The sequence below is a fragment of the Gymnoscopelus microlampas genome (genome assembly GCF_963454915.1).
Source record: "Gymnoscopelus microlampas genome assembly, chromosome: 4".
Taxonomy (NCBI): Eukaryota; Metazoa; Chordata; class Actinopteri; order Myctophiformes; family Myctophidae; genus Gymnoscopelus; species Gymnoscopelus microlampas.
Window position 1 is genome coordinate 20,750,523 of NC_139941.1, and position 72,089 is coordinate 20,822,611.

General features: G+C 39.6%; 4 protein-coding genes across 4 annotated transcripts in view; 1 reads left to right on the plus strand and 3 right to left on the minus strand.

The window, feature by feature from the left end:
- Positions 1 to 17,672: 17,672 nt before the first annotated feature.
- ndufs4 (NADH:ubiquinone oxidoreductase subunit S4) lies at positions 17,673 to 40,290 on the minus strand. Its single transcript, XM_084054488.1, has 5 exons — positions 40,139 to 40,290; positions 37,220 to 37,298; positions 20,791 to 20,963; positions 19,055 to 19,128; positions 17,673 to 17,883 (listed from the first exon to the last, which is right to left on the minus strand). Exons 1-5 carry the CDS (start codon positions 40,219 to 40,221, stop codon positions 17,780 to 17,782), a joined length of 513 nt encoding a protein of 170 aa, XP_083910614.1. The 5' UTR covers positions 40,222 to 40,290; the 3' UTR covers positions 17,673 to 17,779.
- Positions 40,291 to 41,599: 1,309 nt separating this feature from the next.
- Positions 41,600 to 49,818, minus strand: fsta (follistatin a). Its single transcript, XM_084056062.1, is given in 7 exon segments — positions 41,600 to 42,977; positions 42,980 to 43,029; positions 45,100 to 45,330; positions 45,940 to 46,164; positions 46,486 to 46,704; positions 47,132 to 47,323; positions 49,646 to 49,818. Coding segments are annotated over 7 exon segments (1,050 nt in total). The 5' UTR covers positions 49,737 to 49,818; the 3' UTR covers positions 41,600 to 42,935.
- Positions 49,819 to 58,311: 8,493 nt separating this feature from the next.
- On the plus strand, positions 58,312 to 59,682 carry LOC311043071 (ruvB-like 1; the record flags this gene model as incomplete). The annotated part of the gene is made up of 1 exon (XM_084054219.1): positions 58,312 to 59,682. The coding sequence occupies one exon, from the start codon at positions 58,312 to 58,314 to the stop codon at positions 59,680 to 59,682; it is 1,371 nt and encodes a 456-aa protein (XP_083910345.1).
- A 1,638-nt stretch (positions 59,683 to 61,320) lies between these two features.
- The window catches only part of itga2.2 (integrin, alpha 2 (CD49B, alpha 2 subunit of VLA-2 receptor), tandem duplicate 2), a 22,006-nt gene continuing 11,237 nt past the window's right edge, over positions 61,321 to 72,089 (minus strand). Inside the window, exons 15-31 of the mRNA XM_084056225.1 lie at positions 71,576 to 71,779; positions 70,017 to 70,147; positions 69,634 to 69,797; positions 69,367 to 69,518; positions 69,016 to 69,126; positions 68,389 to 68,474; positions 66,953 to 67,094; positions 65,659 to 65,751; positions 65,414 to 65,490; positions 65,235 to 65,318; positions 64,979 to 65,081; positions 64,752 to 64,862; positions 64,070 to 64,180; positions 63,336 to 63,449; positions 63,144 to 63,233; positions 62,234 to 62,350; positions 61,321 to 61,722 (exon numbers count right to left, since the gene is read on the minus strand). Coding sequence (XP_083912351.1) covers positions 61,633 to 61,722; positions 62,234 to 62,350; positions 63,144 to 63,233; positions 63,336 to 63,449; positions 64,070 to 64,180; positions 64,752 to 64,862; positions 64,979 to 65,081; positions 65,235 to 65,318; positions 65,414 to 65,490; positions 65,659 to 65,751; positions 66,953 to 67,094; positions 68,389 to 68,474; positions 69,016 to 69,126; positions 69,367 to 69,518; positions 69,634 to 69,797; positions 70,017 to 70,147; positions 71,576 to 71,779 — 1,980 coding nt within the window. The 3' untranslated portion in view covers positions 61,321 to 61,632. The remainder of the gene's footprint in view (positions 61,723 to 62,233; positions 62,351 to 63,143; positions 63,234 to 63,335; positions 63,450 to 64,069; positions 64,181 to 64,751; positions 64,863 to 64,978; positions 65,082 to 65,234; positions 65,319 to 65,413; positions 65,491 to 65,658; positions 65,752 to 66,952; positions 67,095 to 68,388; positions 68,475 to 69,015; positions 69,127 to 69,366; positions 69,519 to 69,633; positions 69,798 to 70,016; positions 70,148 to 71,575; positions 71,780 to 72,089) is intronic.

Consider the following 72,089-nt stretch of genomic DNA (forward strand, 5'->3'; position numbering starts at 1 on the left):
ATTTTTCTGTTTTCGTCACTCGTCACTTTTCGTCACTACCTAAACGGAAAAAGAAATTCACAAAAAAGTCACTACCAATCAGCTTTAAATTGCCTGAAACGTGCTCCTAACAGGTTTTTGGGGGAACAATTTTTTTTCTGTTTTCGTCACTCGTCACTTTTCGTCACTACCGAAACGGAAAAAGAAATTCACAAAAAAATCACTACCAATCAGCTTTAAATTGCCTGAAACGTGCTCCTAACAGGTTTTTGGGGGAACAACTTTTTTTCTGTTTTCGTCACTCGTCACTTTTCGTCACTACCGAAACGGAAAAAAAAATTCACAAAAAAATCACTACCAATCAGCTTTAAATTGCCTGAAACGTGCTCCTAACAGGTTTTTGGGGGAACAACTTTTTTTCTGTTTTCGTCACTCGTCACTTTTCGTCACTACCGAAACGGAAAAAAAAAATCACAAAAAAATCACTACCAATCAGCTTTAAATTGCCTGAAACGAGCTCCTAACAGGTTTTTGGGGGAACAATTTTTTTTCTGTTTTCGTCACTCGTCACTTTTCGTCACTACCGAAACGGAAAAAAAAAATCACAAAAACATCACTACCAATCAGCTTTAAATTGCCTGAAACGTGCTCCTAACAGGTTTTTGGGGGAACAATTTTTCTTCTGTTTTCGTCACTCCTCACTTTTCGTCACTACCGAAACGGAAAAAAAAATTCACAAAAAAATCACTACCAATCAGCTTTAAATTGCCTTAAACGTGCTCCTAACAGGTTTTTGGGGGAATATTTTTTTTTTCTGTTTTCGTCACTCGTCACTTTTCGTCACTACCGAAACGGAAAAAAAAATTCACAAAAAAATCACTACCAATTGCCTGAAACGTGCTCCTATCAGGTTTTTGGGGAACATTTTTTTTTCTGTTTTCGTCACTCGTCAGAGTCGTCACTAGTCGTCACCAACGAAACGGAAAAATAAATTCACAAAAAAATCACTACCAATCAGCTTTAAATTGCCTGAAACGTGCTCCTAACAGGTTTTTGGGGGAACACGTTTTTTCTCTGTTTTCGTCACTCGTCACTTTTCGTCACTACCGAAACGGGAAAAAAAAATCACGAAAAAATCACTACCAATCAGCTTTAAATTGCCTGAAACGTGCTCCTAACAGGTTTTTGGGGGAACAACTTTTTTTCTATTTTCGTCACTCGTCACTTTTCGTCACTACCGAAACGGGGGAAAAAAATCACAAAAGAATCACTACCAATCAGCTTTAAATTGCCTGAAACGTGCTCCTAACAGGTTTTTGACATTCATCGAGCTCTGGACTTAGTCATTTTTTTTCCGTTTCGGTAGTGACACCACCGAAACGAAAAAAAAAAAGTTTCCCGAAAAACCTGTTAGGAGTACGTTTCAGGCAATTTAAAGTTGATTGGTAGTGACTTTTTTTTTGGTCCCTAACATTCATCGAGCTTTGGACTTAGTAATTTTTTTCCGTTTCGGTAGTGACACAATGGTGTCACTACCGAAACGAAAAAAAAATTGTTCCCCCAAAAACCTGTTAGGAGTACGTTTCAGGCAATTTAAAGTTGATTGGTAGTGACTTTTTTTTTGGTCCCTCACATTCATGGAGCTCTGGACTTAGTAATTTTTTTTCCGTACTAAGTCCAGAGCTCGATGAATTTTAAGGACCAAAAAAAGTCACTACAAAGTACTACCAATCAACTCTAAATTGCCTGAAATATACTCCTAACAGGTTTTTGGGGGGACGATTTTGGCCTCCAAACTTAGTGATTTTTTCGGATTTAACTTTCGTTTCGGTAAAATAAATTTTACCGAAACGAAAATTACCAATCAACTCTAAATTGCCTGAAACGTACTCCTAACAGGTTTTTGGGGGGACGATTTTGGCCTCCACACTTAGTGATTTTTTCGGATTTAACTTTCGTTTCGGTAAAATAAATTTTACCGAAACGAAAATTACCAATCAACTCTAAGTTGCCTGAAACGTACTCCTAACAGGTTTTTGGGGGGACGATTTTGGCCTCCACACTTAGTGATTTTTTCGGATTTAACTTTCGTTTCTTTAAAATACCTTTTACCGAAACGAAAATTACCAATCAACTCTAAATTGCCTGAAACGTACTCCTAACAGGTTTTTGGGGGACGATTTTGGCCTCCACACTTAGTGATTTTTTTTGGATTTAACTTTCGTTTCGGTAGTGACAAACTTTCGTTTCGGTAGTGACACAATGGTGATTTTTTTTTTAAATAAGTCCAGAGCTCGATGAATTTTAGGGACAAAAAAAAAAAGTCACTACAAAGTTCTACCAATCAACTCTAAATTGTCTGAAACGTACTCCTAACAGGATTTTGGGGGGACGATTTTGGCCTCCACACTTTGTGATTTTTTCGGATTTAACTTTCGTTTCGGTAAAATAAATTTTACTGAAACGAAAATTACCAATCAACTCTAAATTGCCTGAAACGTACTCCTAACAGGTTTTTGGGGGGACGATTTTGGCCTCCACACTTAGTGATTTTTTTGGAATTAACTTTCGTTTCGGTAAAATGAATTTTGCCGAAACGAAAATTACCAATCAACTCTAAATTGCCTGAAACGTACTCCTAACAGGTTTTTGGGGGGACGATTTTGGCCTCCACACTTAGTGATTTTTTCGGATTTAACTTTCGTTTCGGTAAAATAAATTTTACCGAAACGAAAATTACCAATCAACTCTAAATTGCCTGAAACGTACTCCTAACAGGTTTTTGGGGGGACGATTTTGGCCTTCAAACTTAGTGATTTTTTGGTAGTGACTTTTTTTTTGGTCCCTAACATTCATCGAGCTTTGGACTTAGTAATTTTTTTTCCGTTTCGGTAGTGACACAATGGTGTCACTACCGAAACGAAAAAAAAATTGTTCCCCCAAAAACCTGTTAGGAGTACGTTTCAGGCAATTTAAAGTTGATTGGTAGTGACTTTTTTTTTGGTCCCTAACATTCATGGAGCTCTGGACTTAGTAATTTTTTTTCCGTACTAAGTCCAGAGCTCGATGAATTTTAGGGACCAAAAAAAGTCACTACAAAGTACTACCAATCAACTCTAAATTGCCTGAAATATACTCCTAACAGGTTTTTGGGGGGACGATTTTGGCCTCCAAACTTAGTGATTTTTTCGGATTTAACTTTCGTTTCGGTAAAATAAATTTTACCGAAACGAAAATTACCAATCAACTCTAAATTGCCTGAAACGTACTCCTAACAGGTTTTTGGGGGGACGATTTTGGCCTCCACACTTAGTGATTTTTTCGGATTTAACTTTCGTTTCGGTAAAATAAATTTTACCGAAACGAAAATTACCAATCAACTCTAAATTGCCTGAAACGTACTCCTAACAGGTTTTTGGGGGGACGATTTTGGCCTCCAAACTTAGTGATTTTTTTCTGATTTAACTTTCGTTTCGGTAAAATAAATTTTACCGAAACGAAAATTACCAATCAACTCTAAATTGCCTGAAACGTACTCCTAACAGGTTTTTGGGGGGATGATTTTGGCCTCCACACTTAGTGATTTTTTCGGATTTAACTTTCGTTTCGGTAAAATACATTTTATCGAAACGAAAATTACCAATCAACTCTAAATTGCCTGAAACGTACTCCTAACAGGTTTTTGGGGGGACGATTTTGGCCTCCACACTTAGTGATTATTTCGGATTTAACTTTCGTTTCGGTGGTGACCAACTTTCGTTTCGGTAGTTTGATTACAAAATGTAAGTTGTGTAAAAGATAATCTGACTATACTAAGTTGTTATTTGTTTTCTTAAGTCAGGCTATACTCTACTCAGAGTCATAAGTTTACAAAATGTACTAAAGTACAGTGAACGTCTGTGTGGTTTGTCTTCATCACTGAAAATAATGTACATGTAAACTGATGTCATGTGCAGTTGGGGTGAAGAAACAAAACCATTTCACTCCTAATAATACCTATTTGATTTAACATCCTGACTTGCTGCTGTAGCTGAGGCTTGAACCTGTTACCTGCGGCTCACTAGTCAGTGACTCTACCCATTCACCTACAGCTGTTTCCTTGGAATCTGTGGTTCTGAAACGTTTTGTTGTCAACCCCCCAAATTGACATGTATTTGGGCAGTGGACCCCAATGTGAAAAGATGTAGTGTCAGGGCCCCCCATGAAAAAGATTTATATTTATGCTGTAACACTTTTTTTTTAAAAGTTATTTGTCTTGTTTGCTGTTCAAGTCAAAGCACCAGGAAGGCTGTACTTGTCAGCCATCTGTTAGCTCAATGGGGGTCAAGTTATTGGACAGACGCTCTACCAGTCGAGCTATGCTGTTGGCTGAGAGTTACAGGTTTCGTGGTGGTTTTAACTTGTTTTCTAGAAGTTAGTCTGCAAAGGGAAGCATCACTAAGGATATCAGTCAATTTATCCGTTGCCCCAAGATACCGGGGACACTTGACTCGAGTGGGAATCGAACCCACTCAAGTCAAGTCAAGTCATGTTATTGGACAGACGCTCTACCAGTTGAGCTAAGCTGTTGGCTGAGAGTTACAGGTTTCCTGGTGGTTTTAACTTGTTTTTCTAGAAGTTAGTCTGCAAAGGAAAGCATCACAGTAAAGACACCAGTGGGATTTGAACTCATGGCCTCTGGATCATGTATACTGCGTCTCAACCCATTGAGCTAACAGATGGCTGACAAGTACAGCCTTCCTGGTAGTTTTCAGTTGATCTCCTGGAAGCCAGTCTGCAAAGGAAAGAATCATAGGAAAGACATCAATGGGATTTGAACTCATGGCCTCTGGATCATGAATACTGCGTCTCAACCCATTGAGCTAACAGTTGGATGACAAATATAGCCTTCCTGGTAGTTTTCAGTTGATCTTCTGGAAGCCAGTCTGCAAAGGAAAGAATCATAGGAAAGACATCAATGGGATTTGAACTCATGGCCTCTGGATCATGAATACTGCGTCTCAACCCATTGAGCTAACAGATGGCTGACAAGTACAGCCTTCCTGGTGCTTTGACTTGAACAACAAACAAGACAAATAACTTTTTAAAAAAAAGTGTTACAGCATAAATATAAATCTTTTTCATGGGGGGCCCTGACACTACATCTTTTCACATTGAGGTCCACTGCCCAAATACATGTCAATTTGGGGGGTTGACAACAAAACGTTTCAGAACCACAGATTCCAAGGAAAAAGCTGTAGGTGAATGGATAGAGTCACTGACTAGAGAGCCGCAGGTAACAGGTTCAAGCCTCAGCTCCAGCAATAAGTCAGGATGTCAAATCAAATAGGTATTATTAGTCCAGGGGCCAACACTGATATTTTCACAAATTGGTACCACCTAAGGTGACCGTAAAGTTTTTGTATTTTTGTCTTCCTACATGTCTCTAGTTTATATTTTGGTATGATAACCCTGCCAATCTTGTAGCTTAATGGCAGTTATCACTACCTACCGGCTAATGTATCCGGTAGGAGACACAAAGTAGAATCTTTGTGTCTCCTACCCCGGGCATCAAATTATTAAGCCAAAAACCAAAATATATCCATGTATTCAAGGCTTCATGGGGTGTGCAATTGATAACTTCTCAGATTTTTGGTGTTTGCAAAAAGACTGCTTTCCATAAGCTTGTAAAAGTTGACCCTCCTTCGGTCTAGGGTGGTCATAGCTGAATGGGTAGAGAGTCCCCCTGGAAAACTTAAAGGAGGAGTTCACCCAAAAAATGATTTATTTTCTATCAATTGCACACCCCATGAAGCGTTGAATACATGGATATATTTTGGTTTTTGGCGCAATAATTTGATGCCCGGGGTAGGAGACACAAAGATTCTACTTTGTGTCTCCTACCGGATACATTAGCCGGTAGGTAGTGATAACTGCCATTAAGCTACAAGATTGGAAGGGTTATCATACCAAAATATAAACTAGAGACATGTAGGAAGACAAAAATACAAAAACTTTACGGTCACCTTAGGTGGTACCAAAATATGGCTTGGCCCCAGGACTATATTAGGAGTGAAATGGTTGTGTTTCTTCACCCCAACTGCACATGACATCAGTTTACATGTACGTTATTTTCAGTGATGAAGACAAACCGCACAGACGTTCACTGTACTTTAGTACATTTTGTAAACTTATGACTCTGAGTAGAGTATAGCCTGACTTAAACAAACAAATAACAACTTAGTATAGTCAGATTATTTTTTACACAACTTACATTTTGTAATCAAACTACCGAAACGAAAGTTGGTCACCACCGAAACGAAAGTTAAATCCGAAATAATCACTAAGTGTGGAGGCCAAAATCGTCCCCCCAAAAACCTGTTAGGAGTACGTTTCAGGCAATTTAGAGTTGATTGGTAGTACTTTGTAGTGACTTTTTTCGTCCCTAACACCACAAATGGTTTACATACTCTTTACGAATGTCTTACGCATCATTTGCTTAACATGAATGATAATTCTAGTAATTGTTTGGTGTCTGCATTCATGAAAGCCAGGTAGTTTGCAACAGGTAAGGAGAAAGTCCACATTAACAGACAGTCATAAATGATGAACTGTCTTCACTTTACTGTAGGGCACATAATAACATGTACAAAGGATTTATAGATATTTTAGGAATGTTTTACAAAGCATGTTAAACATGAACAAACACATTAACAGACAGTTGTAAATGATGAACTGTCTTCACTTTACTATAGGGCACATATTAACATGTACTAAGGATTTATAGATACTTTAGGAATGTTTAACAAAGCATATGTTAAACATGAACAAGCTACCAATAGCTTGTATATATTATGTAACATCAGTTACAAATGATTTAATAATCATTTACAGATGTATTATACATGGCTTATTCATGAATAGTTACTAATACCTTTATAGATGATTTGTAACCGTAGTTATAAAGGTTTTAGTAATCATTTACGAATGTCAATAAACAGGTTGTTAATGATTTGTTAATAGTCTACAAACTGCTTATAAACGTTTATAAATGCTTTAGAATGGGTCGTTACAAATGATTTAATAATCTTTTACAGATGTATATAAATGGCTTATTCATGAATAGTTCACTACTTACTAATACTTTACAAATGATTTGTAACTGTAGTTATAAAGGTTTTAGTAATCATTTACGAATGTCAACAAACAGGTTGTTAATGATTTGTTAATAGTCTACAAACTACTTATAAACGTTTATAAATGCTTTATAACGGGTCATTATTGTAAAGTGCTACCAAATTACCAATCAACTCTAAATTGCCTGAAACGTACTCCTAACAGGTTTTTGGGGGGACAATTTTGGCCTCCCCACTTAGTGATTTTTTCGGATTTAACTTTCGTTTCGGTAAAATAAATTTTACCGAAACGAAAATTACCAATCAACTCTAAATTGCCTGAAACGTACTCCTAACAGGTTTTTTGGGGGGGGATTTTGGCCTCCACACTTAGTGATTTTTTCGGATTTAACTTTAGTTTCGGTAAAATACATTTTACCAAAACGAAAATTACCAATCAACTCTAAATTGCCTGAAACGTACTCCTAACAGGTTTTTGGGGGGACGATTTTGGCCTCCACACTTAGTGATTTTTTCGGATTTAACTTTCGTTTCGGTAAAATGAATTTTACCGAAACGAAAATTACCAATCAACTCTAAATTGCCTGAAACGTACTCCTAACAGGTTTTTGGGGGGACGATTTTGGCCTCCACACTTAGTGATTTTTTCGGATTTAACTTTCGTTTCGGTAGTGACACAATGGTGAAAAAAAAAATTGACTAAGTCCAGAGCTCGATGAATGTTAGGGACCAAAAAAAAAAGTCACTACAAAGTACTACCAATCAACTCTAAATTGCCTGAAACGTACTCCTAAGAGGTTTTTGGGGGGACGATTTTGGCCTCCACACTTAGTGAGTTTTTCGGATTTAACTTTCGTTTCGGTAGTGACAAACTTTCGTTTCGGTAGTGACACAATGGTGGAAAAAAAAATGTACTAAGTCCAGAGCTCGATGAATGTTAGGGACCCAAAAAAGTCAATACAAAGTACTACCAATCAACTCTAAATTGCCTGAAACGTACTCCTAAGAGGTTTTTGGGGGGATAATTTTGGCCTCCACACTTAGAGATTTTTTCGGATTTAACTTTCGTTCCGGTAGTGACAAACTTTCGTTTCGGTAGTGAGGACCCCCAGACCCCACACTAGCCACGCCCCCAACCAATCTCCTGGATTCTGACAGTCCAATGTTGGCAGCCCTGGAACTGTGAATGGAGTTTCTAGGTGAAAGTATTTTTTTGAGGTCCCAAAATCTTCCATCGACCTCCATTATAAATCTCTGAACTTTTAAAGGAGTACTATTCTAAAACAATGAAACATTTCAAAGATCCCTTTTCAGGCAAACATGTCCATATTAGGATGAACATTTTAAAGTTTGAATGGGGTTTCTATTCTATATATGACATTTTGAATCATTACAGTCAGTTCACCTTCTTTTGGGTCTTGAGTCGAACCAATTACTCCTGCGGAGACATCAAATTTCTCTTTTGGGCCCTGATTCTTGGGACTCAAGGCCCAAAAGAGAAATTTGATGTCTCCGCGGGAGTAATTGGTTCGACTCAAGACTCTTTTGGGTCTTGAGTCTTGGGACTCAAGACTCAAATCCTGGAAATCAAATCTGGTTACAAGCCCTGCATCTAAACCACTGCACCACAGTGGTTCTTACTCAATCTGTTCACTTGCGTGGTCTTCAATGAAGGATTAGATAAAGGTAAAAGCCAAAGTTTGTACTTTTCCCCCTTTAAATGTCCATTGCCATTGACAATGCATTGGGCGCTTAAAGTTAAATATTTCAAAAACTACAAATCATTTCAAAGTAAAACAATTTTTTTGAGGTCCCAAAATCTTCCATCGACCTCCATTATAAATCTCTGAACTTTTAAAGGAGTACTATTCTAAAACAATGAAACATTTCAAAGATCCCTTTTCAGGCAAACATGCCCACTCAATCTGTTCACTTGCATGGTCTTCAATGAAAGATTAGATAAAGGTAAAAGCCAAAGTTTGTACTTTTCAACGTTTACATTCACACTCAATTACATTTCAGACAATGAGCATGAGCTGTGACTAAGAAAAGTTTTCCTTGACTGGGTGTTACAAGCTTAGTCTATGGAATTTTGCAACATAAGATGGAAAGTGAAACCTGTTTTTTCTAACATGATTTTTAAGACATTTAAGGCATATTTTTTTAAGCATCAAGCAACATTAACAAAACATGGTGCAAATCATAAAAGTAATAAACCAAACTAAACCTTTCCTTAAAAGGTAGGGTAAGTGATATGTTTTGGTTAAAACAAAAAGTATTTTGTTAAAAGGTTAGAATACTATATTCTGATAGTAATCATTGCTATATGGTGTTTTTTCAGTAACAGATGTCTCCCTGTCTCTCCAGCTCTTTAATAAACAGAAAATACATTTTTAGGTAGGTGTCAAAATCTCAGCCAATCAGGAGAATGTACCCATTTTTAAGCTTAATTTGTATAGTGTTCCAGTTCCAATTTTGCCTGCTCATTTCTTAGTGTCATCACTTCCAATTTCACTTGTTTAATCTGTATCCTGATTGAGTTCTCTGTCCTGGTTGGATAAAATTGGAAATGAAACTGAAACTGAAACGAAAATGCATGTTCTGTTTAATAAAGAGGTGGAGAGACAAGGAGACTCCTAATACTGAACAAACACTCTATAGCAATGAGTACTATCAGAATATAGAGCTATTTAACAATTATTTTAACCAACGCAAATCACTTACCCTACCTTTAAGTTTTAAATGCTAAATAACCTAACCAACATAAAATAAAAATGACAACAGAAATCCAATCTAACCGGACTACGCTAATTTAACCTGCAACCAAACATTTGCATGTTACTACAAGCAGGTGCCCAACAACACCATTGACTACTGGCAGCAAAATCAAGCACAACCAAACTGGTTACAATCTACAGCAAGCGTGCAGGCGAGTGAGGCGACAGCACTACTACAAGTACTGCCGAAGTTTACAGGTGTTTAGTGCCCTCAAGTAGGAAACCCCAACCAATCATGGGAAGCACTGATGATTGGCCCCCAGCAATCAGCAGATAGGCAGCACCTGAAATCAACCATACTCACTCACTCACACGCGCGCACGCACGCACGCACGCACGCGCGCGCGCACACACACACACACACACACACACACACACACACACACACACACTCTGACACACTTCGGCAGACTACTGATGACACACGTTACACTGGGTGTACCTCTGTGCTGGAGACTGACGACAGGGGAACAGGTTCTCCTGAGAGCAATAAGCTGAGAAGGTGAGATGAGTGAATGACATGGTAGAAGGAGTCTCAGATTTACTAAAGCAGTTAAACCGTGCAGCTACATATAACGACCGCCAGCAACAGATAAAACCATGCAGCTACAGATAACCACCGCGTGATCACACACACTGTTGTGTTCTAATGTCCTCTTATAATGTGTTTCCTTTGCTTAATGTTTTATGTATTGTATCATGAATTGCCTTGTTGAAATGTGCTATACAAATAAACTTACCTTGCCTACCTTATTCCCAATTGATATTATCCATTGATGGCAAGTAGAAATATAAAAATAAGCACAGTTAAAAGAAAACATCATTACACAATTATCTTATGCGTACGGGGTGTGTAGATGTGTGTGACTCACCATGAGAGCCAGACTCCACCGCAGTGGCAAGAAACTCCTGGTTGCGGAATGCAGAGTGTGCTTGAACACAGAGGAAGACTAGAAAAATGTGCTCCTCGGAGCGCAGGTCTCCACCAGGCCAGGTAGCTTATTGTGGGCCAGTAAAAAAGAAAGAAAAAACACATGGTGGAAAACCTTGTCAGGTGGAAATGGGCGTGGCCTATTTGGGGAGTTGCATAATGATATAAGGAATCCAAGGTCATAGGCCAAAACGTGAATTGGCCTATTATAGCGCCACCATGAGGCCCATTTGATAAAACTTATGCTTGCATTCCTTCCTTGGCCTAGTGGGAATATGCGTGCAAAGTTTCATGGCAATTCATGATTTCAGGCAAATTTGTTCAAAACGGGCCACTCCTGCAAATTTGGAAGCCAATCTTAGCCGATCAGGATGGAATATGAAAAATCTGACAATCCGTCTTGATCACATGACTATAAACTTGACATTGTCATCTAATGTGCTTCCTATGGTGTTTCCCTGTCACCTACTGTATGGTGCTTCCCATCTTGCTTTCCTTTGGTGCTTCCTATGGTGCTTCCCTGTCTTCTATGGTGCTTCCTATGGTGCTTCCCTGTCTTCTCGGGTGCTTCCTATGGTGCTTCCCTGTCATCTATTCTATGGTGCTTCCAATAAGACAGAGATTCAGTGGGCTATCATGGTCAGTATCACGGTCAGTATCATGTCCAGTATCACGGTCAGTATCATGGTCAGTATCATGTCAGTATCATGGTCAGTATAATGACAGTATTATGGTCAGTATTATGCCAATATGTTCCTTAACAACTGTTAATAATGTATCGTGGACATTTTGTAATGGGCAAAGAAAAAGATAATTAGTTATAAATAAATAAAATGATCCACATTGACCCTAGTGACGCTACAAGCTCACAATACATTGCGATGCTATGTGTTGTGAGCTTGTAGATCTGCTAAATTCAGAAAAGACACTTACTGTATAGAGCGAAAACATGAGGGGGCCTAGTACAGCGCCCCGGGTTCCCGGTCAACTACATATATGGAGCTTAAAGTGTTTATTGTATTCAACATTGTGCAGCATTATGTATGGATTTGTTTTTCACTAAATGTGAAAGGATGTCATAACGATGTCTGAGATATTGCTACAATAGGGGTGTGTCATTTATTGGTTTGGGATTGGAATTGCGTAACTTTCTCCCCAATATCATGGAGTTGGGGGTGACTAGTTTCCAGATGGGTGCATCATGACAGAAGGTCATATGGTGATTAAAAAGAAAAAGGCTTACAGTATCTGATAGTGGTCAAACATATTTGAAAAAATATGTCCATTAAAAATAATGTATACTTTATACTACCAGTTATACTGTAGTTAGGCTAGCTCTACCAGCTTTATTATAGTTAGGCTAGCTCTACAGTCATTTAAGTGCAAGCATGACATACGTTTTCAGCCCTCTTACAGCATATAGGATAAATGATAATTATGGCAAATTGTTACAGGGCCCAGGTCTGACAGTACAAGTGAGAAAGAGGAGAGGATACCATCAGCTTTATTGTCACATCACAGGTTTACCGAAGTAAAACAAGTGGTGAAATTAGTTTTTGTGCAATGTTCTATCGTTTTTGTCATTTCCATAATAGAAAGAAATAATGAAAGGGAAGAAGAAGAAGAAGGGGGGAAAGGAGGAAGAGAGATCAATCAAAGAAAACAAACAAATGATGTATATTTACACATAGTACCTGAGGTAAGTTATAAAGGTACCTGAGCATAGCAGCAGATTTATGCTGTACGTGATACTATGGACATCAGTTAAGGTGCGAGAAAAACGCACAAAACAAAAGTCAGTGCAAAATGTCAGCCTCACACAGTGGCAGCAGAATGACAAAAGAAGCAGCAGCAGTGAAACTTTTATTAAGAGAGCTTCACACCTTGACAGGGCTATTGGTTTACAAAACTAACGCAAAGACACATCAGCAAAGAAAACTTTATGCTGCCCAGTATTTGAATAGCCAGACTGTCAGAGAGGTTATAGTTGTGCTCTAGGAGAATAGAAAAAATATGACATATCACAAAATAAATGTGTGTTTAATTACATATGTTTCAATCCGGATGGCATTCAATATGTCAGATGTGTTTGATGAAAACACTTTCTGTAACACTTTTCTCAATACTATGAGCCGTTATTGCCTCCGTCAGGCCGAAGGCGTGGCCAAGACTATGTTAATACTCCTGTCTGTTCGTCCATGTGTGTGCCTGTGCGTGTGCCTGCACGTGTGTGTGTGTCATTCTGTCTGTGAGCAGCTAATCTCCGGGATTGTGGTACTGATCGGTGTGAAACTGAATGCACACTCCCCGGAGGCCAAGGCAGAACCTCCGCCGATTATTGATAAACATTTTTTTAATATTTCTCCTACAGATTTTGTCCAAACAGCACGCAAATTGGTACACATTTATCTCTATAGTTATGTGATAAAGACGGATCTGTCTGATTTTTCATTCCTTGGATCATTATGCAACTCCCCAAATAGGCAACGCCCATTTCCACCTGACAAGATTTTCCGCCATGTTGCATTTTCTTTTACAAAACACACTTTTTGCTACTACTCCTACCGATTTTATCCAAACCTTGCCCATATTGGTACACCATATCTCTGTAGTCATGTGATCAAGCTGTAGCTGTCAGATTATGTGGATTCCATTCACATTGTCCTGTTATAGCGCCACCAGGAGGCCGATTTTTGCTAAATAAATCGGTACTCAAAGTTTGTAGTGGCCCGTTTTTTACAAAATGCAAATCATGATGCAAATCATGAACGCAGCGTCCAATTGCTTTGAAACTTTGCACGCACATTCCCACTAGGCCAAGGAAGTTGGCCTCATGGTGTCGCTATAAGACGTTTTGGCCTATGGTTCTTGAACCGTAGGTCATACAATGAAAATTAGGTTACCCATGGAGTCCTTGGATTAGTACGCAACTCTCCAAATAAGCCACGGCCATTTCCACCCACCTGACAAGTTTCTACCATGTTGCGTTGTTTTCTTTTTTCAACTTGGCCTGGCGGAGACCTGTGCACTGAGGACCAAATTTTTCTAGTTACATTATGAACTGTTGTTACATTATGAGCGGCTACGTAAGGTTCACACATTATTACATTTTGCTAAAATATGTTCAAGAAATTGAGCAGGACTGTTGAACTTGAGCAGGACTAGCCTGGTTCCAGATGAATCTCATCAGATGAAAAAATTGCCCTCACAGTGGTATTAGTCTGGCCATGCCATATGGAGTCAGATCAGTCTCTTAATTCATACCAAGTCCTGGTTTGTATCCACACATTAGATTTTTGAATAAACAAGTTCTGGTTTGCATGTGTTTTTTTGGATCCCAGGCTAGAGCAGGACCGGTTGACAGAGGGGACTCTTTTGATCTTTTGTTTTTTGAGGGATATGAAATGATAGGATCCTGGCTTTCTCAATTTGGGTCTCTCTGTCCCTCCCCCCCTCACTCACTCACTCACACAATCACACACTCAGTCACACACACACACACACACACACACACACACACACACACACACACACACACACACACACACACACACACACACACACACACACACACACACACACACACACACACACACACACACACACACACACACACACACACACACACACACACACACACACACACACACACACACACACACACACACATTAATAGTCATAGTGAGATTAAATAAAGCAATAAGGTTAATTTGACCTTATTGACACTCATGCTTGATTTTCAGAGTCACTTTCTTCAGCAAAGAGTAGAATTTGACTGTAGAATCAACATTCTCAAGTGGTGTAACTGTGTTGGGTCAATTGGTGTAACCAGTGTTGTTTATGATAATATACAGGAAAAGTGTGAAATAATGAAACGTGTAAAAAATATCCTTTATTGTAATGTATTAATTGTATTAAATGTTTTTACAAATGTGTACATACTTTGTCAAACATGATTTAGAAAGCAGGGCTTTCTCAGCATTATGTCCTGCTCAGTGTAACAAACTTCCAAACAATACATCTAGAGATAATGCTGATAAAATCTATTTTAATTTGAAATTTTAAAGTAGCCTAAAGTAAAAAAAATAAAAATGTATGAGAACTATTTAATTCATTTCTAGTGGATAGGCCTAAAATATTCAATATTCTGTCATTTTCATTGTAAAATGGTTCAGTCTCTTTGAATGACATGAAACCAAAAATGTGATTCTTCTTTTTTTTTTTTTTTTTTTTACATTTTAGCAAACCTGATACTATGCCTTAAAAATAATATTGGATTAATTCATTATTAATTTTTGTCAACGCATGGCCATCCATTGTGCTGTTAATACTTCAAACAATTCCATTACGCCATCTCCCGTCCCATTTCTCATACACTATTCTACTAGGCCAGCTGCTGGAATGCTTTCAACTTTTATGGTACAAAGTTGTGCCAATTGAGTTTTCCCCTTCTTCTTTCTGTGGGCATTTCAAAGGGAAAACAACATGCCGTTGCTCTTTTTGCGTTCAGATGAATCATTACACGGTCATATCGGATCGGCTCTTCTGATGTGCCGAGTGACAGAACAAAATAAATAGGGAACGTGAGACTGTGAACGATTTGCAATGCAGTGCGTTGATTAATGAAGGGTTATACCAATTAGGCAACGATGATTGGTACACCAATATTAGGGCAGTCACGCAGTTTGGGACTCATTGAAGAGTAGGCTAACACCACTGTTTACTGAACACAAAGACTGTAAACAAGCACTGGCAACAAGTTCACTGCCAAGTGTGAATAGTTGGGCAATTAAAGGAGTTCATGGCTTAGCATTTAAATATATTTCTACCCTGTTCTGCTTAAAGTGTTGGTCTCACAATTTTACAAAGCTGTTTAGGATGGAGAAAACTGGTTTCATAGGGCTCTATTTGTAACCAGAAATGGCAAAGATTTTCTGCACCTCATACTCTCATGGTAGAATGCAGCCTGCTTACTCTGTGACACAATGTATTTCTCCATCTTGGGTTTAACTAAAATAAAAATAGACACATTTGCTCTCACCAGGCCAACTGGTCAGCAGTTCTGTATGATGGCTCATCTGTCAAGAGGAGGAAGTGACAGATATTTCCACTTGACTCCTCATCTTCAGATCCTCTTCAACTACAGTTTTCTTGATGATGATGAAATAGTTTGGCTGGAGTGACTTTTCCTGGTTTGCTAAAAAGATCTTACTGTGATGGAATATTGGATGAATCTTTTTATAGACACCCTTTCATGTGTGATTAACCATTTAAGCACTATTTTCTCTATAATAATGTTTGAAAATTATATTTATTTTTATTATTTATTTACTTGAAACTTTTGTTAATTTTGGAACTTTTGTTACTCTTCAAATTAGACTATGTAAAAGTTGTCTTTTGCTTAGATTTGTCTTAGCTTTGTTAAAACAAATGTTTTCCTAGATTTCTTTTTTCTTTCTTTTCAATCTATCTGATGAATTTAGCTTATTCAAACGGGGCGGCCATAGCTGAATGGTTAGTGAGCCCGCCTAGGGAGCCAGAGGCCCTGGTTGCCCCCACCCTGGGCAAGACCTGGGATGTTGGTTGTCTAGGAAGTTGACAACCGGAAATGGTTGAATTTGGCAGAAGTACAGCCCAAGGAAATGACGTTGATGCTTTACAAATTTGTTAACATTCTCCGTCAATGAAACGAGTGTTGTGATTGGTCAAAAAATATCATTTCCGGGGGAAACGGAAATCCTGTCCACTCGACTTCCTAGACACTCGCTGCTTTAGGTCGTGACCAGGCTCTTCTTTTCGCAGATAAGTGAGGCTGGGACCGAGGTTAGGTTGCCCCAGGTTCGATTCCAGGCCAGGTCAGCATGTGTGTTGATGAAATGAAATTTGTCCCTGAGCAAGACTCTTAACCCCTAATTGCTCACAGGTTCTCATTGGAAACAAGACCGCAAGGACTTTCATGAACGACTTGTTAAAATGAATTATCCTTATCCTTAAACCAATGTGTTACTACTTTTTATTTTATCTTCGAAACCAACGTTTTTTTTTCAAAAAGGGTAGGCAAAATAAGCTTCGGCTTCAGCCTACACCTTTTCGGTGCCACTTGTATAAGTGGACTCTAATGTATTTATGTATTTTTGCTCTTTTAAATGGACCGAAATAAAGATTTACTACAACTACTTTTACACTTGCAAAAGTATCAAAAATAGCCAATCTACAAGCTCACATGTGGTGTGAGCATTTTTGTTTAAGACATGCCAAAAATAAGAATGACAAGTTGAAAGTGGTTAAAAGTGAATTACTAAGATATCAAGTACAGCTCATACCATCAAAACTATATATGGAGCCACAATACAACTGATGCTTCAACCTGAAATACTGTGTCTGATGGCATTTTAACAGATGGTTTTATTTAAACAGAGTTGTTGACTGTTCTGAGCCATTTTCAAAGATTCCATTTCAACAATCACTATCACACAAAGTTCTGTGAAACGATCAAAATCATATGTTGACGTGGTGCGTCCCACTGAAAAGTTGAAGGTCACACATGGACCAAACCACGATCTAGATGATGGTACTCATAACTCCATAAGATCGATGGGAATCTTTCCAAGATCTGTTCTCCATTCTTATTCAAAATAATTGTCGGACACAAACACATCTCAGCAAATGGGAAGGGGACGGACACTCACACAAGAAACATTTTGTTGGATTTTTGCTCTACGTGTATACCGCTTCTTTACACAGGTTATTAAAATCAGTAGCTGCTTTGAACTGCCGTTATGCAGCTCTACTACTGAGGCAGAATGAGATAATTTATATAGTTCTGTTCACCTTAATGAAGCAACAATAAAATAGTTACCAGAGACCAGATACCGTTTTTACACACATATTTATCCGTTTATTGACAAGTTGAGAATGTACAGGTCTGCAGCAGAGCACACGCAGGTCAAGAAAACTAACAGATGGGTGTCATCACTTTACTTAGTGGACCTCCTGCTTCTCTTGTTCCAGGAGAAGTTTAATCCGTAAGATTTCACCCTGGGCTTCTTTTCTTTTTTGTCTGTTATGTCGTAACTCCAACCTGGAAGGGGGTAAAGATTTTTTTTTTTTTTTACAATAAGTAACAGGGCAGAGGACATCTCGTATATTCATTTTGGATGCTTTCCAACCACAATGAAGTGTTTTGTAAACATCAACAGGCTGTGTGTAGATAGGACTGTCCTAATCTCTGCTCTGGTGCAATAAACAGAGAGAGCCAATTTCCTTTGTTCGGCTTCTACAAAGCTTACCAGATGGTTCAATTATCTACTTCTCGGTGTACTTTCTGCTGTATTTTGCTGGACTGTCAAGCATGATGAGACCTCATTCTCCACCAGGTTAGTGGGTGCTAGCTTGTAATGATGCATACAACTGAGACAACTCCATTTGGCCGTGTAGGCAATGAAGTATGACGGAGTAAAACCTGCTTTTCAGCAAGACAAAGAATTTACTGGCATCAATACCACAACACTGTGTTGCTTTCACTTTTTCACAGACCTTTTGCAACAAATCTGTTTTTAGCCTGTTGCATTAACGAGAAAATGACTGGATTGGAATGACATGAAATTTTCAGTAGTGGTGGGCAATGGTCCATAGATAACCTGATTATTTTTTGGGGGTAAATTGGTTTAGGCCAATATGCTCAAAATCCTTTTTTGGCCATAACGTTGTCAAAAATAGTCCAATCTACTTCAAACTAAGAAAATGCAGACAAACCACTGGCCTGGTCTTTGTTAAGGGCCTGGATAAATAGAAGGAAAAGGTTTAATCTATGCAGACTGAACGAGAAAATAAGTGATGTCTGCAAGTGAAATATTTTTTTATTATTACTTAAAAATAGTCACACAGAACAAAATGTTCCTCTTTCTATTTCTGATATATACAGTAATCCATCAACTGATTAAGATCAATTGAGTTCAAAGTTGTGGGTCAAGGGGTCATCAATCAAAATGACATTTTCCACTGCAACTTGAAAACAGTTAAATATAGATAGATTTGGCAACATGACCTTTGAGCTTGAGCAATCTTGACACGTCAAATTCAAGGTCATCGTTATTGTTTCGTTTTTTCCAAAGTGGATCACTTCCCCAAAAAGCTTAAAGTTTTTGTGTTTGATTTGAAGTGTTTTAATATTTGGCCTGGTAACATTTTGCTCCAAGTAAACTCGCATTTTCACAAAGAGATATAAAGATCACTTATTATTATTCTTTTACCATTTTTCTCAGCAAAGGCGATGGCATCTTCCTTGGTGCTGAACGTTAGGAGCATATTGGATAAGGGGTCAGCCCTGAAAGACAAAATGAGCCAATAGATTCACTGATGGGTTCATGGTTCACTGAAGAGCCACAGAATGGTGATGACAAAAGGTGACTCACACTATAGAAAATATTGATATCCCAAGCACAAGACACAATCAAAAGTATCCAACTACACAAATGAGCACCATATCGTCGGTGTCCAGGACGAACCAGCTAACTCCATTCTCATCTTTTTTTCATAAATCGACGCTATTGAACACCCTTCACATCTGTGTAAAAAATCTAAACATTTGAACCAATGAAAAGTATTAAAAAGCGCCTCAGACGAAAACTCCCAACTCCATTGGATCCTCAAACTGTCCGTCAAAAACAAACAACTCCCCCCTCTCCTCTACACAGTGCTGCTTTCACAGCATTAGCAGTGCGCGTTGCGCAGTGAACGAGGAGGAGGAACACGTAAACACACTCCCCGTAGTCTGTTAAAACTATGCAGTGTACCTGTTTATCAAACTTAGCACTGACGCTAATGTTATGAAAACAAGTAATTATATTTCTAAAATCTATGAAGTGTTTAATGAGGAGAGCATTGTGATAAAGAAAGACGTTCATAGCATTTCTGTCGTGCTAGTGTTCTACTACCTCTTTGCAGAAGTTATTGTAATCCTGGATCCTGTTTATTGTTGTAGGCCTATATAATAAGTGTCATGAAGCATCAGGGCATTAATTCACACGTTGTTGTGATGCATTGTGAGCTTGGAGATCCATTGTTAGCTTTTGGGAATCTGTACCCTTTTGAAACCTCTCTCTCAGCAGCGAGTGGAGCTACTGTTGTTTGGACACCTAACTCCATTTCAGCTTGATTTCTGCTCGTCTGAAACTACTAACTCCAATCGCGCTGGGTAAAGTGTTGATTTACCCGCGATTTGGGTAAAGTGTTGATAATATAATGACACATGCAAGTATCTCACAATATATACAGTTACTATACCAACTATGATGAGGTAGTATTGCTTTGTTCTAAAAATATAAGGTTTTCTTCATTTTCTGAAAAACGTATATTTTGTTTTTTCGTTTCCTGAACAATGAGCGTTTTGGAGTTAGCAGTTTCGCGCTGGACAGCAGAGATATGCTTAACCCCCACACCCGCCTCCTAATATTGTTATTACATGGGGTTGCAAAGCAAGACATTACAATTGTAGGAGGTGTGAAAACACATCTATTATGATCCATCCATAATAGAGTACCAAAGTCCTGACGTCACTCGTTCATCCCCTGGGTCACGGAAGTTTTTCTCTATGGAAAATAACATTGGGTCATCTTAGAATCGTCTCATATAATAATTGTGGCCCAAAAATAAACAAATTGTCCTGGCGCTATTGTCAGGGAGGTGGCTCTGTATCGTTTACGATAGTCAGTCCCTCATATTTGATACAGTCCGTTTCTGGGGAAAATGTAATTAATTCGGCGGCAGTAATATTAGCTTTTTTTCATCGTCAGTTGATGTTTCATACCCATATGAGTCAAACTGCCGGGTTTGTTCATTTATTTTTGGAACAGTTCTTATTTGACGCAATATTAAACATGTCTATGGGAATTCAGAATGGGTGACCCAGGTAGGATGCGTAAATTATGTCAGACTTCAGTGCTCTTATATGAAAGTACTTAGAAACTGGCATGTGGGCTGTACTTACGTGGAGGACCAGCCCATCAGAGGGTTCTCCCATCGCTCTCTGGTATCAAAGTCCAGCTTCCATTTCTTAGTGCTGTTAATTCCTGACTGCATGGCTGTCTTGGTTGGCACAAAGATGCGCACCTTGCGTGATTTGATGTGCTCTTCTGGCACACCTGTCAATGTGGTGATGTCCTGGGGAGAGACAGAGAAAAGCACACGTTCATATAATTAAAAAACTTAGCCAATGTTTCCTGATTTCTAACCACTTTAAACCTGGTGTCGTTATTTTGAACTGTATTCACCTTATTCCTGGCCACACCCACTGTGGGCCTGGCCATGCCCGGAGTAGGGGAGGTGGGAAGCCCCATATCAATGAGTTTCCTGTTTACCAGTGTTGCCATGTCTGCTTACAATAAGAAATTTGGGTCTTTTTTAAAAGTGTAGTTACTTAATTGGGCTTGCTTTCTAATGTTTTCTTTTCATATCAAGGACCCTCAGATTAATATGTATTTGTCCGCAGAGTCGCAGACAAATACATATTACTCCCAGAAAATATGTGGTGCCAGGGACCCCATACAAGATTTGTGTTCAAATGTTTCAATTTTTGTTGTTGTTGAAAATAGCAGATCTACAAGCTCATAACATCGCAATGTGACACATTGTGAGCTTGTTGATCTGCTGTTTTCAAATAGCCGATGTGAAGTGGTAAAACTGAGCCTAGTTGCTTCTTTTGGGCTTGTTTTCATAGACCTGGCTGCTTGTTTCTTTTGCAAAATTTGTCAACTCACTGATTACCTGCATTACACCTGCTGTAGCTACTAGGGAGGAAGTGAACAGATATTGAATGAAGCAGCACACAGAGAAAAACTCAATGGCGGCCCCTGTAAGACGCAATGGCGGCGCCCTGGAGAAGGCCAGGAATAAGGTCAATAGAGGCGATCATTTTCAAAGGTTTTCAAAACTACAAGCTTGTACATATGCTATTTTTTTTTGTATGTTTGAATAGGGCTTAAAGGACAACTTTGTTGTTTTACAACCAAGGTTCATATTTTAGCTTGTCATTAAAGTAAATAAAAGGTGAGTGTTATTTTTTCTTCATTTACTGCTTTCTATAGTTTTAGCAATTTTCGTGATATTTTTTACAGTGGGCGGGGGCATTCTGTCCGGTGGCTAAATATGCCTTTTTTACACAATAAAAAAGGTCCTGTGGTCTTTGATGGCCAGATGTGAGTTATTGGGGGCTAGAAGAGCTACTGTAAATAATAATAAAGAAAACGCGGGGTTATTGTGTAGAAAAAGGCATATTTAGCCACTGGACAGAATGCCCCCGCCCACTGTAAAAAAGATGGCGAAAATTGCTAAAACTATAGAAAGCAGTAAATGAAAAAAATATATATTTTATTTACTTTAATTACAATCTAAAACATAAACCTTGGTTGTAAAAAAAACAAAGTTGTCCTTTAAGTAGTTCAGTTCAGTTCTTGCGTTTATATTTACTTGTGTTCTTGCTCATAATATAATGAAACTTTTCATACTTTCTATATTAAAAAGTTATTTTTGTAAAATTGCATTTGTTTTCTTATAAGTTAGATAGTTAGATAGAAAATGTTGCACTTTCTATGAACTATTTTAGGTCATAAATATTTGCCCATATTCGGGCAAGGTTTAAGTCTGTATCACCACTTCCATAATAAAATGTAAGTTAAATACTTCAAAATACAGTATTTCATCGCTGTTGGGCAGAAACCTCATATCTCCATATTTCAACTTTTTTAGTTTTTTCGTAAATTAACTCATTCAGTGCCAAGCTTATTTATTCATGTTTATGGAATTTTGGCTCTGAGTGCCACAGCCAAAATTCATTGTAAAAAAAAAAGTGCTTAGGAAGCGAGATACAGCCTTTTTAAGTTATAGGTTAAGCAAGGAGTGGATGGAGCAGCAAATCTTCAAATCATCATATCTTGGGTTCTGAACATGTTTTTCCCCCCCCCAAAAAAAAAACTTTTATTTTGAATTTTTTTTTTTTTTTTTGATTTTTTTTTTATGACGGATTTGACGGATTGTGGCGCTCTGGGCGTCAGGCCACGTGACGGATTTGACGGATTGTGGCACCACTTTCACTTTAACTTAAAAAAAGAAAAGAGGTTAAGTTAAGTGTGTCTGTGGGTTTTATACATATTGAACCAATGAAGTATTAACAAGAGCTTGTGACTAAATAAAAGCTATATTGGACTCAGAAAACAGTGAGTGAGTATACACAATATGTAATAATAATTATGAGGTACTTCCTTGTCCTACTGGCAAAATACTCAAGAAATTTGGCGCTGATCAGTCCAGCAGTTTGCAAAATGTGGCCCAAACAACCAGACAGACACAAAGACAGACCCTCTCCTAAAGCAGTGGTTCTCAAACTTTTTTTTTATTTCAAGGACCCCTAGTTTGGTATGCATTAGGCCATAGACCCCGATAACTCTGACAGTGTACAAATGAAACTAAATGGGTCCATTTGGTTCCATTTGTACACTGTCAGAGTTACAAACCTGTAAGTGTTTTTTGGGTTCATCAATCAATCATTTAGCTGAGGACGCCATGGAACCTCCATAAAGACCCCTGGGGGTCCCCAGACTGCACTTTGGGAACCACTGTCCCAAGAACTAGCCTCCACAGAGCCATGCCGTAAAAAAAACAAAATTAGGTATAAAATGCTATTCAATAATATATAATATTTTTTTCCCATAGTAGATCATTTGGACAAAATGTACTTAAGTTGGCTTGATTTATTTGTCTTGGGAGACTTCATGACTACATCACTGGCAAATTAAACAGAAAATCCCAAACCAGCTTGTGGGAGTAAGTTATAATGTACAATGAATTCCTTTCAAATGAACAATAGATATCAAGTAGATCAGTGGCTGAGAATTAATCGGTCAGTGCCACACCACTTAAAGAAGACAAAACATGGAGCTGGAATGAAGGTTCAGAGGCAGGAGACAAAACAAAGAACAAAGGAAGCGAACGCTTCCCAATTATGCTACGTCCCCATGCTATAACCATCGCTGATGTGTTGTGCAGAAGAACATAACTAATTGACCCGTTTGTGGTGACAGACTGGCCAAGGGTCTGCCAGGATCTCTCTTTTGACTTTCATTTGAGTTGGTGACTGATGTCTTTCTTTTCTTGCGCCAGTAAACTAGGTCAATATGAAGTGTTGAGGTCTGTACAAAGAGGTTCTCAGAGGTTGGCTGTAATGTATATGACTGCTGAGGTAGTTCAACAAAAAAAACATAGGGGGAAAAACTGTCAGTCCTTGTATTACAGACGAGGCAAAAGTCAATATAGTGGTTGCCCATGGTCCTAATAAGAAAATTCAGGACTAGAAATTAATCTGTGGCATATAAAAAATCTTCCGTATTAGTTTGTGTGTGTGAGTGTGAAGTAGGGTGTTCCTGAAAAAGATAATTTGTTCTCAGCTAACCTCCTCATGGTAAATAAAGGTAAAATAAAAAATAGTATAGAGACAATCCTTGCTGGACTGGGACTTCAACCAGAAGCTTTTAACAACCTCACTAGACTAGACCACAAGCTTCCACATTAAGAATGAATGGTTATTACTCCAAAGAAATCCTGCCTTAGAGGACTGTTTTTTAGTAACATTGTGACAAATGATGTGGAAGAAATTGCTATTAAATTCATGCTTCAAACATAAGAAAAACAATGGAGAAGTTAACAGTGCTGAGGCAAAATGCTAGCATAATCAAAACCTGTAATGTCTTCTAAAACGAAGCTGTAAACTTGCAAACACAAAGTATATAAATAAGCTGTAGATACAGTCCATGACAAGAACAACTTGATCTTAAACAACAGCAATACATATGAATTGAAGAATTAAGATGCATCTTGGCACAATGTACAAACAAATCTGAATGACACAAATGTGTTAATCCAAAACAAAACATCCTGATCTGATAAGTAACTACCTGATGAATCTTTTACCTGCGTAATATTTTGAAACATATATATAACCAACAATGAGACTAGCTTGCTTTATCTGTACATTTTGGTTTTCTAGGGATACTATATTAAACTCGGAAACTATTCTGTAATTAAAACATACAGCACAGCCACATTATTGTGTTATATTAATCAAACTAGATAAGTACATAAAATGTTAACAAGATATGTAACATTTCCAATAGTGCAAAAAGAGGAAAACCAATAGTATACAATTTGCATTCATATTATAGCTAAATAGTACTGATTCAGGCGACAACACACCTCAACCTAAATATAACTTATTTTTCTCTCTCACTCTCTTTTTTTGTATTCAAGACCTTCAGAAAGTCCAGTGCAAGAAGGGGGGGGGGGGGGCTTGGGGAGTAAATGCATATTCCAGGGCAACTGCACCCATTCAAGCTCCTATACAGGATCTCGTACAATTCTTCAGGGAATTAGCAAACAAGCAATGGGAAGTCGGCGACAAAACACAGACAAACCTCCCAGCACGCAGGCAGCAGCCACCCAAGAATGAGGGCTTTCCAGGGTGCTACCCTTTCAATACAAGAATTTTACACATTTCAATGGCCATTACAACTTCAAAGAATCAAATTTTCATCATTGTCTCTCATCTGCCAGTTGATTTGTATAAAGGGGGTCTTTTTAGCATGAACTCCACACAAAAGCCCACCTTCCCTCTGGTGCAGAACTTTCCCCTCAATGAGAGTTAAGCCTAGTAAATTACAGCTCCAATTGCTTAAACACAGCTTGCTTCACTGAAACAACATCTTCTGCCAACATCGCAGTGGGGCCAGAATGTGTTTAATCGTGAACAACATGTACACATTAAAAAGATTGTTCAAATGAAAAGAAAAGGACAAGGGGGAGAAAAAAAACGTCTGGAGTACTAGGTAATTATTTCCGGTTGCCTTATATACTTAACCTTGGCAATTCTACTTGTCAGCGGCATAAGAAAAACAGGTTCTTTTCACCAAAAGGGGAAACTGGAAGACAGTTCATGACATGGTATCAGACGGGGCAGTCGGAGAGGGCCCAAAACAAAGATGGACAAATTGTATTTGATCTCAGGGGCCAGCACTATAACTGCTACTGAATTGCTCAAATATAATGTTGTTTTCTATTAGATCCGTGGGATAGAGAAAGATCCGTTTGTTCGGGTGGATAAAACACTCAAACAAATAAAGGTATGATTGACAAAAGCTGCCATTTAAATTTGATGGAAGATACTACTTTTTTTTTTTTTTACAGAAAATGACATGAATATGTCACAAAAAGCTAACACACACGAGGAGGTTGTTGGAGAGGGCTCACACAAAAAGAATGACGTACAGTAAATTTAGGAGTTGGAAATATGGAGGAATAAAACTGTAATATAACTATTAGTAAAGAAGACAAATCAATTATCTTGTGGTTGGACTGAAAACATCCATGAGTTGTTCTGTGGTTTCTCCTGTCCTCCCAGAGATGAACGCATGAAAATCTCTATACCAGACGCAGGCGAGGGTTCGACATTATTCCCTCAGGATTAGCGGGCCAGTCTATGGTTACGCATATGTGTGTTACATAAACCATAGCTGACACATGGGGGCCATGTATGGCAAACTTGTGCAATAATCTCTCCAGATGTAGCCGCCCTTAAATCAAAGTTATGCGCGGATGAGCACAAAAGGTGCTTTGCGAAGTTTCGATGTGTCAAAACAGAGGGTCCCCCCCGAAGCACTGAAAAACACTTTGCCCTAATATCTTACATTGTGTGTAAAAACACTCGTCTAGACTTTTATGATATTTGCATACATTAGAGGGAAAGCTAGTAAGGCCATCAGCGCACCAGACGCATCCACAATGCCCGCGCCCACAAAGGGAACGATTGTAGCCGGAATGTGATGTGTTCCCAGGAAGACTAGGGAGGGCCAGTACAAAAGGAAAACCCACACGACGGGCACTTCTTATTCTGCCACGTACAGGAAGCAAAATGAAAAGTATGAAGTTTGACACTATTCACAGAGCCTTCACAGGACCCTACAATACCTGGCTGGGGATACAGAATGCCGGGCTTAAGACCAGGGGGGTAAAAGGCTGGCAAAGTCTCCGTCACATAAGAGCGTGTCGATATTTCTGACACCTCCAGGCTTCCTGGCGAATAAAGAGCACTGGGGGCTTGTCGCTGTGGGGCCGCCGGGCCCTCCAGAGTTCTTGAATGCTGGTACCCCTAATGCGCCAAACAGGCCTGGGGTAAGAGATTTTTGTGTTAACAAGACAAAAGGAAGAAGAAAATAATAATCACTCTGGTCCTAAATGAGTCTAAACAGCAGAGTTGACAGAAGAAAAACGGTGTTGTAGTTTGTTGTCCAGTTCAGGTTAAAAATTACAGAGGAGTAAAAACATGGCAGGCTGAATAAGATTGACTTTATACAACACGCAATTGACACAACTACAACATTCAGCCTAGGGTTTCATGACCCTTTAAACCCTACTAGACCAATGGCCGTTTGGGAACCGGCCAAATCGGGAACGATGCAAGTTGGGAACGATGCAATGCATCCCCACCCTGTTATGCAATACCCACCCATTCTACCCATTGTCAGAGTGTCCCCTTTGCGCCCATATGGAAAAGTCCTTGTGCAGTGGTAAATGTCTGGAGAATGTGAGTGCAAACTCACTATGAAAAATGTACTGACTAATCAAAAGGTGTGGTGTGGCCACAGCCAGAGCCTTTTCTGGCAGGTCTGGCACAACCGCCAATCCAACCGCCTTGATACCGGTCACGGCACTCCCTCGGGTCGTCTGTGACGCGTGTGCCGAACTGTTCTCGAGATATGTGAATTACAGACGTACACGTACAGAGATTCCACAAGGGCTCTATATTAGGCCGCCCTTCTGTTTTTGCTCTATACTAAATATCTTTGCCAAAAATATACAATCTACAACGTGATTGCATTGTGAACTTGTAGATGCGCCATTACCACCAAGTGTTTGCCCCAGAATAGGGAAGCTAAGGTTCATGTGGTTTAAACACACACGTTCTCAAATTACACATTTTAAAGAGGAAATTTTTAATTTCAGAACATTATATTTATGTATTTGGTAAAACAGACTTCACAGAATGTCCTTGAAATGCTTTGACGATGATGGCATAACGCATGTTCTTTCATTACAGTTCCCATGCTGATCCTATATCCTTCAGCATGTCTTGTCAGTTTGGACTGAGTCACAGGTGAATTTCCAGAAGTTAATCTCAGTCTAATCAGTTTGTACAGCTGCATTTCAAAATGTACCCATTATTAAACACTCACTGACATAAAATATGGCCTCCATATTCCTTCTAATGGCATTTGCAGGTGTGCTCCAAATGGAAAGAAAGTTGGAGGACATTTGTGTTAAGCACTGCATTGTTGTAATGGGAATATTTGAATGAAATTAAAGCACTGCTTTATTTTTGAAAAAAGATACTATGCCAAAGCAAATGATTTCTCTAAGTTCTAGAGTAAAAATGTGTGTAACTGATTAATTTTGATGAAAAATATGTGTAAGGGGCTTCTGAATAGCATTTCATACTAGGGGATCTGGGGTCTCAAGAGGTTTGACAAAAATGTAGAGGAGGGAATTAAAAAGAGGCGAGTAGCAGGACTTCCATGTCTTCCAGGCACATTACTGTTCATACACTTATTGAATTAAATGACCCTGTCTTTTTCCCTCCATCATGTGATACTCTCTTTGGGGCTCTTTAGAAACAGGATTATCTTAAAGTGAAAATAAACCCTAAAATAGAACTCGCATCTGTTATCCCTATGGTCTTGGACAGCGAAATCAATATCTTTTAACAGGACTGTCTCCCAAAGCTAAAAAACATACAACTGAGACTAATCTGTGATTTAATCCAAGGAATAAAATGGAGCTACTCCATTGACAATTTACAAAATAAATAACTTTCAGCTTCTTCACTTAAAGGACCAGTTCACCCATTTTCAACCTATCTACTGGTCCTCAATAATGCTCATTATAAGATGGTACCATTTGTCTACTCACTCTGTGTCTCGGAGGGCTGAGGACACTTCAGAAACCTGCCTACCAGTGACATCATCAGTCATTTAAAAAAATATTCCAAACTTATTCTTTTTTTAATGAAAGAACAATGGCTTCTATTTCAGCATACTAACTTTCCAGGAAGAGAAAGACTAGTTTCTATTACCTTGGAATACCCATTGATGAAGTCATTGGAAGCCATTGATCACCAATGAGAAACGGAGTGAGTACAAGCAAATTGTGCCATCTTATAATGAGCTTTAGTAAGGACCAATTGTATGAAAACATGTAAGAAAATAGGCTGTGCTCCTTTAAGTGATCATGCATTTATAATGCATCAGCCGGAATCAGGACGATAAATTACCGGATACTCTCACAGCATCCATGTGGTTTCTCCCGTTCATCGTCACTAACACAGCCAGGTTTTGTGTCTTAATGACAGGACATTACGACATTGCCTGACTCACTTCTAGCTCTCTGCAAGACAATGACACAAGGATGTTGTCATGGCGGGGCAAGTTGAGAGCATGGTCCCATTGGTCCGATGCCGGTTTCTGTTCTGTGAATGACGTGAGCACCCATATGCCAAGAGACTGCAGCGGGGGGGGGGGGGGGGGGGGGGGGGGGGGCTGACCTCACAAGGTCAGCCGAGTTGAATCATGTAGAATCAGCGTGTGGTGAAAGTCCAAACACATCAGCCTTTAACCTCCTCAGTGACCAGCCAACGCCCAGACCAAAGGACTCACTCATCACCCTCTGCTGGTTTCCAACCTTCAGACCGCCTTTGAAGTGTAAATAACACGGCAATTACTGATTGGCTATACGAGTGTCTCTAATAGAAACAAATATTATGTTGCTCATGTGTGGGAGTGGCTTGGCGCAGGCGAACGAGTAGCAGCTGGTGCTAAGACACCATCTTAAATCTCACATTACGCATACCGACAAGGGTGGGGGGGGGCATTTATGAATATGCTGGACAAGACGACACTTGTTTATTCTGGCACTGTATGGTTTGTTATTAAGATAAGATTACTAGACAAAGATGCAGGTCCAAGTGACCTCTCGGCAGAGAGGAATGCACAAAACCAAAGGCAAAGTACGTTCCACCACGTGCGGTTAACGTGTGGCTTAACAGTCTCTTCCTCTGTACAAGTTATTCCAGAGACATCAAATGACAAAATTGTGAGACATTTGAAATTACAAACATATTTTTTTGCAATTTCAAATGCCACACATTATTCATAGGACTATTTCACTTCTACAATGTACCCCAAAATAAATAGCATGATGTGATTAGTAAATGCTCTGCAGTAAATCAGTCAAAATAACTGTGTACAAGTTAAACTAATTTGGAGTAGGAGAATAATGTAGAGCAGAATCATAACAAATGACTGTTGAATAGCCTAAAAGAAATGGGGGGAAACTGTTAGCTTGTTAGCAAGCAATCTTTTTGTCCCCATAGTGAGATGCTTACAACAACCAGTAGTTGTTGAGAGACTTGGGTCTCTGTTGAACAGTGTTAATGAATTAAACACTATTTAGTGGATCATGCATAATAACGCATCTTGTCCCTTGCTCTTCAAATAGACATATCCTCTAATCTGCTACTCCAAACTCCAGCCCCGAGATTTTGTGCCCAAGCGAGCTATACGAGAGAGCTACCACAAGACAAAACAGACACTTAAGGGCTTGATAGACTTCGTTGAGCGCAGTGTAGCGGTGCACCGTGTTGTAGATTTTTTGGGTGCGTGACACCGGCATGCAACTAAGTATAAATCCGTCTTTTAGGTTGTCTGCATGGCGGGGAGAGTGGGTGGGTGGGAGAAAATGATGAGAGAAAGGGAGGGAGCAGGGGTGGGGGTGGTGAATGTAGTGTGTTTCACTGTAGGTCATTCTGTGTCTGAGGCTAGACGGGCTCAGAGAATTTACACCCCTGTACTTTAGACTTAAAACGGCTTGCACTAAAAATAACCCATGGTCCACAACACTGCTTACTTTTTGTTGCAAGCACAGGTTCTTTCATTGTCCGGCGTAGGGTGGAGCGTTTCAAGAATGGTAAAGTGAATGTGTTTGTGATTGCTTTGGGGGGGGGATGCTTTACCTAAGAAGTTGACTTCTTCAGTGTCACTAAATGAACAGTCTAATCTGAGCAATAATGAAATTATATTTTGTTATCCAGGTTTCCCTCAAATGCTTACCAGTCAGAGGAATTCCCCCGACATCTCTGTCTAACAAAGGTTGACAAGACTGCCGTCTGATCTCAATTGCGATTTTTGCCCTGTTCAGAACAACAAATATGTCAGCTTCCAGACTCCCTTACCTCATGGAAAATATTTCCTAAATCTATTGACCAGATGTAATCACCCTACCGTAAATATACAAGAAACCAAACTATAGAACGGAATCAAACCAGTTTAATACTCTCTCCGTCTCTCTGCAACTCACTCCTTTCCCCAAGCTCTCATAACTGTCCCCCTTGCTCTCGTAAAACCCTAGTGCCTTTAGACAACTCTATAACAAGGCTTCACAAGCACTTTAAGATGATGGTGTTGTCTTTATGTGAAGGGCGGGAGCGTGCTTGGCCCACGGAGAGAGGCCAGGATAGACCTTACTCAAAAGACACGTGAGCCAATGCAGAAGGTATGGCTTTTATGGCACCATTACAGCTCCTGGCAGTCTAGCTTTTAATTCTCGCAATTCTTATTGAACCACTTGCTACGTTAGACAGGCTTATGGTCATTTTGTGGACAGGGGTGAGAGAGCAAAGAAAGTGATGTGCCCCTCTGTCCTACTGGGTAAAGTCTGCCTCTAACGTCAGAGGCTTCAGACATTCCGTGTAAAGCTGTGTATCAGTGGCCAGCCAGCCAGACCCTGGGAGCTGCCCAGCATGCTTAATCAAACAGTAATTACTAACAAAAGCTGGCCGGCATGGGCACTCTGAGGGACAACTCTGGACAACTGAGGCTCCATCACGCAGGTCTTTATGTGCCATAATGTCTTACATTGAGACTAGTTTTGAATTAAAAGAATTGTCGGAGAAAAAAATAGCAGGTATGCAAGGTATTAAGAATGATTTCTGCTGTTCGTCTGTAGCAGCCTGCAGAGAAGGCACTTATCAAAGTAGTAGGATCATCATCACAGGTCATAGTTTGATCTAGAACAGGAGTTTCTCTCATGCGTTTCCTTGATAGGGTTTGGGAGAAACCCCCAGGAAGCAATCCCCAAATTTAAAGAACAACAAAGTGATTAGATTTACAAATGGAGCAAGCAAGAAGACTATGGATACAACAATTAATTGCGAGACAAAAAGAAAAATCAATTCAAATGTGTGATGATTTAAATTAGTAAATAAAAATGTATCGCAAAGCTCTTATGTATTGAAAATATGTAGTTTTGAGTTTGTTTGTTCACTGCACACACTCTCACGCATGTCGTACTCAGCAGTTAAGTTGTGAATGCAGCAGTGCATTGTGTGTACAGTTTAAATGACAGTAGGGAACTATTACCGGTAACCATTAAGACATTTGTAACTGGTTGACACTAATGGTTACACGGTTAATTTATAATTATTTTATTGAATTGTCTTGGTTACCCCTAAAGTGATGCCTGGAGGCAGTCTGAGTCGCCATGCTACGAAGCTGCAACTGCTTTATGATTGCTGCCCATGGTCTTGCCTTACAAATGTAAACAGGCAAACCTAAAGAACCAGACGCACTAGTTACGACTGTGGGATTTTCATTTCAAAACAATGTATTTTCACAGAATAACGCTGTATTTTGCAATAAGATTATGAAATTATGGAGGCAATTACGTACTACGTGCAACGATATGTGATGATCTAGTAGATTGTGACAGCAAACCTCTCTCGCATGTATGAAATAAATGATCGATGGTCTCCATAATTTACTAACTTATTGTACACACCTATTGAGTATCAGGCAGGTGTCACCATCCAGTCACCTCTCTCATCAAGAGGGTGACTGGATAGTTGTTTTGATAGTTTTTTTTTATGTTTTGTTTTATCTCTGGGACCCCAATCTCTATTGTAAAATCCACAGTGTTAACTTAACTCTGAGATTGTACAAACGTAACCATAGGCTGACTCTTTGCGATTGCATACTCTGAGTTAGAGACCCCACCATAAGGATCAATTTGGATCACTTGGCCCTTTCTGCATACAATACTTTATATACCGAGTTGCAACAAATCAAACCATGGAGGGTCGCACTCAGAAATAAAATTCCATCTTTTTTATTATTCCATATGCCTCAAATTGACAAGATGACAAACGTTACGATATCCAGCCTTCATCAGTGTACTGAGTAGCAGCCACATCACTCTCTGTTTGGAGGAGTAGATTGTTTGTATTAATGAACATGTGTACCTATTAAATACCCTCAGTGGCCCTCAGTAAACAGCTGAGGGCCACTGAGTGCATTTCTTCATAGCAAAATAAAAGAAAGGAGGTTATTCAGAAATGCCCTATGTGCCAAAACATCATCCTATCATCTCCCCATTGGCATCTGGCAAGACCTTGTCTGACTAGTCTGATCAGCACACCAATTTACCACCATTGATAACCTGACGAATGAACAAGTGAACGGGTGTGGATACATTTGTGCTGGATGCCTGAGAGGGAAGGCTCACCCATGATTTATGCTTGGTTGCGTGCCAGTGTCGTGCACAGAAAATAGACGATCTACAAGCTCACAACATCTCACGCTGTGATGCGTTTTGAGTATAAATCACTCCACTTACTCCCCTGTGCGAGAGGGACACCAATGTACAGTAAACAGCTGAGGGCCTCTTTCTCTCTCTCTGGCCTGTCTGGGTGAGCATTAAAGTACTTCCCGCTGCCACCAGCGACAGCGTGCCACAAAGGAACCTCTGTGGCCGACAATACTGAAGTGGCCGCTGTCTTTTTCGTGAGAATCTCAGGGTGTCTCACAATCTTCTTTTTTTTTTTTCATGCTAGTTTCTTTTCTTTCTCCACACCCCCATTTTTTTTTGAGAGAGGCCCTATTTTTCTCCTCTGCCGTTCCTCTCAGTGGCCCCTACTGTGAGGAGAGAGAGAGACACAGACACTCAGCCCAGCCAAAGGTTTGTCTGCCAGTATGGTCAAGCTTTGGTCTGGGACAAAAGCGCACTGACGCTGCCCACACACAGTACCCCCCCCACAAGCCCACAAGAGACTCCCACACTCCCCACTGCACCACCTCCCTCCTTCCTCCATATCTCCTATCTATTTTTCTTTTCTCCATCTCTCAATGACACGGCGCTCGCTGGAAGATCTTTCAACATTCCTGTATGCTTTACTCAAATTATGCTAAATCAGCATACGGTTTCTGACCTTGACCACCTTCCAACACTGGCTTATCAGTAACTGTTTAGGCTGTCTTTTTTACAGTTTGAGAAGAGATGAAGACCATGTTTGGAAAAAGCAACAGGCTTAGAACAAACATAACACCAAATACTTAACAATACTTTCAAACAATAATGGCAATTTTACAATAATTACAAACAGCTGTATTGCAATGTGTGGAGAGCAGCAGTGGAATTACCCCCGCTAGTTAGCTTTGAACAGGTTTATCAGTTGCCAAATCCTGCCAGACAAGTGTTAAATCAACCATGTGGTGCACCAAAATATCATCGCTGTCAGACGGGAACATTGTATGTCCAAAACCGTTACTTTTCAGGAAATGGAAAAAAGAACCAATGTCCAATGTAGCTATAACTTAGTCAGAAGCATTTCAACAACATACGGTGCAGCTTTATGCATTTGTGGCGCCCCCTATGGGCAGAAGGGAAAGTACAGTTGGCGCTCTGCAGAGGCCCCTCAACATGCGATTGCAATTTGGGGTTGATTGGATCTTGCGTTCATGATATGCCTTTTTTTTAAATAGGCCCCTCCCACAAATCTTTGAAGCCATTTACAGGCAAACGGTATAGAATATCAAAAACATGTCTGACATGATAAACTGAAATGCTTAGTCGTAGGCCCTATGCGTCAACTATCGCACCGAGTGGAATTGGATAAGTATGGTATTGTCAACCAACATCACGGAGACAATCAAGAAGACTGGAACAATCAGGAAGATCAAGTACATTTACACGCTAAATTTAGGGACGGCTGTTACTGAGAATACGACAACCTAACCCGGCGAAACAGCAGCGTGGCGTCACAGCATGATTATCTACGATTCTGTCCCTATCGGGACGTAACTTGAACTTGAACACTGAATCGGCAGAAGAGGATTTCGCAACGTTTGGCACGGCAACTCGCACGCCTAGCGGCTTGCTCAGCGGTGCCTCTCATGGCTCAAGTCTGATTCAGACGGCGCGCCTCCGTCGTTATAACAGTTTCTTGCCTAACTACTTCCTAACTTAATATCAAGGGCTTATCGAGTGGCCTGAAATGTGGCATTCTGATGTAAACATCTGAAAACATAGCTGGCTGAGAATACTAATGTATTTCTGCTGTGTACTGCACCATGCAACAATGCAATGCAATGTAACATTACAACATTATATGCATTCAGGCCCATGCACAGTTTCAAAAGGCAAATGGGGCCCCCAATCTCGTAAACATCTGAGTTGTGGTGCTTGTCTCCGAGTTGCTGTAACAGCTTTGATACTGACTATTAAACTTGCAATTTACCGTTTCAGTTTTGGAGATTTTAGACTCACTAGTAATGATAATGACTAGGGAACAGCTGAAAGATTCCATTTTGAACAAGAACAGTCTCCCTAAATGTTTTGCATATTGTTTGCTGAAATCTTCTCAAAGATGAAAATATCTTTATATTTTTTTATTTCATTGATTAGGAAACACCACAAGCAGAAAGAAACCATGGAACTAAAACATCTTTGTTTTTCTCTTGCAGGAAGTGGTCTAATAAACAGAAATTTGTTTGGGCAAAGAAATATTGTTTTTTCCCCTCAACAATTTTTCAAACAGATATTCTATTGAGCATCTGTGCCTGTGTCACATGTGTGACTTTTATTGCCAGCTGTAGCTAAATATGTTATTAACAAAAAAGTGTGCCCCTCGAAGCGCAGATCTTCACCAGGCCGGGCTGCCTACCCGGGGAAGCTGTGGGGGGAAATAGTTTGTGCGACAGATGGTGCAACCACTATGGGCAGAAGTGAAAGCGCTTTTGCTGGTACCGGTATGCTCTAATAGAAGGCCCTCAACATGTGGTTCCAATTTGTGATTGGATATTGCATTAATAATAATACATCCCATTTATATAGCGCTTTTCTCTGTGCTTTAGTTGCTTTACAAAAACAGATCAAAAACAATGTTCATGGTGCTTTTTCTAACGACCACAATGTTGTGAATCTAATTACAGAATTTATTTGGGAAAATAGCAGATCTATAAGCAAACATTTAGCTAAAATAGCACATCTACAATATCACAATATGCCACGATGCAACGTGTTCTGAGCTTGTAGATCGGCTATTTTCACTATGCATCATTCAACAAAGTATATAGGGCTTGAGTAGTTTATATTCAAAAGGATCAAAAGTGGAAGAGCACAGACATCTATCTCTGTCCAAAATGCCAGAGTTCACGTTTATTTTTTATATGAGCTCTAGAGCATTTGGGTAAGAGTTTCACGTGTTTTGATGGTGAGTGCGTAAGCTTATGAATTAAATTGACATTCACAGGGTAAACATTTTGCTCTTACATCATGCCTGGGGGGTATGATGGCCAATGGCCGCCTAGTGGCCTATTTGTATTTTACATTAGTTATTTTACTTGATAAAAAATAGGTGATTTTGGAAATGTTCATATCGTTGCAGTTGTTCCATGGGAACATATTAGAAAGCTGGCCTAGAAGAAGAAGAATTGCTCCAGTAGATGCCGCAGGGTAGAGAGAATCTCCTTTTTGTATGGCACCTCCATGAATGAATGAACGCACAGCTTTCACATTGATCCAGTCCTTCCCCACAACACATACTATGTATACAAGGTTTATTTTGGTACTTTTCCAACAAAAGCTCATTTGAATTGGGGAGAAAAAAGACTATCCTTTTTAAAGATGAAAGTTCTTAATTATACACTTGTGCGCAACACATCATCCACTGTTTGAAGTCACTTTTGATGATTTGCCATTTTGCCATCAAGATTTTGTTGAAATAAAAGCCACTTGTTAGGCAAGTATTGGCAGAATAGTGGCCAGACTTTTAACAATTTGTTAATTTGTCTTTCAAACTGAACATTCACTGGACACTTTGTCTAGAAAAATATTCTCACACGCTCACTCACACACACAATCTCACTCACTCTTACACACAATCAGACATACGCACACAAACTGGGATGCAACATAGCCTAATTGGACACTGGTGCAACAGAAGAAAAAGAAAACAAGTAACGACCCATCACATGGAGAGGGACACTCACCAGTTTCTCATCCACAGTAATAAGTTGCGTGTCTGGTCCTGGTTTGTCTGCCAGCCTCCATGCGGATGTGCTAGTAGACCTGAAAAATCAGAGTTGATTAGATCAGTGTGTTTCCCAAACATAGGGTCACAGACCCGTTTTTATGTGTTGCGATTAAATATCCTGTTGTTGTGTTTTTTTTACCTTTCCTAACCTTTTTTTCCACCTTTCTTTTGTTTGTTTTTTCACACAAAAAAGTTCAAACATTTTCCCCAAAAAAATCTGAAAATTTCAAAAGAACTGATTATTATTTTTTACTATTTTAATAGTCAAAGTATTTTTGTAATTTTGTGTCCTGGAAAGACAGCAAATTTCTCTTTTAGGTTTTCTCTAGCTGAAAAAGATTTGGGAACCCCAGGATTAAATGTTACATGCCAACAACAAAAAGGAAAATTACGTAAATCGACTCGCTATCTTGGAGTAAGTGATGGGGAGGGGAGTGAAAAGGAAGAGACGGGGGAAATTCTCCCCCATTAGTACTGTCTGGTGAGTTTCTGGCAGGCTCCCACTCATGTCCTAATGACAGGCTGTGCTTAATGCTGTCTCGCTGGCCAACTGTCAGCAGTGCCTGTGGCAAGAACTATGTAGCTCTTTATGAACATGCAAAAGTGGCACACCATAAAGCAGTCCTTTTCCAAAGTTATGTCAAGGTCAAGATCATATACAAAATAATAAGAGGAATTCCTGCATATTTTCAGATAAAAACATTTGCTAGGTTATTTCAAGAGGAACACATTTTGTGTTAAGAGGATTTGTGTGGTCTCTTACTTGCAGTTCAAAACAAACAATGCTGTCTTGGACTTGTGACCTTCCTTATGTATGACATTATAAACCTACTGGGCATAACAATGCTGCAACACAATGTTAATGATAAATCTATGGTGCTTTAGATGAAAACATGAACCATAAAAACTATATAAAATCATATTTAACAATGGGAGACCATAATATACTATGGTTGCGCAAATGTATGCACCCTCACAACACGCACAACACTTAGATGACCTAATGTGCCTTCATTCATGCAAATCTGTATATTTTTTTTGATTTGGGCTTTCTTTTGATTTTGAAAAGAACATGATATTATTTAATTCAGTTAAACTAGATCTAAAGTTTATTATACATCATTATCAGTAACACCGTCTTACATGTTCTATGGACTGTTAACTAGAGCCCGACCGATATCAGATTTTTGGGTCCAATGCCGATCCCGATTTTGGAGAGTTCTAAACCACCGATTGCCAATGTTTTTGACCGATTTTGTAATAAACTTAATATATATATATTTTAAAAATGTAAGTTAAGCATACAAGATTGAGAACATTTAAATAAAATGCAAGATTGAGAACATTTAAATAAAATGCAATCACTTGAATACATATAAACATAAAAAGGCATAGGCTTAAACATGTTGCCTTAGTTTCAATATGTAACATTATCTGTGTTATTGCTTGTTGTTGCCCCAACTAGAGCCAAGCGAAGACAGTCAGACCCAAATCAGGTATAACATAGCTTTACGGAGGTAATTTGGATTCCACAAAAATAGGGATTTGTGAACAATACGGGCAATGGGCAACAACTAACAACACTAACTTGACTGGACACTTGAAATGACACATGGCACGGACTACATCACCCTATGCCTGTAGGCTACCTGAAAACAATAATGCCCTGCCCTCAATGGCCGAAAGTTAAGCCACATTGACAACTCAGAAGCCACAACTGGGGTAAACTCATGCTCCCATTTACAAAGATATGACGCCTGGATGTGTCGTTTAAAATGTTATTCATGAGGTACAGTACACACACAATAAAATGCATAAATATGAAGCAGAAATGATATTGGTACCAAACTATACCAATCACCAAAGAATGTCACCTTGATGCTGCAATGCGGTTATTTGTGGGCTGATGTCTAGTCAAGTTCAAGTTAAGAATTGGAAATGTGGCCAAATGCGTACACACATGACATACGACATCCTCATGAAGAAGTAGCTAATAGTTTGTCCCCTGTAATGAGCAGAATATCAACCTTTTAGCAAAGGCAATCAAGTTGTATCCAGTGGTGTAAAGTAACTAAGTACATGTACTCAAGTACACTTGAGATATTTTTACTTTACCGATGTATTTCCAATTTTCATTACTTTTACTTCTACTCCACTACATTTCAGAGGCAACTATTGTACTTTTTACTCCACTACTTATTTCACAGCTTTAGTTACTAGTTACTTTGTAGATTTTGATTATTATCACAAAACACTTCAGCCCTAAACATATTTTGGCCATTTTCAAAATATTTGTATACATTTTGAACTTGAGAACTGGGACATTCTGCACAATGAGTACTTTTACTTTTGGTACTTTAAGTATATTTTGATGCCTATACTTTTGTACTTTTACTAAAGTACATTTTAAATACTAGAACTGTATTTCTACATTACACTACAGCATTGGTACTTTTACTTAAGTAAAGCATGTGAGTACTTCTTCCATCACTGACAGTGTGTGCCCTGTAATGAGCAAGAATATTAACCTTTCAGCGAAAGCAATCTACACTACACACAAAACTACTCAGTTAGCTGGCCGTCTAGCTGAACAGACAGTAGACACATATACTTCTTATTCAGTACACTACTTCCTTTAGAAACACAAGACATAATAAATGTCGTAATCACCATGTATTATCTAACCGTGATGTCCATAACAACTGTTACTTAGCTTTAGCTATAGGCTACAAAACATAGCATTCGTTAGCTCGTGGCTAACATGTCAGGCCCTGTTAACTGCTTCCTCTACACAGCCTACATGGACAGAGATATAATCTAATCAAAGACGCACACAAATAAATACAGGCAACTTGATCGTGTATTTGTCATTTACCTGGCGGGATTCAGGAACGCCTTTGTGGCTGCGTTGAACACAGAGATACGTCCCAAGCCTAGGAGTGACATTGAGGACGCCATGATTATTAATGTCAACACAGAGCTACGGAGTCTGGCGAGGCCAAAAAGCAACTGCTGAAGGTGACCATTGCATTCCGCTCACATGAACCAAACCATAGACACTTAACAGTGGTGGAAGAAGTACTCAGATATTTTACTTAAAGTAAAAGTAGCAATACCACAATATAACAATACTCTGTTACAACTACAAGTAAAACGCCTGTGTTCAAAATGTCACTTTAAAGTACTTAAAAGTACAAATGTATTGTGTATATATACTTAAAGTACCAAAACTAAAAGTGCAAAACATGAAAAAAGATCTACAACACGATGTGACGCGTTGTGAGCTTGTAGATCTGCTATTTTCAAATAGCCTATGAGGCTAATGTATATTTTATAATATAATAAAGTGGGTAATGTATATTTTATAATATAATAATGTATATCTGCAAAATAACTAGTAACTAAAGTTTTCTAATAATTGTAATAATAATACTTGTAAAAAGTAAATATTTGACTCTGAGATGTAGTTTAGTAAAAGTGAAAGCATAACAAATTGGAAATACTCCAGTAAAGTAAAAGTACCTCAAAACTATACTTAAGTATAGTAAGTAAATGTACTTAGTTACTTTCCACCACTGGATAATAATATACAGTCATTGTTGTCAGTAATCCAAAGAGTGCTTTTTAAATGTAGTTTTGCTCTTTGGGTGTTTGTTATTTGTTGGTTTAAAGTCAGACATTTAGACATTCTGATTCTTTGTTTCCTTCTGCATTTCTTACTTTAAATAATATGCAAGGCAGGGTGTGCCTACACGTCTACACCTACTGTACACCTGTTTAAATATTATAGAATGGAAATGTATCTTGACATGTTGGAGACACACAGCTTCCACGTTGTGATAGCAACAAAAGGATATATCAATGTATATAAAACCCAGCTTCGTAGACTTTCTAGATATGCAATCATTTGGTGAAATTCCCTTTGAGGTATCTGTGGACTCTCAGTGGGTTAAATTGACCACAGCTGTGCTTGAAGCCAAATAACAATGTGCATTAAGGATGCATTCTTCCTAGTCATTGGCTGTTCTGTTATGAACATGTAATTACATAGAGTAGTTATCTCATGTAAATATAATAATACACAATATATATATATATATATAATATAACATACATATATATATATATATATATATATATATGTATATATGTATGTTATATATATATATATATATATATATATATATATATATATATATATAGCTCGTGGCTAACATGTCAGGCCCTGTTAACTCTATGAACTACTTACTGTTCTATTATGTATGTGGGCCTATGTCATGTCTTATAACTCAATAATGTGGTGTAGTCAATAAAGGCAAAATAATACGGAAAAAAACTTTTATTGTTTCACTCTTCATATCTGTACAAATACCGTCAAACTTTGTATGTACATATGACATTTACATAAAAAATACAAAACTATATATTCATAACTGAATTTTGTATTTTTCTTGTGATGTTTCAAAATAAAAAAAATATGCATTCTGAGGAAAAAAAGTGTGAAATAAGCAAAACGATAAAGTTTGATATAATGTTAAGTACTGCGGTATGTTATCCTATTTTAGCTCCGCGAGAGCAATATGGAGAAAAACATTGGCGAGAACACAGCACACAAATGTTAATGGCACATATATTTTAAAAAAAAATAAAAAATAAAAAATCAAGTATCATCCATAAATCGTCTCTGAACTACTGTGGAGAATAAAAAAACAATGATAGTGAATAATGTCGAGGGTTGACATCTATGACATTTCCATAGGGAAACAAAGCTACAGGACTTAAGAGTCTTGAAGAGTAAACAAAAACAACAACAACAGACACACACACACACACACACACACACACACACACACACACACACACACACACACACACACACACACACACACACACACACACACACACACACACACACACACACACACACACACACACACACAAATGGCTCTTCTTTCTCTTGTTCCATTACCACCGTGTTGCACCATCTACACTGTAAAATCCTCAGTGTCAGTTTAACAGTGTACAAATGGAACCAAATGGACCCTTATGGGTCCATTATTTGGTTCCATCTCTTCACTCTCAAGAGTTAAATTAACGCTGAAGGTTTCACTGTGTACATTGTGCCTTTGCAGAACCATTGAGAGAATCCCTTTGGTCAGTTATTATGAGTTGTAAACAAACCAGAAACACTTCTGTACATAAAATGATTGATATATTCCCAATAAATAAACACACAGCCTAAACATGCATCTTACGTATGTGTGACATAAACATTTGTGATAAAGATTTGACAGCAACAAGCAGATTTTTACAGCTCAGGGAATGCCATTTACAGCTTGCAGAGGATACTTACACGGTAACATGACAAATAAATAACACTGCTTCTCTTTGGACAAATATATTTCTTCATCATAAAAAAAGAAAGGAAAAGGGACGACAACAACAAAAAGGGAGGGGAAATGAGTGGTAACACAATATATCATGGTAGATAGTAAGCCTGACATTGTAAATGTATAAATTATAAAACACAAAACACAGTATAAATAAACATCTAGCAGACTGAACTATATGTATACTTCCTTTTTTCTTTAAAAAATAAATAAGCATACACATAATGTACAGTATGGACATGATTCCTTGCCCTAGGGCTGTTCCGCTATAGTGATGGTGGCCTATCCATCCAGTATAGAAGATAAATGGTCAAATGTCATGTACGGTAGTCTGAGTCCTCATATTCCTCATCTTCCTCCTGGTCTTCTGTAATGGCTATATGGGAGAATACATGGCAGCTGTTGTATGAATATGGACCACAACAGCTGAGGTTATTATCACTGAATGTTTTTGCAGCATAAAGAAGAAGAAAAAAAAACTCCCATTGCAAAGCCTCCAGTACACAGCCTCCCTTTTCTTTTTCTCTTTTTCTTCATCTATGTGTGTGTACATGTTGTTACGTGTGCGTGGGAAGTATTGTTGGCAGTCTGCAATTTAGTGTGGCGATCCCCAATTATACAACTCCCATTTACATGATCTAGCAAGTCAGGGCTGCGACAAGAGAAAAAAGCAGTGAAGATGGAAGGGAGGGTGGGGGTGGAGTGGTTTGGGGGTGGTGGTGGGGATAAGGGTGATGGTGGGATTGGAAAGGGGACGGGGGACGGGTCCAATGGCTCAGGTTTCTTTTGGGCCTGAAAGCAGACACACATAACACACAAAAGTGCTCTTGTGGTTCAGGATTTGCTTCTTTCCTTATTATTATTACTATAATTATGGTAGCTATTATCATTATACTGTATAATTATGATTATTAGCTTTTGTTTCTGACTCAAACATACAGTTGCTGCTACTAGGTGGGACGGCTCTCTGTGTCACAGTCTGACCTTAGCAAGCAGGTCAGAGGTCATCAACACAGTACTGAGGTATTTTCTTTTCTTTTTACAGATTTTTTTTTACATTGGACATGAAAAAAAAGCACACAAGCAATAGCGAGAGTGACAATACAAAAAACGACAAAATAAAACAGGCAGTCCCTCATCAATCCAAAAGGATTCGTTATTTTTGATACATATTCGGATAGACAACACAATCACTAGAAACAGCACAAACAACAAAAGTCAGCTGATAGATGTTACTTTTTTCTAATGATGAGATGAGAAGTAAGAATGTTGTTCTACAAGCTCCTTATGCTTATCCTGCATACTGTAAAATGCCATTTATATTTGACTCATGAGGTGATCATAAAGTTGGTCCCTTGGATTCAATTATATATATACCTTAAGGCACGTCACATTAAGGTACTCAGTCAGAAAGAAAATAAAACAACGATGAGTTCACAATGGAAATCTAGAGATTCATCAGATAGTCATACCAACTTGGAATGTAAATTTGATAACTCCTTGAAGCTACTGATCAATTTGATGGGTTGCCCCCAGCTTTGTGAGCAATTGAACGGCTCACACTGTTATAGAAATAGATAGTCTGCATGAATATCAACTTCCAAATCCATCATCTCTATAATGGTACCAAAGTTACAATCACCTTATGCACATTATATGAGTATAGGCAAATGTACTCTGTTCTTACTGACATGTTGGCAGTGCGGTGTATGTCACAAGAGGCAGTGCATTTTGAATTGATTGATTACAGCTAAAAGCAAAAACAAAACAAAAATAAAAACATAAACAAAAACATAAATACACCATTTCTATGAAATTAGCAAGGTGACCATGGAATTTACAAGCTGTAAAGATATGACCACTATCATAAAAAACACAATTGACAAAAAAAAGAAAAAGAAAAAAACTGCATGAAACTTAAGGCAACCTGATCAGGCAGGTCACTAGCATGGTCATAAACTTGACTAAAGTTTTAAATATCACGATTGCTCCACTGCAAACAAAAGTTAGTCTCCTTTATTATTTGTGTTAGTTTGATGAAGTTAGTGTCTCCCAGACTCCCAAAATAGAGTCCGTCGACTAAGTCTTTTTTTTTCTTAATATATATAGATGTATGCTCGTTTATTCACTGTTCTGTTATTTTGTTTTGCAGAAGAATTGCCGATTAAAAAAAAGAGTCAACAAAAGCCAGCAACAAAGACAACATCATGCAAGTTCTTCCACTCTCATGTCCTTTCTGCTTGCTTAAGCTGTGCTTGGTGTGGGCGGGGTGGGAGTTTGCATGAGGTTGGGGTGGAGGGGTTGAAGGGGGGGTTCTTGGAGAGGAGGTTGAGTTGGGGAAACAACGCAGAATATTGTCTTTTGCTTGGTAGCAGGGATGTGGGTGGTGGTGGGGTGGGGGGGTGGTTTCTCTTATTTTCTTTTTTTTTGTTGTCATTTTACTTACAGTTGCAAGATCCCGAGTGTTTGACTTCCAACAGCACCCCCAAAGAGCATGCGGCCTGCTTCATGGCACATTCACTGGAGTATGTGGTGTTGTCACTGGCACACACCGCCTCATCTGTCCGACCCTCCGGACAGGTCTCGTCGCACACTGAGCAGCGTCCCCGACTCATCCTGGCATCCCACAGGCACTTCTTCCCTGCACTGCACTGAATGTCCTCACACGACTTGGCCTCTAGGAGCAGAACGAGACAATTCATCACAGGGGGAAACCTCTGATTAGACGGATCGCCACAAACTGTTTTATGGGCTGCTAAATGTACGCCTGCGGTGTACCTTGGAGGACTGAGCTTGCAATAAAACGCTGCATCGTGTTTTATAAGGGTTAGGCCTTACAGTGTGAAAAAGGCATTATATCATATACTTGGCAATGCCTGGTGTCACAATGACTAATGCTGCACATGTTTAGATTCGCTACTATAATCATCCATCTAACTCAGATATTGGCTGACTGCATGTCTCCTTCACCCTGCAGCTCCTTGTCTTCAGCTCTCTCCATTCCTCTCTCCTTGCGTGTATGTGCGCGTGCTTGCACAAATGTGCACGTGTATGAGTGCTGCCAACATCAGGAAACAATAAGATGTCCATCATGTCTTGAGCAAACATGAACAAAAACTACAGAACACTCTCAGACCCCCTTCCTAGAGGAATGTTGGAGAAAAAAAAGTGGACTTTGAATAACTGCAAAGTTGGCCAAGAGGAATATGCTCTCAAACCATCTCCAATAAAGGAGGCGACACTCAGGGAATACAGTCTCATGCTGAAGCTCTTGTTGCAGACTTACTGATGCATTTTCCTTCATATGCTACTCCGATGGATCTGCCAAGAATGCAGGTAGCCCTTCTCAGGTGACAGGCGCTGGCATAGATGATCCCATCGTTTCCACACAGGTACTGCTCAGGCGACGTCACCTCGGGGCAAATCCGATTACACGTCACACAATACGCGTTATTTGTCTGGTCCACGACGCACGTGGAGCTGCCAGGGCACAAGACATCACGGCATGTTTCTGTCAAGCCAAGAAAGACAAATGGGGAGTGTTTGTTAACATGATCCGAGATGTAAACTTCAGCTAAATTAGGCTCCATTAGAATTTACAAGTGAAGGGCACTGGATTCAAGACACTCAAATATGTCTAACAAATGAGCCAGCAAAACAGTAAAATCCTCCATGTTAATTTAACGGTACAAATGGAACCAAATGGTCTCTTACAGGTCTGTAACTCCAAGAAGTGCAACCTACAAATTGAACCAAATGGACCCACAACGGTCCTTTTGGTTGTATTTGTAAATTACCATAGGAGTCAAGCATTCAAGTAGGATTGACTTACTCTTGCATTTCCCCTGATACTGAACTTCCAGGTCCGGATGTGCTTTACATTTGGACTTCAACAAAGCACACTCGTCCTTGTAGGTCTTCCCATCAGAGCCGCAGACTGGTCCTCTCCATGTGATGTTGGAGCAGTCTGGTGCGCACACACAGCGGGGTTTACTCCGTCTGTTCATCTTGCATCTCTTTCCGGGTCCACAGTCAACATTGTCGCAGGTTTCTAAAAAATAAAAGGAGTTTGAGTTTGAGTTTTACTTTTACGTGATGCTAAATAAAGATTTTGGATGTGCACTTTGATGCAGCAAAAACAGAACATAGGCTAATTTTGTCATTTAACCATTTACACACCAGCATCCTTGTGGGGAAAGCTTTCACTGAAGATAGCAGATCGACAAGCTCACAGTGCGACACGTTGCGTCATACTGTGAGCTTGTCGATCGGCTATTTTCAGCGAAAGCTTTCCCCACAATAACACAAAACAGAAAATACACTAGTATTGAGCCCTGATGGACTCCAGTTACCCATAAAGTGGTTAAACTTGCAATTTAAATGTGCGGCGCCATAATAATGAAGAGGTATGACTATAAAGCATAGCTAAGTGTGTTTATGTTGAAATGGGGGGGGGGGGGGACTGAGTGCACCTCCACCTTTGCAAGGTATGCAGTTGGGGGCTCCACCATTGAAGATCATCCACCTGAACAGCGTACTGTTGGGGACATCCTCCTCGGTCCAGGACGTCCCCAGTCGTCCACTTCGACAGCACTCCTCTCTGCTCATGCCAGGCATGTAGAGAACCTGGCATCTTCCGTTCTTCCCCTGCTGCAACCAGCAGTTGCCAGCTGTTAGAAAGAAAAAAAACGAGGAAAAAAAAAACACTGTCGTATTTATAACGTCTGGAAACGCTGACCCAGACGCGTACACGTGCAGCCTGCATTATCTGAGACGCTCACCCCCTCCCCTGCTTTTCAACGGTGACTGGAAGACTCGCCCCAAAACACGCTCACCCTCATTTATTTCGCTGACCAGCGGTTCTTGTATTTGTTTTACTGAGGGATAAGGTTAGAAATAAGTTTAGGGTTAGGCATAGTTTGACTGAGGTTAAGTTTAAGAATAAGGTTAGGTTTTGCCACCGTTTTACTGAGGTTACGTTTAGGAATATGGTTTAGCCTAAGCCTAACCTATTCCTAAACGTAACCTCAGTAAACTATGCCCTAAACCGTTTAGGGCATAGTTAGTTTACTGAGGTTATATTTACTTTAGGAATAAGGCTAGGTTTAGGCATACTTTACTGAGGTTACATTTAGGAATAAGGTTAGGTTTCCGTTCAGGCATAGTTTACTGGGGTTACGTTTAGAATACAAGGTGAATACCGCCGGATTTGCCCCGGGGTGACTGTGTTTTGGGGCGAGCGTTCTGGTATTCCTTTTCACCCTCCCCGCTATTATTTTTGTCTGATTTGTTTCTGCGAGACTGTTATAACACTTGCCCATCGCGTGTCTTCCGTGCGCAGTCATTGAGTGACTGACAGACCTTACAATGCCTAGAAAGAACCAATACATAGATATTAGATATTATTTGTCTTTTATTCTCCTGGCCTCATTATCACTGCGCAGAAAGTGGAGTGTCTAGACAGTGTTAAATAACAGCCTATCAGACACGCGCTGTCTTTAGGTGATAGAGCTGCTAAACCCACATCCAGTGTTGCCAGGTCCGCTTATTATAAGCGACTTTGGGCTTGTGTTTCTGTAAAATTGCTGGTAAATATTGGTAGTTTGCGGGTTGCGTTTTCTTTTTGGCTTAATTGTTTCTAAAGTGTAGTTGCTCATTATGGGCTTGTTTCCTAAATGTTGTTGAAACCAGCTGTAGTTCCCAAACATTTTCAAGTCAAGGTTAATTAATATGTATTTGTTGTCCACAGATCTCCATCTGAAAATATGTTGTGCCAGGGGACCCCCATACAAGATTTGTGTTGTTAAAATACTTCAAAAAATATTCCACATTTTTCATTTTTTGTCTTCTTTTTTTTGTGTTGTTGTTGAAAATAGAAGATCTACAAGCTCACATTGCGTCGCGTCGCAACGCGTTGTGAGCTTGTAGGTCGGCTATTTTCAAACGGCCAATGTACTGTATATGTTTGATAGTTAAAGGGCGAAGGGCTCGCTTCTTTTGGGCTTGTTTTCATAGACCTTGTTGCTTATTTCTCTCACAAAATATGGCAACACTGCTACTAGCCTACTAGACAATAATTTTCTTATCTGCCTACTAGTGCCAACCAAAGCCAACGTTGATGAAAATGTAGGCTATATAATAAAATACTACGAAGAACTTATTATTACCATGGAATGCACATAGGGCAAAGTGGGCTCAGATAACAGCATTAATACAGACGTGACGACCACCAGACAGACCTAAGTGATCATGAATTGAGTTATTATGGGGGGGCGGGGGGGGGGGGGGGGGGGGGCGTACGGATTTTGAGAACATAATTGACCCTGTGTAATCAATACAAGCACAACATTTTTTTCAAATAACCCATTTTTTAAAGCAAATAACTGTTTTCCCTATTTTTTATTTATTTTATAAATACATTTATAAGAATTGTATTTATTTTCATTCCATTTTTTTAAGCAAATAGCCTACGACAAATAATTATGTTCAGACAATTGAAGTCAGAATGTAATTTAGAAGCATGCCCCATAAACTTATCCAGCCTATAATGTATGTGCTGATCATCATCTGTTGGGTTGTTATTATAGGTTAAAGCCATTCAAAAAGTAACAGATTTGCAATGCAAATGAAATTCTCGAATATATAAGTATATCGAAAGCCGTTGCTTTCAACTGGATCTGGAGGCTCAGGTCTTGTGCACTTAATTCGCCAGGGCTGCAAAACTTGCCATCCTAACCTATCACTTTAATTTAAAGTGTCCCATATGGCACCTGTTATGGACACTTAACGCACGCACTGTCTGTCTGGGGGAGTTTGATCTGTTGGAGGAATCATGGAAACTTGGACTTTAAAAAGTTTGATCACAGAAACGGTTCCCAGTATGTAATCCGTATCACCCACAGCCCAGCCATCCTGTAGAATAGATGACAAACAGTCGAAGTTTTGCAAAAATGCGAAGATTGCCCCCCCAAAAATGATGATCAAGAGCTTACCTTGAACTTTTTGATCTTCCATGAGATGACAAAGCCATACAAGCAATAGAATAATGCCCGGGTGGAGGTGGTGTTTCAGCATCCTAAGCATGATGATGGAGAAGGCAAAGTGATCAACCACAGTATATTGACACACAGGCAGCAGCAAAAGTACTAATCTGCTTTAAGGTGGCAGTGTTGAATATAAGTGTCAGTCTGAGAATGCAGCCTCTCTTTTTAAATCTATAAGAGGGGTCTGGGGTTGACTGTCTCTGGTGGGCGGTCTCCTGTTCTGTGGGGGTGGGGAGATTTTTTTTTTTTCAATCCCAATCAGGTGACATCAGTGATGGAAAGTAACTAAGTACATGTAGTCTATACTCAAGTAATGTACTTAAGTACAATTTTGAGGTATTTGTTTTACTTTACTGGAGTATTTCCAGTTTTCACTTCTACTCCATAGCTACATCAGAGGCAAATATTTGTTGCACTACAATTATTTGAAAACTTGAGTTACTTTGTAAAACATACATTAACCACTTCAGACATATACTTTGGCTATTTAAAAATAGCTGATGTACAAGCTCACAAAGCATCCCATTGCGAAACTTGTGAGCTTATAGATCTGCTATTTTCAAAGGATTTTATACATTTGGAAACTTGTGAAATGGGACATTGTGCATAATGAGTACTTTTACTTTAAATACCTAAGTATATTTTGATGCCAATACTTTTGTATTTTTACTCGAGTACATTATGAATACTGGTACTTTTACTTGCAACAGAGTATTTCTACATTGTGGTATTGCTACTTGAGTACAAAATGTGAGTACTTCTTCCACCACATGGGTGACATCGTTAGAGGCAACTTTCTCTCGCCACACAACAGTTTAAGAATATGAAAAATGTTACAAGTTTGTAATGTATTAGTATATACCACGCTTTGGACTAATGATAGATACGTGTTCATAAGCATCTATGATTTAAAGCACAAGTCTATACACCGCAGAACAAATGAAATGAAATGCGCCCGGATAATAGGCTATCAATCTGGTTTTGATGGTGCGCATGATTTAATTAATTAAAAACGATTGTAAAGTATGGGCCACACAGACAGTAGTAGCCAGTAGTCTGGTGCTTATTCTAAATATGTGTGAGCTTAAAACGCTTATGATCAAATGAATTAGGCTTTTGTATGTTTTATTATTTATTATTTTGCATTCATAGAAATTCATGTAGGATACAACTTTATTCAAATAAAGCCTAAATTAGTTCCGGCCATTGACAACATTCCATTATATTGGAGATAGCCTAAACGGTTTTCTTTTTATTTCATTTATCTCCCCACCAACTGTACACACAACGGTTAATCCTTTAATACATCTTCTATTGGAATTGGTTTAGCTATTGCCTATTGGCAGCATATCTGATCATAAAGGTATTTGTCCTGCTTCAGCCGCATACAGGCTAAAAGACGAGTGTTGTGTTGTTTTAATTCCTCTCCTGGGTCAATATTTGTATTTATTCATGTATTTATTTATTTATTAGGCTATAACCTACTGTTTCCGAAGGGGCTTGAGTTTGGAGAGCAGTGTTAGATTTCATTGAATGAAACACAACGAAAAGATCCAGCTTCACACAAACTCTTTCAGAAGTCCGCCGGCGACCTCTTCAGCGAAACACTGGTTACACAACTAAAGACCAGAGCAATGGCTTGATATTGATTAGACACGGAAGCACAGTGGTGTAAAGCAGTGGTTTTCAACCTTTTTTTGCGTCAAGGACCCCCAAATTGACACATATTATCCCAGGGACCCCCATTTGAAAAGATATACCAGGGACTCAACCATTTTGATTACTTGGGTGTCCCAATCTACACAGTAGTATCATCATCAGTGTTCATTTAACTCTGAGAGTGTACAAATGGAACCAAATTGACCCGAGGTCTCAGAGTTACAGACATATAAGGGTCAATTTGGTTCCTAATTATTAATTTGGCTGGGTACCCCCTGGAACCCCCTCAAGGACCACTGGTGGTCCCCGGACCACTGGTTGAAAACCACTGGTGTAAAGTAAGGTACATTTACTCAAGTACAGTACTTAAGTACAATTTTGAGGTATTTTTTACTTAACTGGAGTATTTCCAATCTTCTTTTACTTCTACTCCACTACTACATCTCAGAGGCAAATATTGTACTTTTTACTACAATTATTTGAACTGGTGGTTACTTTGTAGATTTGGATTGTTATCACAAAACATACTTTACCCACTTCAGCCCTATATATATATACATCTCGGCCATTTGAAAATAGCCGATCTACTAGCTCACACTGCCTCACAATGCAACACATTGTGAGCTTGTAGATCTGCTATTTTCAAAAGATTTTTATACATTTTAAAACATGTGAACTGGGACATTCTGCATAGCCTACTTTCTACTTTTGGTACTTATTTTGATACCAATACTTTTGTACTCAAATAAATATTGAATTCTGGATTTTTACATGTAACAGAGTATTTCTATACATTGCCGTATTGATACTTTTACTTATGAGTAAAACATTTTTACTTTTTCCACCACTGCATATTTCCCAGACAAAGAACAGTAGGCCAAACACCGGGAGGAATTGGCTTGTGTCGGTAGGTCAAGTAGGCCTATAGGGCAGGGGTCCTCAACAGGGGGTCCTGGACCCTAGGCCTAGGGAGTCCTCAGAGTTACTACAGGGGGTCCGCCAAATCTTTGTGCAATAGGAACTGTTTCTAATTTTATTCTTTTACATTAACCACTTGAACCTTAGCATCACTATTCTGAGGGGAACATCGGCAAAGAGGTCGAGGGGGGAAAAGAGCAGACCAAGTACAAGTATTGAGGATTTGCACATTAACACTAAAATACAGAAGTGCTGTCAAACAAGTCTATGAAGCTATATTTGAACTTTATGAAAAAGTTGAATCTGCAAGACAATTTTTTACAATATGTAGCCGGGGTCTCTGCTTCATCTGTCTCTCAGCTAAGGGGTCCTTGGACTGAAAAACGTTGAAGACCCCTGCTATATAGGCTATAAAGTATGAAGACCTGAGATCTCCAATTAGGCTAATACTGCTGTAGAACACAGAGGGCTATGATCTTCAAACGTGTCAAATTCACACCATGTCATGCACAGTGGCATACATGCATGTGTGCGTGCGTGCGTGCGTGCGTGCGTGCGTGCGTGCGTGCGTGCGTGCGTGCGTGCGTGCGTGTCTGTGTCTGTGTGTGTGTGTGTGTGTGTGTGTGTGTGTGTGTGTGTGTGTGTGTGTGTGTGTGTTTTGTTACAGGTTGGCTACTAGGCTACTGGAAGCTACTGTACCTGCTTAAACATGTTTTAATTACCTCTAGAATATATTAAGTCACACAAATCATTCACTTAAATTCAGAGGGTTAGAGCATTATTATCACTATTCTAATATTTTAATACGTCTAATATTTTCCCCCTTGACATTTCCCTGCACTACAATCACCCATGTGGGCCCATAGGGAAGGAGCCTATCTCCTGTTTCTGTAGGGTGAGGCAGCTTGAAAGAACACCTAGTCTGTCGCAGGGATTTACCCCCATTCCAACTATTGGAGCTGAGCGCCAAGCCAAAAAGAAGAATTGGGTATGTCCCAGCTGGGGATAAAACTCCAACCTCCCAAACTCAGGGCAGACACTCTAACTGTAAGGCCACTGAGCTGGTTACCTTCAAAGGATGAATCTATACTTGTAGCTATACAGCATCTCTCTGTGATTGGTGTCAAAAAGTATTTATAAGACTGATTATAAACCATGAATAGCATCCATTTTTTAATAGCACATCATCCTAAAAAACATCTAAATGTGTTATGAAACAAACACCAAGCATGACAATGTCGGAGCCATCTTTCTGTATCATTCACACAAAAATATCCAGGATTAGAACTTTAGGTATACCTAGTCAAATCTTCAGAGTAAGCAAATATGTTTTCAATCTGAAATGAATAGGAGAAAACAAAAAAATCCTTTTCTTTTATTTCATTTCATTTTTTTCCAAAAGGAATTGTGTTTTCCAAATTATTATTCCTGCCTCTGGTAGATTCACGACACTGTGTCCATTTAAACCGATGTGATAAACAAGAGATAGTGAACATTTCTTTTGTAAAACATGTTCACAGGTTTTAGTGTCAGTCATACGAGAGCTTGAAAGAACAAAAGATGGTATTCCACCATACTGAAACAGTCATTCACCTCACTTCATATGATGTAAGGCCGTGGTTCTCAAACATTTTCATGTCATGGACCCCCAAATTCATACATATTAGCCCACAGACCCCCATTTGAAAGGATTTTGTGCCAGGGACCCCCATAAGAGAAGAAGCTAAACCTTTTCAAAAGTATTCAAAATTTGTCAAGAACCTCCAAAATTATTTGAAAATAGCTGATCTACATTACAAGCTCACAGCTATTTTCGAATAGTATAAAATAGGGGTTAAGTGTTAAACTGATTTTGATGCTATAATAATTAATCTGACTGGGGACCCCCTGGAACCCCTAAGGACCCCCACTTTGAGAACCACTGCTGTAAAATGTACATAAAATGTAATTATATCTCATATAGCTCTTCTGTTACTGATATGCAGAGACTCAAAGGACACAAACACTTGATATATAGAAAGTACAGCAGCTGTAAAAAAGTTGAAAATATCTCAGACAAGTGTCACAATTCTTCATACTATTGATTAAAGTTCCTTATTGTAATGACCCAGGATTGGTGAGCGTATGATATGAACATATGCATTGCCACTAATGGCAATGCCACAAAACATATCCAAAAAGGTACAGTGATTGTACATAGTGTAATACGGAATCTACTGTGTTAAGTCGTCCGACTATCAACTGTTAATAGTGAATGTGGGACATGGTATAGATATTATATACCGTAAGTTCAATTGTTAATTGGGGAAAATGCAACGCAGTGTTTTGAATGAATTTATTTTTTAATAGCAATGAAAAGAACGGTCCAGTACAAAGAAAGGCTTAGGCCATGTATTGTAGGGTTATTGAGGAGGCTAGAGGCTTTGTGCCGTGTGCGTATCCATGCATATGCCAACTGAGCTCATCTCATCACACAGGTGTCCCAAAATGATATGGCCTGACCTGCGTGGAAAGATGATTTGTTCATCAAAAACATAATCAAATACATAATATGCACGGATAGTCAGGCCCAGCATTTCAGTTAAAATGTCTTTGCCAAAAACAAAACAAAAATCACCTTACATTGAATGGATATTTTGACCAACAGCAGGCTATAGCAAAGGGTGTAAATTGTCCCTTTGTGATAGGAGTATCACCAACTATATTGTTGTATATACAGCCCCCCCCCCCCCCCCCCCCCCCAGTCACCATGAAGACCCTGAATTTGAGTCCCAGAATGAGCTATTTAGCGTATTAACTGCCATATCCAAGAACGGCAAGAAGGTTGGGGATTGTGCACCAAAGGCCGCTTATTATCCACAATAGGAAAAAGCTAGGTCCTCTTTTGCCAGATCGGTCTAGACCCTCTGGGTTCCTTGGTGGCGTTCAAAATGGGCCCTTACAGGTCTGTAACTCTGAGAGTGAACAAATGTAACCAAATGGACCTTTACAGGTTCATTTGCTTCCACTTGTACACTAATTGATGATATCTAATAATATATATAATATAATCAGAAAACATTCAGGACTTAACAAAGGAAACACTAACCCAAATATTGGGATAACTGACTAGTAGAAAAGTGATATGGATATGGTATCCTATTAGAGATAGAAATGAAATAACTATGGTTTCCAGGATGGTCTTTTCCATGAGCAATGAAGAAATGGTGAACCAGATGCTCAGGGCCTATACCATGCTGACACCTGGTGGAGAAGCTGTACAATTACATCTAGAATAGATTACCTTATCCCAGTGACAGCCTTTAGTTGAATGTACTTGGGTAGAATATTGCCCACGTTGCATAATTTATGATCACATCAGATGAAGGGTATAGAGAGGCTTTGGTGATTAGAAGATAAATCCAGTGTCTTCTTACACTTACACACTAGACCGAGTGTATGAAGAATGATGGCCTCTGTGGCTTCTTCTTTCGTGTGCCATCATCAGATGTCCAGCTTGTCTCAGCCTCAGGTCCCACATCAAAGAGGCCGGCCTCCTATGGTGGTCTACACAGGGGACAGGTGGTGATTATTATGTGGTCAGTCTGCTCAAGCTCCTCGCACTCGCAGACTGCACTGTCTGCCAGGTCCCACTTCATAGATGTTTTGAAGCAGCAGACCCCAGTACGCAGCAATGGTTCAGCAGGGCCCATTGCCGGTGTGGCAGATCTTCGTCTCCCGGGGTTCCAGATGTAGTAGTGGCAACGTGTGGGCCCCCGACGACTCCCACTCCTGCTTCTAGGATGCCGCCAGCCATGCATTTGTAGACAGGTCCTCAGGGATAGAACTGAGCATCTCTTGTACCGCCTTGTTGTATGGGTGGCGGGACTTGAGTCTATTTGTTTGGAGGCATGTCATGCAGGATATGCCAGTCCATGCATCTTGTCCTTGCTAGAGGCCATTTTACAGCCATTTTGCTCTTAATATGTCATACTCAGTCAGAGGATAGGAAAGGTCTGTGGTCTTCCCTGTGCACCACACAGCATAGCCTCAATAAGATTGATTGGTTTTGATTGATTTTAATATCTGCTCTATAGTCTCAGTTGTGGGGGTGGTTAAAAACACATGAACTGTTTTAAAGAATTCCATAACTCCATATTCCATGTAACATTCAGTTTAACTTCCTTTCATGTTACCCACAGAGTATTGTGTTTCACAATATGTTTTTAGACCCCAAACCTAAGATGGGAAAACAGAGTTCCATTATGTCAAAGCTTTCAAAGTTTTATATTTATTGTGTTTGGTATCACTTTTAAGGGGACACACTGAGCTTTCATTTAAGACATTTTGTGAGTATTCATGACAAGTACAGTGGTCACTGGAGCTCTTCAAACTTTTAATCACACACTTTATTCCACAATTTCCACCGAAATTATATTTTTCAGATACTAAATCACTAAGTCACCAATAAACAATATATGTTTTCATATGTAATTGTTTTGCCAAAAGTTGTTCATGTAAAGTTTTGTTCCCTGCTTTTACTTAATTTGGCTCCATTGAAAATGTGTCTCCTGAGATTTCAATAAAGACTGATGTCATGCAGATGATGGGAAACCACTGATGTATGTATACATTATAAATTAATACATTAAAGGAGGAGTTCACCCAAAAAATGATTTTTTTTTGTGGCATTCCTAAGCCAATAATTTGATGACCGGGTGTGTATCCGGTAGCCTGGTAAACCCTCCCTCCGGATATCTAATTTCCATTTGATTCCAGGAATCAAATGGAAATGAGATTTCCGGAGAGAATTTTTTGGGGTGAACTACTCCTTTAAAGACAACATAAGCATCTTTTTCCCAAAACAGTACTGATGTGTTGGTAGACAAATAAAATACATTTATTGTTTTTGGATTTGTTTGTTTTTGTTTTTGATTTGCTTCAGTAAAAGTCCTGAAAAGGCACAAGGTTAAGATGTCAACAAGTGGCGTTAATATATGGAGTTGTGGTGAACGGGCTGTGTGCTGACATCATGTGGAGTGACAGTGTGAGTCTTGCCCATATATGGAAGGGCGGTGGGATGCTGGATCTGAGATGACTCTTGTAGCTGAAGTGATGTCACGCTCTATGCAAATAGGGGAAGTGTGTGTTTGTGGCTCCTTTTTTGACTCCTTTTTGTGAAAAAATGAATATTATACACAGTAGGTAATGAATATATTATTTCTGTCTTCATTGGTGGATGGTGGTTGTTGCAGGTCCCTTCACTGGATACGTGACCATGATATTGTGCTAGTACAGAAAAGAATATCACTGTATACGATCCGTCTCACAAACAAAATGCTGATGATACCTGTTGTTGTTTGCACCTCCATGACAATGGTGGACACGGCCATGTCCCCAAATACCTGTATGTGTGTCACAAAGAATGAATTCACAAAATGTGAAAATATTGGGAGTTACTTTCTCGGCCTACTGGTAGCACAGGAAAGTATTGGTGCTGATTGTTCCAGGAGTTTGCAAGATTAGCTTGCCTTGCACGCGTGTGCGCACTCACACACATGCACGCACGCACGCATGCACGCATGCACGCACACACACACACACAGACACACACACACACACATGCAGGCACACGCACGCACACACACACACACACACACACACACACACACACACACACACACACACACACACACACACACACACACACACACACACACACACACACACACACACACACACACACACACACACACACACACACACACACACACACACACACACAGAGTACTGTCCAATCAGAGCATACTGGAGGGGTGACGTCATCAAATATTCATGTAAATAGCACATAAAAGATGTGTCATAGAATATGTTGATTAGCTCTTCAAATAATCTCAGCTCAATACATTTCTAAAAAGTTTTCAATATTTGTATATATTTATCATAAATATTGGACTAGTGCTTCTCTTTTGAGTTTGCACGCCAGCTAAACTGATAGATCAAAGTGCAATAGACAGAGCCTCTAGCATTTATCGTGCCTTTGCCAAGTATAACGCAACATGAAGATCGAGGAGGTGAAAAGCACCACGAAAACTCAGCGGATCGCATCACACAGTCATGTGAAAGGACTTGGGTTAGACGAGGCCGGTAATGCTAAGCAGACAGCAGCTGGTCTCGTGGGACAGGCGGAGGCAAGGGAGGCTTGTGGTATCATTGTGGAGTTAATCCGCTCAAAGAAGATGGCAGGAAGGGCAGTTTTAATTGCTGGGCCTCCAGGCACAGGAAAGACTGCCCTTGCTTTGGCGATGGCACAGGAGTTGGGCAACAAGGTCCCATTCTGCCCCATGGTAGGTAGTGAGGTCTACTCATCAGAGATAAAGAAAACAGAGGTGCTGATGGAGAATTTCAGGAGGGCCATAGGATTGCGTATCAAGGAGTCAAAGGAGGTGTATGAGGGGGAGGTGACAGAGCTGGCTCCCAGTGAGACAAAGCATCCCATGGGAGGTAATGGAAAAACCATCAGCCACGTTATCATTGGGCTAAAGACTAGCAAGGGCACCAAGCAACTCAAGTTGGATCCCAGCATTTATGAGAGTCTGCAAAAGGAGCGCGTGGAAGTGGGAGACGTCATCTACATCGAAGCCAACAGCGGAGCCGTTAAGAGACAAGGTCGTTGTGACACCTTTGCCACAGAATTCGATCTGGAGGCTGACGAATATGTACCGCTGCCCAAAGGTGACGCCCATAAGAAGAAAGAGATCATCCAAGACGTCACACTACATGACCTGGACATTGCCAATGCCAGACCCCAGGGCGGGCAGGACATTGTCTCCCTGATGGGACAACTGATGAAGCCCAAGAAGACGGAGATCACAGACAAGCTGCGTGTAGAGATTAACAAGGTGGTGAACCGCTACATCGACCAGGGCGTGGCTGAGTTAGTTCCTGGTGTGCTGTTTGTGGATGAGGTGCACATGTTGGACATTGAATGTTTCACCTACCTCCATCGGGCCCTGGAGAGCACCATTGCCCCAATTGTTGTCTTTGCCTCCAACAGGGGCAACTGCCTCGTCAGGGGGACGGAGGACATCAGCTCTCCTCACGGAATTCCCCTGGACTTACTGGACAGAGTCATGATTATCCGTACCATGCCGTACCCGCTACAGGAAATGAAGCAGATCATCAAGATCCGTGCTCAGATTGAGGGCATCAATATCAGCGACGACGCACTAACTCATTTGGGAGAGATTGGCGACAAGACCACCCTCAGGTATGCATTGTATTTATTGACCCCAGCCAATCTGCTTGGGCGAGTCCAGGGCAAAGATAGGGTTGAAAGGGAACAGGTGGAGGAAATCAACGAGCTGTTTTATGACGCCAAGTCCTCTGCAAAGATCCTCCAAGACCAGCACTACAAATTCATGAAATGAGTGTCTAAATGTCCACCTTTTACACCATGGCACCTAGGGGGCGGGCCTTCTCGAAGAGCATTTTCTGTCTGTGTATCTGTCTGCAGCTAATCTCACAAACCACTGGATAAATTTTCTTTTGTTTTTTGTGTGTGATTATTGTTCACGTTTTGTGAATTCATAATCTCAGATCCAAGCCAAGGAATATTTTCAACAAGACAATTCAAAGTGCTTTACATGAAGAATTAAGACATTAAGACAGAATATTTAAAATAAGAAAAAGAAAAAAGAAAATAAGAGAATAAAAGTACATTGCAGAAGAAATCTTATCCAAATTGCCTTGTGGGTGGGCATCACAAACGTAGCACCCATATTTGATTGGCCAAACTTCACGTGATGTAGTGGACTCATATTTATACATCTCGATAAAAGGCATCAATGTCTGCCATGGTTTATGTTGGAAATACATTTCTGATTTTGGGCTGCTACACCATGAACGACCCAGGACTCTCACATGTTCTGGGAAAGGTTTTCTTTCTGAACCCAACTAAACACGAGAAGCAGCATTCAGTTTTTATGCATCACATACCTGAAACAATTATATTCGCCCATTGGCCGAAGAATAGCAGATGTGAAAATGGGAAAAAGAGGGAAAATGGAGGCTGTGTAGGATTTACATTGTTATTTTGTGAGCCTTGCAGTTTTCAATTTCATTGTTTGTATTTTCTAATCTTATGTGTTCATCTATACTTTTTATGTTGGATAGTATTAGCACTTTGAGATGTACCCAAATGTAAAGTGCATTATAAATAAAATCCATTATTATTAATATTATTATTATTATTATAGCTTACAGTATACTATGGTGATTGTGGTGAGATGTCACCAGTATTGTAATATGTCAGTGTATTAATGACTGTGATTGTTTATACTGGTCCATTTAGGCGGTCCAAACGCTGATGAAGGCCAGAAGAGCTGAAACACGTTTGTTCCTGTGATTGCCTCTGTGATGCCTAAAAAAGCATTGAAACTTATTTTTTAAAATATGGATGTAACATTTTGATTAAGTGGAACCGGAGTGCTAAGAGAGTAAGGATATGCTGCAAAATAACTAGGATAGATCTAACCTTTGTCACCTTTGTCCTATAGATGCTAGTTTACTATGCAGCTTACTGTATATCTTGGTCACTTGTTCTCATTTTTTGTTACTTGGATTTGTTTTTTCTTGACCGCAAATGTACAGAATATTATTTAGTTAGCATGTTGTTTAGACAGATGCTAGGTTCGTTGTTTACCTTGTATCCTAGTGTAGTTGAGGCACTACATTGTTCTCTCTGCACTCCTATTTGACTATGTGACTATTTACCGTGTTGTTTATTCACTAGCGTTCTGCATATTCCGATCTTATCCAGTTGCTCTGGATAAGAGCGGCTGCTTAATGCCTAAATTGTAAATTGTATAACAACAAGTAAGCATTAGCAATAAACCTAGCATCCATCTAATAGTTAATGAATGTTTTATAAAGCACCTGATCAAATCTTTACACCCCTACCTCAAAAAGGTGCATACAGAAAGTGAACTTCCAAGACACTGCAGAGGCATGCCACAAACGGTCATTTTGAAAATTAAGATTATGCTTCCATGAAGATTTCCCCCCAATTATTGATATAAATATTTAGAAACATTTATTAAAATCCAGTGCGTAACAACAATTGGTCAATGTACAGTACGGTCCAGACAATCAAAAATGTGTAGATTAACAACAATCATTTGTAAGGTGAAACAAATATTGAGTTATCCACAGGCTGCAGGTTGCAGCAGAAATCAACAATAGTGCCATTGAGAATATCTTCTATTTTACCCAAAACCCAGCAGTTGAGCTATTGTCCATTACAACTTTCTGAGAACGCCTGAGCAACAGTAGCATTCATCCTGAGTGTCCACCAAAGAGAAGACTGGCTGTTCTCCAGGTCACAGCCCCTCATCCTCAAGTGCAACGTTCTCATCATCTTCACCTCCATCTGCCAGAAGCTGCTTATATTTTCTTTTGAAAAAGCCAAACTAGAAAATGAAAAGATAATATTCAGGTACACGGCTGTAGAAACAAAAGTCAGGTACACAGCTGTGTGCTGTGGAGATACACAGTAGTGTTGCCGTACATGAAGGAATGAGTGGTATTCATCCCGAACCCAATCTCATGCAATGCTATCAAGTCCTATCCTTTCCTATGGAAACCTATCCAATCCGATCCTATCCTGACTTGTCCTATACTATCCTATCCCATCCTGTCTTGTCTGTCTTATTAATAATGTTACTATTGACTTGAATCACTTGGAAAGAGCAAACATGTGGGGTGAGGAATACATGATTTGAAATGGAAGTCTAGACAACATTCACTGTGTGCAAACATCACAGGTCAATTGGTTCTCTTGTTTCTAGAGGCGGGTTGCAAGGCGGGTTGCTAGGCGGGTTTCTAGCTTTGGGACATCAACTCTTGATTGCAGGAACGTGTGTGAATTCTCAAAATGTATATTCATAAGCTGACCTCCTTAGCATATAGACACTCACTCACCTTCCACAGTGCTCCAACAGACAGGGCCAGCAACAGCAGCCCTCCAATTACGCTGCCCACTATCACCCCCATCGGGACATCTGCTGTTTCTCCAGGTTTATTGATCAGGAGCACCACCTGTGGGTGGAGGAGGGGGGAGAAGAGGGGAGGTCACACAGTGGCATGCTGTTCCTCTGCATATCATTGACGCCTCCCTGCAGTACCTTTACCTACACAGTATACCAACCTGTAGTGCTATCCACTGATTCCAGAGGCACGTGTCATTTCAAACCACTATGTGGTTTGGTGAGGACATTAAGGGGATAAACAGGAAGTAAAATTGGCTGGAGGGGGCTTTCAGTATGTTATTATGACGTGATCATCACTGTTGGATAAACCGTTATCAATCTCTATTGAAGACTGTTTTGATGTTTTGGTCACAAAGACCATCAACACTCTTCTTTCTTTTAGTTTTTCACTGAGAGAATGAGGGGCCTATAACATTATTTTTACTTTTATAATTCCAGCCCATCTACAAAAACAATATATTTCTTCTATATTCAGTACACCAATTGATATACTTTATTCTCTTTCTTACAATTGCTGCTGTTCTTTATCATTTCTTGTTAGCCTATTTGTTTATTATTGCTGCTACAAAGTTGAGGAACCAAAAAACTAAATATCTTATGTAAAAATCTTGAATCTTGAGTAGACCACAGTTATCCGAGAGTAACATCACACCGTTTCTAAACTGGTGGACTGACGCTCTTTTGAACTTGTTTGTTGTTAAGAGATACACCCAACATTGTCATGAACAGAGATAGATTTAATATATATTCTAAATGTAGGAAATGGAAAATATCACACAGCTTATTGTCAATGCTGTCTTTTATATCAACAGTAGAGCAAGTGACTGAAAATGTTAACGTACCGGTAGCTTATTAACGCTGATGATGAGTAAATCAGGCTGGGAGCTCTCAATTTCTGCACTGGAAGCAAGCTGAATGTTCTGAAATGTAGCCTGTGTCAAAGACATAAATACAAAATATTGTGTCACACAAAATATGCTGACAGTACTGAGAATTGTGATGAAAAATGGAGGCTTATTAATGAATATATTTACGGAAGTGAAGGTGCCGCTCCAGATCCTGGTTGTAACGTTGACAAAGTACTCGCTCCTTTCTTGGAGGTCTTTGAGTACGCATTTTATATATTTGCAGTTTGCATTTTTGCAGTCCTGTGAAGTAAAAAATAATGATTAGAAATAATAGTGCAAGCCTAATGTTATATGACCTCATCTGTTGTAGTTGGATTACATTATAAATTAAAATCTGCATTGGAGAGTTTTCTAACTTTGTGTACAATGGCGGCCCCAAGTGGCAATGATGGCTAAATGTTTTGATACTCTGCTAAAACAGTTGAAAAGGTGAATTTTGTTGTGCCACTTAGTGATTTGTGTAGATAAATGTTGATACGTTAATAAACCCACTGTTGACATTTTTATCATAATATGACAACAGTAGTGACGTCAGACCTCATTTGGCACACACATGACGTCTCTCGCTAGATTTGATACTCTATTGCACTTGTTGCATTGCATTTGTTTCCCAAACCGTGTACTGGAAAGCATGTCCAGGTGGGATTTTGTGACAACCACACATTATTATTGCAATATACTATACACCTGTACAAAAAGTCATGAATTATTTTTATGCACGCTCATTTTCCAATACAGAGAAATATTTGTATATTGTAACCACTTTCAACCTATTATACTTATTTTGGGCATGTCATTATAGGCAAAATATGAACAATTAAATATTTTTTTGACTGAATGTGGTGTTTTGAGTGACTGACCAGCACTTTAGTGCCTCTGAGGCTCTCTTTAGAAAACGTAGCTGTGTGAGGTTTCACACCAATCTTCAGTGGGTTGATCAGGCTGGAAGCATCACAGCTTACGGAGCTGCCCTGCGTTATGTGAAGAGACAGGTCATCACAGTCCATTTACTACATTACTACACTGTATTATGTTCATCATACAACTCAGGGAGGAAAAAAAAGAATTAATCCTGATCTATAAGTAGTAAATGTGCAAAGAACACTGTCTGATGGTACTCTATGTTCTGTATGCTCATCAGTCTGATATTAGTGGTTCTCAAACTTTTTCATGTCAAGGACCCCCAAATTAATATGTATTTGGCCGCGGACCCCCATCTGAAAATACTGTTTTGCCAGGGATCCCCATGTTTCCATAATATTCCCAATTTTTCAAAGATTTTCAAGATTTCTTTGAAAATGTCCAAGCATGTCCAAGCTCACAGCGCGTCTCATCGCCCCCTGGAACCCCCTCAAGGACCCCTGGTGGTCCCTGGACTTTGAGAACCACTGTCTTATATAGCTGTATAAAACTTTATTTTTTAACTTTGATACTTTAAACATGTGTATCAGACAAGCTGCGTACCAACCAAGACATTCATGAGGTGAAACAAAATGTGAAACTCTGGCTGCAATTTACTGTAAATGAATACTGAATACTCACTGCTTGTTGGTCAAAATTGGCAACATAGAGCAGTGGGTTACCAGCTTTGGTTGTCATAGGTAGAGCTATGGTCAGATACAGCAGGCTGGCAGGGAATTTACCTGTTGAAATCTGTAAGCATATTTCATAGACACACCATTTTCTTTATGTCCAATAACACATCTCAATATATTTTATGATGTGTAAAACAGGACAGGGTATTGTACAGACACATTCCTTTACTGTACCTTTAGAGAGAATTTAAACTCTGGACCAATGTCGTCTAGGGTTTTCACCATTGTTATCACTTTGTTGGTTTCCTCTGACACGTAGAAATTGATATTTTTATACCTGACAGTACAAACAAATAGAACCATTACAAATGAATGCTGTGAGGCATATGCTATGCTATGCCAATCAACACCTGGTTATGTTGCTTGACAAAACACTCGAAAATATCTATGTAGTTCAAAAAGAATCCGCTGAATCAGAGGATTGGATCACCTGGACATTACAATCTCTGCATCGTATCGGACAGGAACTGTTATGTCCACTTTGTTGTCTGCAGGTCTGTCCTCTTTACCGTCACTATGAATCAAATGACAGAAGCACAATGTTGCATACTGTATATTGTTTGAAAGGGGCAAAAAGTGTATTTTAAGCATAAGAAAGAATGAGTGTACCTTTTGGCCTCATAGTTCACGTGCGCTTGGTTTTGCAATTGGGCAAGATTAAAGTCAAAATGTATCCAAAATTTGACCTACAGATAAATAAAAAAAACAGTAAAACATTACTGTATGACTTACAAATGTATACTTCATGGAATAACCACAGTCAGTTATCATCAGAACAACATGGTCGTTTGACAAAGTATAGCAATGTCACCAAAAGTGTCACACAAAATATTGTTGACATGTATTCCACATACCTCCTGGTCTTTTCTTAAAGCCGGGTAGCCCACTTGACAAGCAACAACACGTGTCTGCTTTGTAGAGGTGCATTTCACCACTGTGCCATCGCTCTGTGAACAGTTCAAGACATGGTTCTAGTCAGTCATTCTGACCACTTTACAATTTATGTGGAAACCCATAAATTGTGTTATTCACACCATGGCGTGTGAATATGTGCTATATGACACTGCAGATGTGGGTATTGTAGAAACAATTTAAGCTTTATACTAGAGCACAAGCTACAGTAAGTGAAGCAGTGGGTAGAGACGAAAGGCCGTCTGGAAATCAGAAAGTCGCCAGGTCAAGACAGACAGAATGCGTCATTGACGCAAGTGTCTGACGCTTTGTATGTGCCTTAAAGGGATAGTTCACCCTAAAAAATATTTTTTTCCTATCGATTAGTCACCACATGGAGACTTGAATTCATGGATATCTTTTTTTTTTGTCGCATTCCTAACGAATCCTAAGCCAATAATGTGATGACCAGCGGACCGGTAGGCAGTGGTTCCGGTAGGAGACACAATGGAGACTTGTGTCTCCTACCGGAACTGCTGCCGGTCATCAAATTAGTAACTTAGGAATGTGACAAAAACAAAAAAAATATCCATGAATTCAAGCCTCCATGGGGTAACTAATCGATAGAATAAAAGTCATTTGGGGGGTGAACTATCCCTTTAATAATAATAATATTATTAAAGGGATAGTTCGCGGAAGGAGGCGCGGAGATCGCGAAGCCGCGCCTCCGACCAAGTGGAGCATACTATGACACTCGGCTCGGCTTGTGTGTCTGTCTGTGTGCAGTATGTGTGCAGCCGCGCCCCCATGTCACTCACGCTCTCATTGGCTGCCCACATGTGAGTCACGCTCTCATTGCCTGCATGCACTACAGTGTGGCTGGAAAAATATAGCAGCGACAGTCAAAAATAACACATCTACAAGCATCTACACGAGTTCATCTATTGGGATATCTAAGAATTCCATGTCACTTGTGCATATTTCAGGCCGGATGGCAAGTAATTGCTCATTCCTTTCTATTCTTCTTATTGTTATTTTCGAGCTGCGTTCGCTTCCAGCGTTCGCGCGTCTTACTTGTTTATAATGCACTTTACATTCGTGAAAATCTCAAAGTGCCAAGTGCTTTAAGTATATGTGCTAACAAATTTTGGTGGTTTGAACGTAAATGGTTTCTGATCAAACATTCTTTTAACAGCGGAAAAACTGCCTTGTCAACATCAACATCCTTTGCTCATAGTATAAATGTTTTCAACTCACAGGAGAGATGATGGAGGCATAGAAGAGGTTGCTGGAATATGTGGCCAAGACTTGGGTGTTGTAAGCACTCTCCTTTTTGTTCTTGACAACAACCTCAAATGAAAGGCCCTGGTTGTTGAATCTGATCAGGACGGGGGACGGGCTGAAACACAAGAGTCCTGATTTCACTCAGATTCAGGGTTATAACTGTAGCTACGGCAGGAACAAAGACAACTCCCTAATTTCAATGATTCAGCGTTTAAATTGGAATCAATTAACAAACACAACACTATTTTCAACAGTCCACCTAAAGAGCAACCAGGCTTTAACTTTATACAATTCATGCCCACCACACTAGGGTTCGATTGCTCCATGGTGCCTCCGGCTTGACTGGGCTGCATACATAAACATTTAAAAAATAGTAGATCTACAAGCTCACAACAACACGTATGTTGAGCTTATAAATTGGTTATAATGGGTCATCTAATTTCTCTTTTGCGTCTCGAGCTAAAAAGTTTAGGAACCCTGCTCTGTTGGTATAAGGGCGCCTGTTCAACATTGTGAGGAACTGGGACGGACAGTGGGTTCCTCCACATGCGTTACGTCCTCCCAGTGAAATTCCTCACTGTCAGGTGAAAAGAAAAGGCTGGCAACTCCAGTGTATCAGAGGAGACATTTTGTCTACACCCTGCCCAAGACCAACAGTAAAGGTTGGTAGTGACAGGGATCTATATGCAAAAGGGGAATTGGCAACGATTAAAATTGTGACAAAAATAAAAAAGATTAAACAAAACAAGCTTTATACAATAGCACGTTTTTGTTGAAGTCATAATCTTTCACATAGCAACCAAAGCAACACGAACTATAAATCATAAAGGGGTGAGAACATTTTTTAAAGTGTCGCAGGCCTTGTGTATTTTTTTCTCCAAATCCCTTCAACTGCTTCCATTCACTGAGTACATGTCACCCAAACTTTAGATTTTTTAAGTTTTTATCTCCCGACCGACCCACCCATTTTATGAGCTATGTGATTGGTGTATAAAATGTGTTTTATGCCATGGAGCCATTTACAATTAAGACAGACTCATAAAGTAGATTAAAATAGAAAATGTTGTAATAGAAATGTTATAAGGGTTGGTATGACACTTATTTGAGAGATCAACCATATTGGCAAATTTGCTTTAAATGTCACTTTCCTTTGCAATATAATCACACACAGCTTTTCCGCTCTTTACCCCTGCACTCGGGTGGTGCAACTTCGTGCCGCGCTATGAGCTTGTAGCTTGTAGACAGTCCCCAGCCCCACAATAACCAATGTCTTTGCCGAAAATAGCCGGCATCGTGTTGTGACGTGTTGCGAGCTTGTAGATTGGCTATTTTCTGAATATTTGAGAATGTTACCCCCAAGAATAGAGAGGCTAGGGTTCAAGTGGTTAAGTGGTTAATAGCTCACTCACCTGGAGACCTTTGGTACATTCTTCACATTCAGCACTAGATCACTCACACACACCTCATCAGAACCACAGTCTTTAGAAAAGGGGACCTGGAAGAGTTATGGAAAGGCTTATTCCATTTTGATATGTTCACATTTTTGTATTCTTATGTATAACCCTAATATTAAGTCAGTTCTCCAATTATCTTTTATTTACTCCAGTTACTCCACTGGGAGCACTGCGTAACTCTTTTTGAAATGTGCAAAAGAAAACATCCATGAATTGCCATTAAATTGCAATCATTTTATTCTCCCTTTTATGTCATGATACGGTCACAAAAAGCCTGTTCAGCTTGGTCTTTCAGTTAAATGGTCTTTAACCGTTGAAATAAAGTGGTCAAGTCCTTAATTCTGCAAAAGATTCTACAAACCCTGCACATAAAAAAAAAACAGGTGCAGAACAGAAGGACATCTCCCATAGAGTTTATTTACCACCAAGGTAATTTGAGCATCTGATAAACATGGTGGTAATTGGATAAACTCACTAGGGAGCACGATCCAGTGTGCTGATTCAGTTTTTTTTATTTTAATTAGTCCATGGTTCCAGTCAGGTCTTTAAAAAAAAGAAAAAGACATCCTACATCACACTTACAAAGAACTCCCACGCACTGGGAGAGAACACATCCAGGACAGGGTTTGCGTTTGCATTCTGGAGTGCGACGTCTACCTTCAAACTGAGAGAGTTGACAAAGTCTGGAGCCTCCTGTTGAAAAGAAGACAGATGGGCATGAAGAGTTAAGAGTTAATTTCAGGTGATTTACAGCCTGTAACAGGACTTAAAAAGTTAAATACTTTGTTTGAATTTTGTTGAAGTGGTACACACCCCACATGTACAGGACCTTTCTATAACACTGCACGTGTCCTCCACATTATCAAAAATGTCAAAAGAAATAATAAAAAACAAAATGACAAAGAAATAATCCACAGATCCTGTATCGCTTACCTGAACAAAGACTTCGTAGTCTTGACACAAAGGCATGGATGATATCTGTATGTTTCCAGATAGGAGACGATCATTGTTTGTACTGAACGACCCGCGAGACGTCACACGGGAAGATTGCAAGTCAGCATCCAGAGTCAAGTTATAAGATAGATCTGAAAGGAGAGATGGAGTCACACTTTAGAGCTTACCTTACATTGAAAGCACCTTGTTTAGCACTTGAGGACTTGACACAAAGCCAACACATTTAGGGGAAGATGGAAGATTTACCAATGGGTCCAACTGGGTTCTTGGGCTTGAATGTGGCACTGAAACAGATGTTGGCGCTGAAACAGAAAAGCTTCCGTCCGTTTATCATGCAATCCTTAGTAAGAATGCTGATTTTACTAGGTGTGAACAAGGCTTTGGCAGTGATGACAGCTAGACCGCGGGACCTGAAAACACAAACGACATGCGTTATGTAACTTATGAAGATCTCTCTTTATAATTTGAAATTATTTCCACCCCGGAAGTCAACATTACATTGATGTGAACTTGTACCAAATCAGTACTATTATGTGATTTGAGAAACAATAATGACTTATGAGCGTAATCGCTCACAAAAAATATATGATTTTTGGTTCCATTTATCTCAGAGAGCAATGCATACTCACCAAAGCTGGACCACTTTACCATGCGCACCAACTGAGATATCAGGGATGGTATCATCATTCAAATCTCCATAGGTATCAAGCGATCTTCCAAAGTACTGAATTTTCGGGTCCAATTTAGAGCCAAGGATCCTCTGGAAAAGATTGCAGGATTGCATGATTAAAACTAACAGTCACATTTGATAATAATAATGGACATAAGATCTCTCTTTTGTTGAAACTTTTGCAAAGCAAAACTAGGCTGCGCTGCCTGTGATGTTCATCCGAGAAGCCACACATAAGGCGCTAAAAACATGTTGGAAACTTTTCTTTTTTGTTTTATTAGTGTACTTTTCAGCAGTACATAATACAAACATAAATAACTTAACACAGAGCCCGGGTAAATGTCATACTATTTATTACAAGTTGGATGGAAATTTTTACATTTAGTTAAGCTCTGTTAGGGTCAAGTTGATTTATCAGGAGTCATTTAATCAGCATTTAAGTTGATGTAGTTTTTTTTTTGTTATCAGTTCTGAGGCGTGCCGCTGGACTTGATTGGCTGAGAAAGGAAAGGGGGCCAACTGGAGGGGGGGGGGACCCTTTGCATATGAGGGACATTACTTTGATTTTGTTATTAGGTTATTGAAGAAATGTGTCTTTTGATATTTCAGTTGCATTGTCATTTCATTAGTTAATATGAGTTAGTGCTGTAGTGGTTTATGTTATTTGTTGTTATAATTATTTGTATTTCGTTTAAATGTTAGTTTTTGTAAATCCCCTTTTGTGTTAGTAGTGGTCTGATCACTCCCTATGTTCCCCTCATGTGTCATTTTGGTTAGGTCATTTGTGCTGTTAAGTTCAGTTCACTTCAGTTTGTTTAAGTTGACCTCCTTTGTTTTGGGCCAAAAATGTATTATTTGTTAAAACAAAAAAATATTTTAAAGAAACCTCTTAACACATCGGGTGCCAAACACGGTCTGAACCGTGTGTTTACATAGTGGCGGTTCCGCTGCTTCGGTGCCGAACACGGTCTGAACCGTGAGTTTAGTCTTTTTGTTTTTTTCGTTTTTCTCCGCGCGGGCGGGGCTAGAGCAGCTCTGGGAGCACCCATTGTAATCCTGCGAAGGAAGTGCCAGATCGCTCACCGGAAACAATTTTTTTTTTCCCATCCGCTTCCTGTCTATTTCCTACTTTGAAACGCCTATATCTCCGAATCTGTTTCCTGTGGGGAAAACCGGTCATGCGCGATCCCCCCCCCCCCCGTTGTAACTCGCCAGGGTAATGTTATGGTTCCAGGCTGTAGCCAGGCTCATCATGGGACAACATGAATCGATGCTTTTTTTGCGTGGATTTGCTTGTAACGCACGCCGAAGCTTTAAACAGCAAAGCGCAGTCAATGGGGAGAATGCTGGCACCCACGGTAAGTTGTTATGATTTTTCTCTCTCACCAACCAACTCGGTCCCTGACAGTACCTCTAGAGTAGACTTTAAAAGGCTCACCCACAATTTTCCAGTGAGGAAATTCTTTCTCCCTCAATCGCAATTACACATTTTTACAACACACGTTTGTATTCCCGTACCTGTGAAAACTTTTTGTTTAACATCTTCTTCTGCCCGTTGTAGATGTAAATGACACCCCTCTCGCTGTCCTCTAGGGGCGCTCCCACAACCACATCACTGTAGCCATCGAGATCTAGGTCAGAGTCGGCGGAGATGGCCATCCCAAAACGGGCGTTCTCGGCTGGAGACGGACCACTGAGGGAACCCTGCTCGTTCAGTATACCCTTTGGAATTCAGAGAGATGTGTGACTGTGAAGACCAACCACTGTGCTGAGGCTGCTAATGAAACTAAAGGAAAGTGCCACTGCTGAGTGGCTGTAGCTGAGTGGGAAGAGAGGCCGCCTGGAAATCGGCTGCTTCGACTCCCAGTGTACAGTACATGTCAAAGTGTCCCTGAGCAGGACACTTAAACCCTAACAGCCTCCACCCCCACCCATGCGCTCATCCATCATCATCATCATCATCATCATCATCATCATCATCACCAAGAATCATCAAGAATGCCTTCCTTATTTTGAACATCATAAAGGGTGA

Coding starts and splice junctions, on each gene's coding strand:
- ndufs4 (XM_084054488.1), bottom strand. CDS start 40,221: ATGGCGTCCTCAATGTCACTCCTAGGCTTGGGACGTATCTCTGTGTTC. Junction 37,299..40,138: donor GCGTTCCTGAATCCCGCCAG/GTAAATGACAAA, acceptor CTGATTTTTCAG/GTCTACTAGCACATCCGCAT. Junction 19,129..20,790: donor CTGATGGGCTGGTCCTCCAC/GTAAGTACAGCC, acceptor TTTGTCTTTCAG/GGCTGACCCCTTATCCAATA.